This window comes from Quercus lobata, chromosome 10 (genome assembly GCF_001633185.2).
Source record: "Quercus lobata isolate SW786 chromosome 10, ValleyOak3.0 Primary Assembly, whole genome shotgun sequence".
In the NCBI taxonomy this organism is placed as follows: Eukaryota; Viridiplantae; Streptophyta; class Magnoliopsida; order Fagales; family Fagaceae; genus Quercus; species Quercus lobata.
Window position 1 is genome coordinate 58861552 of NC_044913.1, and position 71745 is coordinate 58933296.

Genomic DNA, 71745 nt, shown 5'->3' on the forward strand with positions numbered 1-71745 from the left:
CCCTCTGGTGGATGTGGAGCCCGTCCAAACAATCCATCCCGTCCAGACTGATCCTCCCCCTCCAGCCAAAGCTTCTCACAAGCCTAGTTCGTTGGAGGCCTCTAATCGTCCTTCCAATCTGGTTCTGGACGAGGGTTACGCATGGAGGACGTTCAAAGGAATCGTCACTGAGCGTGAAGTTAATGAATGCTACAACATGTTAGTGAAGGAATTTGAACGTTCTGGCATTCATGACCTTTTTAAGGTAAGTCTTTCCCTCATCCTTGTGTGTAAATTTTTTTTTTTTTTTTTTTAATTTTAATTTGAATAGGATGTCTAACTCCCTTTCGTCCATATGCAGGCTATGTCAAAATTTTATACAGCAACCTGCCAAGCTAAGGAGCTTGCTACAGAGGATAAGACGGCTAAGGACAAAGCTAAGAAGCTGAACAATGAAGTTCTGCTAAAAAAAGGGGAGATCCTTAGGTTGACCAGGATTTTAATCGTCTACAAGGAAGTGAGACAAAGCTGAAGAACGAGGTGAAAGAGCTTAAAGCTGATAACTTAGAGAAGGATACCCGTGTCGTCCATCTCGAAGGACAAGTCTCTGAGTTTGCCTCGCCCTTAAAGAAAGCACGTGAAGAAACCATAGCAGCCTTTAAGAAGTCTGACGAGTACAAGAATCGTCTAGACAGCCTTTAAGAATCGTCTGATGCTAAGGAGACATATCCTGACGCTAAGAAGACATATCCTGACTTGGACTTCAATTCTTTCAAGCTTCCCCTCGCTACTGAAAGTTCCTTGTTGCAAACGAGTTCTGAGGACGTCAACATAATGGACGATGCTAACACTAAAGTGACCCAGGACGACCCCAAGACTAGCTTGCCCAAGTGATTGCATTTTCCTTAGAAAATTTATTTTACTTTTATTTACTTTTATCTGGAAGTGCCCGTTGTTTTGGGCTTTGTTCTTTACTTCTTTTATTGAAGTTCATACAAGTACAATTGTCTCGTCTAAGATTATGGACGAGTCTTATATACAATTAGTTTTATTTTCACAACTTAAGGGTTTTTTTGGACGTGGGTCGTCCACCCTTCTTTAAATTCCATGATCAAATGAATATTTTCTATTTTCACCTTCCATTGTGTTTGAATACATACATTTCCAGCTTTATGTATGAAATTTTATTTTCATTATTCATATCATTTTTGTGGCTGTGTGGTTCTTCCACCTAGGAATTCAGTTTGCCTCGTCTTGAGTATAGGGGTGAATTTCTTATTACATCACTGAAATAGAGCAAATTGAATCCTTTTAGCTTATGTACAGTTCGTCTATGAATGACTTTCTTTTTGGTTAGCTTTTATTCATTATTCAAATTTAGGGACGACCATATTTCCGTCCTTGATAAGACTTCCCAGCAATTTCTTGCCCATGCAATGGATTGTTACGCTAGTTAGATTCATTTATGGGCTTGTGCTTTTGCAGTCTTTGTTCGTCCATGTTTTGGACAGCCATTTCTCGGGTTTCATCTCGTCTTGAGCTTTAGACGGATATACCTTGTTCTATTTTAACTTTAACTCAGTTTCATCTCATCTTAAGCTTTGGACGAATGTACCTTGTTTCATTTTAACTCAGGTTTCATCTCGTCTTAAGCTTTGGACGGATACACCTTGTTTCATTTTTCCTTTTGAGGAAAGCTTATGGACGATACATCCTTGCGTCCAAGGATTTCATTCGTCCATGCTTATTTGCTTTTTTGTGGATCATTCTGAATGAATATACAAAAATAAAGGATTCACATACAATATACTTGAAAATACATCATATATATATCTGAAAATCCAAACTTATGCAAACATTCATCCACAGGCATGGCACATGCTCGTGAGTTAGTGCCTTAGGGAATTAAAAATACAAACCAACTCGTCCATGAATAGCACAAAAGTGAAAACACTAATGTACTTTCTAGGGGATTATTGAAATACTTAAAACACATAGTAGTAGTAAACAAACATGAGAATACTTCCGCTCGTCCAGGTATCTCGTCCGTGGCCACTTTCGTCAAAAGTCAGCATTTATTGATGGTATTTCTTTAGGTGCTCAACATTCCAAGGGTGTTCTAGCCTTCGTCCATCCAAAGCTTCCAAATAGTAGGATCCTTGCCTCTTGCAGTTGATAACCCTATAAGGTCCTTCCCAATTTGGCCACAGTTTCCCGTAGGTTGGGTTTCTTGTTGCCAAGGTAACCCTCTTCAAGACGAGATCCCCGATGTTGAAGCGCCTGGGCTTCACCATGGCATCATATTGTCTTGCCATAAGATTTTTGTACCTCGTTGTTCTCTGTTCTACATCCATCCTGACTTCGTCCATAAGGTCAAGGTTAAGACGGAGCTGTTCTTCATTTTCTTCAACTTGATACTTCCTCACCCTGTGGCTCGTCATATGTACCTCTGCCGGTATAACTGCCTCACTTCCATAGGCTGGTTTAAAAGGAGTTTCCCCTGTTGGAGTTCTCACTGTCGTTCTGTAAGCCCACAAAACACCTGGTAATTCATCCGGCCATACTCCCTTTGCCCCTTCGAGCCGAGTCTTGATGATCTTCAACAAGGATCGGTTTGCTACTTCTGTCTGGCCATTGGCCTGTGGGTGGGAGGGTGAGGAGTAATGGTTCTTTATTTCATGCTGTTCACAAAATTCCCTGAAAAGTGTGTTGTCAAACTGTCATCCATTGTCAGACACTAGTACCCTAGGTACCCCGAATCTGTATACAATGTTCTTCCAGACGAAGTTTTTGACATTCTGCTGTGTAATTTTTGCTAAGCCACCCATTTTGTGAAGTAATCTATTCCTACCACCAAAAATTTCATTTGCTGAGTTCCAGTTGGAAAGGGGCCCAAAATGTCCAATCCCCATTGCGCGAAAGGCCAAGAGGCCATCATTGGCGTAAGATACTCTGTTGGCTGTCTAGGAATGTTACTGAAGCGCTGACATTGATCATATACCTTAACATATGCCTTAGCATCAACTTGGATGGTTGGCCAATAGAATCCACTACGGATGACTTTATAGACGAGTGATCTGGCTCCCGAATGGTTACCACATGCTCCTTCATGAACCTCCCTCAACATGTAGTTTGCCTCGTCCGGAGCCAAACACCTTAGGAGAGGCTGGGAAAAACCTCTTTTGTATAACACTTCGTCCATAAGTATGTACCTGGCTAATTTGACCTTGAGCTTCCTAGCTTCGTCCTTCTCTTTTGGAAGCCTTCCATCCTTCAAGTATGACACTATTGGGGTCATCCAATTTTCATCACCCTCTATCTGCAGCATCTCTGGAAGGTCTATACTAGGCATGTATTGTATTGCATCCAACTCGTCCATTGCTTCATTCGCAGACACTTCCTTTGCCAGAATATCTGCTTCCACATTCTCTTCCCTTGGGATTTGAATGAAATCAGCTTCTTTGAATTTCTTCACAAGGCTTCTTTAAATATTTCTTCATTCTATCTTCCTTGGCTTCACATATCTCATTTACTTGGTCTATGACTAACCGAGAGTCTCCCAAGACAAGTATTTAGTCTGCTTCTACAGACTTAGCCAACTCCAACCCCTTTAAAAGGGCTTCATACTCCACTTCATTATTAGTAGTTTGGTATTACAAACGAGCCTTGTACTTTAATTTGTCTCCTTCTGGTGACTGCAAAACAACTCCTATTCCTCCAGCATGCAATGTAGACGATCCATCTACATGGACGACTCATTTTTTATTGTACTCTCTTTCACCAAGATCCTCGTAACTCGGAGTGAACTCTGCAATGAAATCTGCTAGGGCTTAGGCCTTTATTGCATTTCTTGGTTGGTACCGAATGTCGAATTCACTAAGTTCCACCGCCCATTAAATCAACCATCCTGCAGCTTCCAGCTTGTTCATTGCCTTCTTGAGTGGATGGTCCGTCATGACATTGATGACATGAACTTGGAAGTAATGTCTTAACTTTCTAGAAGCTGTTATTAGTGCAAAAGCCAACTTCTCTATCAGTGGGTACCTTCTCTCTGCTCCTCTGAGTGCTCGGCTAGTGTAGTACACGGGTTTTTGTACTTTCCCTTCCTCCCTGATTAGAGATGAACTTACGGCATGTGGAGACACCACTAAGTACAGGTACAATTCTTCTCCTTGCACGGACAGACTTAATAATGGAGCTGTAATGAGATAGTCCTTCAAGTCTTGGAAGGCCTTTTCACATTCGTCTGTCCATTCGAATGCCTTCCTGAGGACTTTGAAGAAAGGTAAACATTTGTCTGTGGCTTTCGAAACAAACCTGTTCAAAGCAGCAACTCGTCCAGTGAGGGATTGGACTTCCTTGATATTCTTCGGTGGTTCCATGTCCAATATGGCTTGGATCTTGTCTGGATTCGCTTCGATTCCTCCTTGCGAAACCATGAACCCCAAAAACTTTCCCGACGATACTCCGAATGCACACTTACTTGGGTTCAATTTCATCTTATATCGTCTAAGTGTTTCAAAGGTTTCCTGTAGATCGTCCAAATGGCTTCCCTCATCTATGCTCTTCACAAGCATGTCATCAACATAGACCTCTACATTCCGTCCTATCTATGAACGAAACATTTGATTAACCAACCTTTGATAAGTTACTCCTACGTTCTTTAAACCAAAGAGCATTACCTTATAGCAAAAGAAGCCTTGGTTGGTAATGAAGAAGGTTTTTTCCTGATCAACTTTGTCTATCTTTATCTGATTATATCCTGAGAAGGCATCCATAAAGCTCAACAACTGATGGCCAGCTGTAGAGTCCACCAATTAATCAATGCGTGGCAAAGGATAACTATCCTTAGGGCAAGCCTTGTTCAAATCAGTGAAATCTACGCATATTCTCCACTTGCCATTTGCTTTCTTCACCATCACCACATTGGCTAACCAATCCAGGTAATAGACTTCCTTAATAAACTATGCTGTGGTCAGTTTCTGAACCTCTTACTTGATTGCCTTATCCCGCTCAGGAGCGAACACCCTCTTCTTCTGACGAACAGGCTTAGAAAAAGGGTACACATTCAATCGATGAGTGATTACACTTGGATCGATTCCCGGCATGTCGTCATGACTCCATGCAAAAACATCGATACTCTTTCTCAGGAATTGGATGAGGTCTTTTCTTGCCTTCTCCTTCATACCTGTTCCAATTCTGGTAAATTTCTCGGGATCATCTTCTTGCAAAAGAACATCTTCCAGTACTTCTGTGGGCTCTGCAACAACCCTTCTTTCCTCAATACTCATTGTCTGCACCTGCTCCTCCAAAGCTATCATGGCTAAATAGCATTCTCTAGCTGCCAACTCATCTCCTTATGCTTGCCCTATCCCGTACTCCGTAGGGAATTTGACTGATAGATGGTAGGTAGATGTTATCGCCTTCCAACTATTCAGAATTGGTCTTCCAATAATGGCATTGTATGAGGACGAACAATCCATCACGAGGAAATTGACTTTCCTGGTTATCTGCTACGGATATGACCTTACCACTACTGGTAATGTAATAATGCCTACGGGCTGCACCTTCATTCCTCCGAACCTTATCAATGGTGAGCATACTGGACGAAGTCGATCCCACCTAAGCCTCATCTGTTGGAAGGCAGGGTAGTACAATATATCTGTTGAGCTTCCATTGTCAACTAACACTCTCCTGGTTGTATAATCTGCAATAAGCAAAGTAATGACAATTGCATCGTCATTCGGGTGATGGATCCTCTCAGCATCTTCGTCGGTGAAGGAAATGGCCGGCTCGTCCTTGGTGATCGTTCAGAGAGTTGGACGTTTTGCACCACTTTGAGATACGTCTTCTTCGACTTGGAAGATTGCCCCATCGAGTTTCCTCCAATGATAATCCTTATCTCTCCTAGTGGGGGCCGGGATGATTCCTCCATTTTTCCTTTCAACTTCTCATCTTTATGATCCCTTCCAACGAAATGCCTCAGCTTTCCTTGTCTAATAAGATTCTCAATTTGCTGCTTTAGGTCATAACATTCATCCGTGTCATGCCCATGGTCCCTATGGAAGCGACAATATTTACTCTTATTGCGCTTATTGGGATCTCCTTTCATCTTCTCTAGCCATTTTAGAGAAGGGTCATCTTTGATTTGCATGAGCACCTAATCAAGTGGAGCGTTCAGGGGCGTGTATTTCTGGCTTCTTCCCAAAGGACCCGTCTTCCTATTATCTCGTTCCTTCTTATCTTCCGTCTGTCCCTTCTTTGGACGAGGGCCTTGCTTTGAATGGCGTGCTGATGCGCTTCCATCCTTTCAGCTCTTTTCCTCTTCTTGACTATGATCGCATCTTCTGCATTCATAAAGTTCTGAGTCGAATGAATGAGCTCAGCCATAGTTTGAGGCTCCTTCTCATATAGCTTGTGGATAAATAGATCAGAATTAATCCCATTATGGAAGGCCGCCAATAGAAGCTTGTCGTCTACCTCATCCACACTAAGGGCTTCTCTATTGAAGCGAGTGATGAATGATCGTAGGCTCTCATTCTCCCCTTGCTCTATGGTCAACAAGCTGGACGAAGAACGCTTGTGTCTCTGTCCCCCAATGAAATTGTTAACAAACAATTTGCTCAACTCTTTGAAAGAACCTACAGAACTTGGGGGTATTTTGCTGAACCAGACTCGTGCTAGACCTTTAAGGGTGGTAGGGAAGGCTCTACACATGATTTCATCAGAGACCCCTTGAAGGTGCATTGTCGTCTTGAAGGTAGCAATGTGATTAAACGGGTCACGCGTTCCATCATACGAATCCAGAGAAGGCAGCTTGAACTTTGATGGTAGAGGATGACCGTTGATGGAAGCCGTAAAGGGAGAGTAAGTTCTGTGGACCAAATCTTCTATAGGATTCGTCCTCCTCATGTTCTCTTTCATTTCCTCCATGACTTTCTTCATTTGGTCCATCTCTTCCTTCAAGTGTGGTATCGTCCGTGAAGTGGTGCCTCTTAACTGACTTCCAATTTCAGTATTTTCCCTATCACCATGACCCTGTGTTTGTCCTCCTCCTTCACGTTCCTCATGTGTCTGTCTTCTCGGATTGATCTCCATTCTTAACTCTTGGTTTTAGCGAGTCAACTCCGCTATTGCAGCTGCCATAGATTGCACATGCTGAATAGACGATGTCTGCATGACTGGTGCAGATTGGCGATCGCGTTAGGGATCGCTTGAAGCACCTCTGCTTCCTTGACGACTTGGGCTAGTAGCCCTCGATCTGGTCCTAACCATCCTAACCTTTTGTCGTGGAAAAGAAAACTACAAAACAATCTCTCTTTCTCACAGACGGCGCTAACTGATATCACTTCGAATCAGTAAGGTGAATGCTCTAGCTTCGGTGGGCTACTGAACGGTGGAAAGCCTACAAAAAGCAATTACGCTGTCAAAAAGGGGATCGGAGAAGACCGGCCAAACCCCCCCCCCCCCCCCCCCCCCGGATGGCAAAGCTAGTCTCACAAGAAAGAAGTTCCAACTTTTTGGGAGTCAAGTCTCAGAATGTTCTTACCTCACTTGGGTTCAGACCGGTCCTTTATATAGAGATCCTGGGGACGGTTATTTGTCTAATAACCTCCCCAAGATTTGTGGAAGCCAATGAGTCCGGAGTTAACTTCCTCAACGGCTACTAAAGTTGTAACCGCTAACGGAAGTTAACTCATTTGAGGGATTCATGGCGATAGCTACGGGTTTAGTAACCGCTACAAAGAGTCGAGAGTTTTCTAAGTGTTACGTATTCGTTCGTCTAGTGTATGATGATTTGGCCGTCCTTGGACATCTGATGATCGTCCATGGACGACCTTCATGGACGAGTTTATCGTACATAGGAGACTTCATTGATCAAAAGCAATATTATCGTCCATGAACATTTTTTCTTCTTCTGGGGTGATTCTTGATCCAACTTGCTCTATTGGCTTTGGACGATACCTTTGGACGAACTGGAGTTGGACTAATTTTCCACTTCCCCATCACATACAATACAAATTAAATTGTATAGAAATGGTTATAGAAAAAAATAAGAACGTTTAGAAATATTTATCAGATTGAGTCCAATGAAATAATACTTTGGTTTAATAAGTTTCAAATAATAAGGGGGTGTTTGGTAGGGGTGTTTAATAACAGTTTTTAGTGTTTAAACACCACAATATGTATTTTCACAACACTTTTAACTCACATGTATTTTCACAACACTTAAACAACGATACTAGAAATCTCTAACCAAACAGGCCCTAAGATGTCATGCTCTAGAGTGATGATTGTGGAGAATTATTTACTACATCAAACTGTTATATGTAACTTCCTCTCATGAAATATGAATATCACACATGTTTTATAATTCATACCTGTTGGGGGACCACAGTTTAACTTCCTATAACTACTCTAAAAACATGTCTATCGAGCATGATGTTGAATGTTATAAAAAATTCGAGTGTGTCCTCTTCATCACCAATTTTTTTGAGGTGGAATGGCACAGCTCACAGTCCAACAAATGGTATCCGAGTCAAAGTCATAGGTTTGAGTCACAAAAGTGTTATTGTAAGGGAGGGATTATTAATGGGGAAACCACAATTTGACTCCCTACAACCACTCTAAAAATAGGCCAGTGAGCGTGACGTCAAATACCATAAAAAATTTAATAGTGTATTCCTCATTATCAATTGGTTTTGAGGTGAAATGACATAGTTACCCTTTAAGAGATAGCCCTTGACGACGATATTCAATACTATAACTACACTTCTTTTTGTCCTCTATAATCTTGGTATAACACTGAAAAAACAAATCCGTTGACATCATTGCTTATGTAAACATTATAAGAATAATGCAAGGTCATGTCGGCTTTCTTTGTCTATTATATATGAGGTGGTACATGCTGTTTCCATTGCATGTATCCTCCCTCTCACATGGGGGTGGACCTCAGTGAGGAGGAGGATACATGTAGTGTGAGGTCAACGCCCATATGAGGGAGATGATACATGCAATGGAAACAACATGTATTTTCTCGTTATATATGGCCAATATTGCGAGAGTTCAGAAGGAAGTAAAAATAAAAAGGTTAAATTGTCATAATAACCATATCATGAGCAAGGATTATTATATCTAGGTAAAATTTTATAACAATAATAAATTTAATTTATATTATATTAAAAGTTAATTTTTTTTTATTATAATCAATCAATTATTAATTGTTTGAAAGGTTTTAACAAATGAATTTAATAATTTAACTATTATTTTAACACTCCCAAAGTAGAACTCGAGGCCCCTTGGAGCCCAAACTCTAAGCCTTAGACATATACCATCCCACCTTAGAGGCAGAAGACGCTGGCTGTAGCCAATGTGAAATTTGAGACATAAGAAAATAAAAAATAAATATATAATATTATCATTCTCATGACTATATCATGAGCTAATTAAGTTATTGCATTCGGGTAGAATTTTATTACAATAAAACTTTTAAATTATACTACAATAAAAATGAACTTTTATTGCAATTGATAAATTATTGACTACCTTGGTGAATTTAAATATTTAACTATTATTCTTACCCCATCACATGAGTCCAATCTCTCCTTTAATAAGTGGGATCTAACACGTGATGTTTTTAAATTTTAAAAGAGGAGGTAGAGCAAAAACAATAGTTTAAACTCTGGACAAGCTACTTTAATACCATGATAATTTACTGAAGTTTTCCACTAAAAAATGATAAATTGAATTATTTAACCATTATTCTAACAAAAATACATCATTTACTAATTAGTTATGAGATGAAAACTAGTTTTTCAATTTAAATACAAGTTAATCAATATTCTTGTTCGAAGTCCCTCTCTCACTAATTGCCTCTAGAGCCAACCTCTCCATTTCTTAGCATTCTGATAAAGTTAATTATTATAACAGTAATACATCATTTATTAATTACTTATAAGATGGAAACTAGTTTATCAATTTATATACAAGCTCATCAATGTTCTTGTCCGAAGTACCTCCCTCACTAACTGCCTCTAGAGCCAAACACCTCCATTTCATAGCATCCTTTTTCATTTCTCTTCCTCTCTCACCCTCCATTACTTCCCTAATGCAAAACTCAATCTCTTCTCTTCTCACAATCCCATTCTCATCAACCTTAACCTTAATTCCCACCTTCCACACATCCTGAACAAACTTGGCATCTGTTGTTTGGTCGGTCCATTGTGGCATACCCACCTTTGGCACTCCCACAACCCAATTGATGATACTAATAGAGGATTCTAATGTGAACAGGTTAAGCCCATAATCATTATCATTCTTGACCCAGTTGTCAAGGTACTTCGATGGAACTGTTGGCCCAATTGTTAAAACTGGACAACTTTTTTTCATTGCATCCACCACCTTTTTTTTTTAATAAGACAGAAATTCTACTTTAGTCTAATCTAAGAGTATATGTGTGTGAAACTCTTTCCTAGAAACTTGAACTCCAGTCATTGTCTCTCCCACAACCCACAGACACTTATACTTGTAGAGTGATCATTGTACCAAAGGTGTGTGGATCTACAACTTATTATAAAAAAGCACGTCACATACAATCAGTCATTATTAAGGTACATAGGTTAGCACATGAAAATTCTTATTATTCCATTCATTCAAGTTTATAGTGCCAACTTTCCTTAAAAAAAAAAAGTTTATAGTGTTAGCAACTTTTGACATATATGAAAGAATGATTTTAACATCTTATTAAGAAAACCACTTAATTGAAAATGTGTTAATACTTATCAAAAAAAAAGATAGAAAAATAGTGTCGATAGTTTCATCATCATTATGCGAGATGTAATTTCAAGCTAATGATCTATGTAATTAAAGTCATTTTTATTATAATTAATTAGTTTTTTTTTTTTCATTTACATAATTAAATTGCTTAACTCTATTTTTGAATAGACAAAATTTGATTCCAAACATATTTGGAGCCTTGGGCTTCAACCCCCATTAAGAAGAATATATGTGTTTTTGTCATGAGCAATGAACATGACTCACTTAATCTTAATTATACTTGATCCAAGTATCCAACCAATCATATGAGTTAACAAGCATTACACATGACAAGGACACATGTTGTCTTTTTATAAAGAGCTGAAGCCCAAAGTTCCATATATTTCTTAAAGCATAACTTCTTCCTTTTGGATAAAAAACATCAGAGGAACTAGATATGAAGAAAGTTAAAAAGTGACCAATATATTAATTAGCACATTTGAGCATATCATTGAATTTCTTAGCCATAATCTTTTATTTGGATGAGGAGAACGAGAGAGGAAGGGTGCTCAGAAATCTGCTACCCTTTCCTTCTCACTCTTCCCCTCCATTCTAGACTTAAAAGTTATAATACTAAACCAATTAAATCACAAGAAATAAATAACTAAAAAACACCCCCCCCCCCCAACCCACCCACACCATATAATATATATATATATATATATATATATATATATTGATGAGGGAGAATTGCAAAGAAGGGTGCTTGGAAACCATTAAAAATTAATAAGTAAATTGGCTAATAAAATCATGTTTGGGGCATTTGGGCCCCTCTCCTCCAAGAACACATCAGCCCAGGCCCAGCTCAACAAGGAAAGATAAAGACAGACCCCAAAAAAATTAAAAAGCCCAATTAAAGGCCCATTAAAACTACTAGCTTTTCACCAGGTACCTCTCTAAAACCCTAAACCTAGCCTCTCTCTCTGTTTTTTCCTCTCTCCAAGGTCAGAGAGGTAATCAACAACGCCGCATCAACCACGCCGCCGGCCTCTCCAACCTCCAATTTTCAAGTATTATTCTCTGATGCTCTTTCTCTCCACACCATACGTTTATAGTTTGTGTGAATTTCTGCTGACTGTGGGTTTTTTTTTTTTTTTTTTGCTGAGGATGATTGTGAATTGAATAATTGACAAAAATCCATTCATAATGTTGTTTTTTGGCAACTATGTTTGTGGGTTTTGTTGATTTTGCTTGCTTGGCTTTTGGGTTAGGTCCATATAGGATTTAAGAATTCTGGGTATTGCATTTTCTGGTTAATTTTGTATTTTTTGAAATATGGGTGTTTTTGATATTATCATTGGTGTGGTAGTGTGAGTTTATGAATGAAATTTTAATTATACTTTTCACTACTTTGTTATTGTAGTAGTAGGGGGGTGATTGCTGGTGAAGCTTTAAGATGGTGCAGTATAATTTTAAGAACATTACTGTAGTTCCAAATGGGAAGGACTTCATTGATATAATTTTGTCTCGTACTCAACGGCAAACGCCGACTGTTGTCCATAAGGGCTATGCTATCTCTCGCCTACGCCAATTTTATATGCGTAAAGTGAAGTATACCCAGACGAACTATTATGACAAGCTATCTACAATCATCGACGAGTTTCCTCGTCTTGATGATATCCATCCTTTTTATGGAGATCTTCTTCATGTGCTCTACAACAAAGATCACTACAAGCTTGCCCTTGGCCAAATCAATACCGCAAGGAATCTGATTAGTAAGATTGCTAAAGATTATGTCAGGTTGTTGAAGTATGGCGATTCGTTGTACCGATGCAAGTGTCTGAAGGTTGCTGCTCTTGGTCGCATGTGCACTGTCATAAAAAGGGTTGCTCCTAGTTTGGCTTACTTAGAACAGATCAGACAGCATATGGCTAGGCTACCTTCGATTGATCCAAATACTCGGACGGTCTTGATTTGTGGGTATCCCAATGTGGGCAAGAGTTCCTTCATTAACAAGATCACTAGAGCTGATGTGGATGTCCAGCCCTATGCTTTCACCACAAAGTCGCTCTTTGTCGGTCATACAGACTATAAGTACCTAAGGTATCAAGTCATTGATACACCTGGTATTTTGGACCGGCCTTTTGAGGATCGCAATATTATTGAGATGTGCAGTATCACAGCTTTGGCACATCTTCGAGCTGCAGTGTTGTTCTTCTTAGACATCTCGGGGTCTTGTGGATATACCATTGCACAACAGGCTGCACTTTTTCACAGCATTAAGTCTCTGTTTATGAACAAACCGTTGACTATTGTATGCAACAAGACTGATTTGCAACCACTTGAAGGTTTATCAGAGGAAGATATGAAGTTGGTCATGGAGATGAAAGCTGAAGCTATGAAGACAGTGATTGGTCAAGGAGGTGAGCCTACTGATGACCAAGGGGTGCTGCTGACCATGAGTACTTTGACTGAGGATGGGGTAATTGCTGTGAAAAATGCAGCTTGTGAGAGGTTATTGGATCAGAGGGTTGAAATAAAGATGAAATCCAAAAAGATAAATGATTGCTTAAATCGTTTTCATGTTGCGATTCCAAAGCCACGGGACCAGAAGGAAAGGCCACCTTGTATACCTCAGGCAGTTTTGGAAGCTAAAGCGAAGCAAGCAGCAGAGAAGGAAAAGAGGAAAACTGAAAAGGATTTGGAGAATGAGAATGGTGGTGCAGGAGTATACTCTGCTAGTTTGAAGAAGAATTATATCTTAGCTAATGATGAATGGAAAGAAGATGTATTGCCAGAAATTCTTGATGGGCACAATGTGTATGACTTCATTGATCCTGATATTTTACAAAGGCTTGAGGAGTTGGAACAAGAAGAAGGGCTAAGGCAGGCAGAGGAAGTTGATGATGATTTTGAGATGGATGGCAAGGAATTGACTCCGGAAGAGCAACAAGCATTGGCTGAGATTAGAAAAAAGAAAAGCTTACTCATTCAACAGCACAGGATCAAGAAAAGCACTGCAGAGAGCCGGCCTATTGTACCAAGAAAGTTTGACAAGGACAAGCAGTTCACAACCAGGAGAATGGGAAGGCAGCTATCTGCTTTGGGGCTGGATCCATCTAAGGCCATTGATCGAGCCCGTAGTAGGTCGAGAGGTCGGAAGAGGGAGAGGTCACCTGCTAATGATGGTGGTGATGCTATGGATATGGATGTGGACACACCTAACAAGAGGCTGCGAATGAGGTCTAGATCCCGATCAAGGTCAGTCTCACGGCCACCGGGTGAACTTGTCCCTGGAGAGGGCTTCAGGGACTCTGCTCAAAAGGTTAAGGCACAAAAGCTTGCAAAGAAATCTTCCAAGAAGAGGAACAAGGATGCACGTCGTGGTGAGGCAGATAGGGTAATACCTACTTTGAAACCAAAGCATTTGTTCTCTGGGAAGCGGTCCAGCGGAAAAACTGATAGACGTTGATTTACTAGAGGTAAATCCATGTGCATTGCCTTTTCATTTTCACTTGAGCTTGTCTTTTTATTTTAACACACTTACAATTTTTCTCATTTGCTTATCTATATATATTAAGATCGCATTTTTGTTTTTTTGGTATTTAAGAGCTCTTTTCATTGTTTAATAACTAGTATTTACACTGTATGTTGAATGTTGATGGTTTCGCTGCGCGCCTGTTATCTGAGGCTTCAGGTGCATTTTTTTCTTTCTTTCTCCCTTGCATGCTTTTGGAACAGATGTATCTGTTTTAAGATTTTCAGATTTTATGGATGCTGGTAAATGGGAGGATGCCAAAGCTGTAAGGAGCAATTATTTGGTTCTTGATTGAATATGTGTTGATGATGGTGCTCACCTTTCTTGTAACTTGGTTCTACTTTGAGACATTTTAGTCGTCAAATCATTCTATGCATAAATTTGCTAAAACATCAGACAATGTAACCTATATTATCCGAGATTCCTGGGTAAAGTATATATTTGGCAGTTCCCTTGATGCTTGATTATTATTTTTTTGAGAATTGAGTGCAGTGTTTGTAAATTTTTATTAAGCTCTTTGCGGTGCATCCATTGTATGGAGAAGTTTGGTATGTTGATTACCTTCAGTTTCTTAAATGCTAATATCATATCGATAGGTGTTAGGTGCATGTGTTTTCTTCCTTTCCCCAAAATTATTTTGGAAACAAGAACATCCCCTTTTATTTTCCTCACATGCAAACCAGCTTATATCCTTTATTGGACATGGCTAAATATAAGATATTGTTCTTGCATTGGAATATTTTTTAGCCATGTGGAATAATCTCATGCTGCTTACATTCTTGCATGGGCTGTTTAACCCTTAAGAAAGGCAATTGGAAGAGCTTAGAGGTCTGGTTTATTGACTACTTTTCCCATTCTAGGCTTTATAATTGACATCATATTATGATATTAGAGACAAAAATTTTCAGAATCTTCGGGAGGTTTGATTTCTTTAGTAATAATCAAGATGCTTTTTTGTACAGGGCATGTTGGTTCATGGTTCGTGGAGACAGAATTCCTTGGGTTTACTTGCAGTCAAGAAAGAATTTTGTTCGATCAATTCTTTGGTTTGGCTGTAGGTTGTACTCTTCTTGACCATGGCAGCATATCAGCAGATTTTTGTTATCTTCTTTGTTATAGCATAATGTTGAGAAAATTTTGAGTTTGAGAAACGATTTAAATTATAATTTTTCCTAAGTGACTAGAGCGTGACTTAATATTAAATTTTTTGTTTGGTTTTTCCTCTTAATATCGTAATGTGTATTAGTTCACAGATGAATTTGGCTTAATTGCTGTTTGTTAGATACTCCAAGACCCAATTCAAATTATGTTTTCATTGATGATCGTTTTGAAACAATTCTCTGATTCAGTCATTGCTTGGTTGTTTCTCTTAATATATGAAAGTTACAGTACATGTTTGAGTGAAAAATGCAACTGAAACTATGCCAAAATTTGGCCGCATCCAAAGCCCAAGATAAAGAAGAATCATAGACTATGCAATCAATAGGGTGCCCCAAGTGTTTGTACTTTCTGACGAGTTCGGCTTAAAGTCTTTGAGCCACTGTCTTTCAAACGAGTGAGATTCTCGATTCTATCTTTTTTTAATTTAAACATTTCCGATTTCACAAGAAAAAGAAAATGGACCTATGACAAGCTGCGATCTATAGGACAGAAATTTTAGGTTTTATTTTATAAGATGACTAACAGGTATTCATTCCCCAAAGAATGCAAATTAAAAAAGTGTAATGATGCACTTGCTAGAAGGGGTGGGATTTTGTAATTTATAACATTCTTCCAATCTGATGCTTTGTTATTATTATACTAATATTCAGACAAAGTTGGCATGTATTATGATACGCAGTGTGTCTACTAGTACTAACCTTGCCGTTTAGTTGTTAATGCAATTCCATATTTTACCCCCAAAAAAAGAAAATGAAATTTTCCACTGGATGTTTGGCATGTACCATGGCTTCAGTCCTAGGACAGTTTAAACTTTAAAGAGATTGAATAAGAGCTAACAATATATTACAACGTAGGAAATTGGAAAATCAAACTGAGGAATTGGAACCTGGTACAAAAAATATTGGTTCGAGTAACATGAGGTGCCTATATACTCTAATATTGACAGGTAATAATATATATATATATATATATATAAATATGTATATATACACCTCGTTGAGCATGATACAACAATGTTAATGCATTACCACAAGCTAATGCTCGATATCTTTTACCTGGACGAGTAGAGCATAGTGAATTCATGAATTTAAATTATGGATTGCGTCGATGGACTAGGATTTGATTGCTATTGATCCTCGTTAGCGCAGATTATAAATTTTTTTAGTAACAACTTTAGTTCAACACTTTTGATTCGGAGAGATAATAATTTGAGAGACTCAAAGTGAGAGGTTAATATAATGCTATATATGAACACCACATAATCCAAAAACTTAAATCGATGAGTTTGGGTCCAAATAAATTGTAGTATTGAGGACTCACTCTTGTAATTAGTATCTCTTGTGGGACTTAAACACTTGACTAACTACACTACCCACATGTAAATATTTCAACAAATCTCCATATTTAAGTGTAAACCTTACCGCACATCCTTAGTGCGGTAGTCACTCCACAAGTATTAGTGCTTGTAGGGTGTGGAGGGCAAGGGCCGGGATTCATGTCTCTAAGAGGGAGTTTCACACACATATATACTTAGATTAGGCTAGATTAGAAATTCTATTTTACATTAAAATAATAATAATAATAATAAATAAATAAATAAATAAATAAAAATAAAAGAAAAAAGAAAAAAGTGTGAACCTTCTACTAAATCACTTGTAACACTTTAGTTATTTTTTCTCTTGAATTAAAGTCTTTTTCTGCACAATCTAAGTGTCATGCATTACCTTCACCAATAGAGTGCCCTTTACTCAATTATAGATGGAGCGAAGATGGGAGTCTTACTTGCACAACAATGACAGTCATCAACATGCATCTAGTAAAAACTTTACTTAACCATGGGTAGAATTGAGGAGTCTTCCTTTTAGTTGGTGTTATCCACTGTCAAACACTTGCCCAATTGAACCATTGACTCAAATTTCGTAAATCCACTTGTTGGGGAAATAAGAACTTGAAAAGACTCCAATTGAGTAATTAATATAATATATAAAAACATTATATAACCCAAAGGTTTTGGTAATATGTTTGGGTCCAACTATGTTATATGAACCTCTCACTCTTATAATTAGTATCATCAACACTTTACTAATTAATCACACTACTCACACATAAATATTTCAAACTTAAAGAATAAGACTAATCCCACTATATACATAAAAACCTTAATTCTGAATTTCAACTATTTTTTTTTTCCCCTCCAATTGGCTTCTTTCCTTAATTGATTAAGATTTTCCACATCTTAATAATCAAGATGTGGAGACAGAATTCCTTGGGTTTACTTGCAGTCAAGAAAGAATTTTGTTCGATCAATTCTTTGGTTTGGCTGTAGGTTGCACACTTCTTGACCATGGCAGCATATCAGCAGATTTTTGTTATCTTCTTTGTTTTTTGCATAATGTTGAGGCAATTTTGAGTTTGAGAAACGATTTAAATTATAATTTTTCCTAAGCGACTAGAGCGTGACTTCATATTAAATTTTTTGGTTGGTTTTTTCTCTCAATCTGGTAATGTGTACTAGTTCACAGATGAATTTGGCTTAATTGCTGTTTGTTAGATACTCCCAAGACCCAATTCAAATTATGTTTTCATTGATGACCGTTTTGAAACAACTCTGATTCAGTCAAATTCTTTGCTTGGCTGTTTCTCCTAATCTTGTAAATATGTATGAGCTTCAATAACCCATGATACACACGATAAATATGAAAGTTACAGCACATGTTTGAGTGAAAAATGGAACTGAAACTAAGTCAAATTCTGGCCACATCCAAAGCCCATGATAAAGAAGAATCATAGACTATGCAATCAATAGGGTGCCCCAAGTCTTTGTACTTTTTGATGAGTTTGGCTAAGTCTATGCGCCAACGGCTTTCAAACGAGTGAGATACGCATGGAGACTCTCCGATTGGTGAAAGCTGCCCTCATTATAGCCATCTGATATTTTGTGTCAAATTCGACAGAGGCTGATGACTTGGGCTGCATGGTCTTGAAAATGAAATGAGTGATGGCAAATGTGGCTCTAATCCCTTTGGAGGCTAATGGGTTTGGGTGGCCTTGACTTGGGTAAGATAGTGCCAACACATGGGCTCCATAGCCTTTATTTTCCATCTCTATCTCTTGGGATTACGTACTATTACTTTATTTCTTTTCAGGCAATTGAAGGAATAATTGAACAATGAACAATAATCACGAGCAAGCTATTTGTAGGCATCGGGTATGCAAGTCAAACATGTGTTCAACTACTTTATAGTTTATATTACATGAACTGGAGAATGATATATGTAACTTGTTTTGATTGCTTAAAAATAAAAAAGAAAAATAATTGAGCAAGCTATTTGTAGGCATTAGGTATGCAAGTCAAACATGTGTTCAACTACTTTATAGTTTATATTACATCAACTGGAGAATAATATATGTAACTTGTTTTGATTGCTTAAAAATAAAATAAAATAAAAAAGGCACGCAACATGTAGTGATCAGTGGAACATTTAGCGAAATACTTAGATTGGGATTGAGAATTTATATCCATGTGTGGTGCGCCATTACTTCTGGATGCACATTTTTAGAACAAAAATTATCGATTCTATTTTTTTTAATTTAAACTTTTCCGATTTCATAAGAAAAAAATTGGACATGTGACAAGCTGCGATCTATAAATTTTTTTTTGGGAACATCTAGAATAAGACAGACATTTTGGAGAAAATGGGCTTTTGCCCCTTTTTTTTTTTTAAAAAAAAAAAAAATTCTAGCATTTTGCCCCTCTTTCCCAAACTAATTAAGGAAATACCACTGTTTTGAAACTCGATTTTCTAAAAATCGAATTTCAATTTAAAACTCGATTTTTGGACAATTAAGTTATAACAAATTGAAAATAAAAAAAATAAAAAAATAAAATTTTTGGAACTTGAGTTTATGGAACTTGAGTTCATAGAACTCATGTTCCTAGAAAAAATTCAAGTGGAACTTGAGTTCCATGAACTCAAGTACTTTACATGGTACTTGAGTTCATTGAGTTCATGGAACTCAAGTTCCCAAAAAAAAAAAAAAAAAAAAAAAAAGAATTTCTAAGTTCATGTTCGCTATAACTCGATGTTCCATAAATCGAGTTATACATTTAAATCGAGTTTCAAAACAGTAGCATTTCTTTAATTAGCTAGTTTGGGAAAGGGGGCAAAATACTAGAATTTTTGTGTGAAAGGGGCATTTGCCCATTTTGGCCTAGAAAATTTTAGGCTTTATTTTATAAGATAACAGGTATTCATTCTTCCAAAGAATGCAAATTTAAAAAGTGTGATGATGCACTTGCCAGAAGAGGTGTGAGATAGGAAGGGGATTTTGTAATTCATAACATTCTCCCAATCTGATGCTTTGTTATTTATACTAATATTTAGACAAACTTGGCATGTATTATGATATGCTATGTGTCTACTAACCTTGCCGTTTAGTTGTTAATGCAATTCCATATTTTACCCCCAAAAAAAGTAAATGAAATTTTCCACTAGCTATTTGGCATGTTTATATATACACCCACACACCTTGTTGAGCTTGATACAACAATATTAATGCATTACCACAAGCTAATGCTCGATATGTTACCTGGACGAGTAGGGCATAGTGAATTGAATTTAGATTGTTATAAAAAATAAATTAAAAAAAAGAATCGAATTTAAATTATCAATTGCGTCGATGGACAAGGATTTGATTGCTATTGATCCTTGTTAGCACATATTTTAAATTTTTCTAGTAACAACTTTAGTTCAACTCTTTTGTTTCAGAGAGATAATAATTTGGGGAGACTCCAAGTTAGAGGTTAATATAATGCTATATATAAACATCACGTAATCCAAAAACTTAAATCGATGAGTTTGGGTCCAACTAAATTGTAGTATTAAGGACTCACTCTTGTAAATATTTCAACAAATCTCCACATTCAAGTGTGAACCTTCTACTAAATCACTTGTAACACTTTAGTTAGTTTTCCTCTTGAATGGAAGTCTTTTTTTGCACAATCTAAGTGTCATGCATTAACATCACTAATAGCTAGAGCGCCCTTTACTCAACTATAGGTGGAGTGAATATGGGAGTTTTCCTTTGCACAACTATGGAAGTCACCAACATGCATCTAGTAAAAGCTTTACATAACCATGGGTAGAGTTGAGGAGTCTTCCTCTTAATTGGTGTTATCCACTATCAAACACTTGCTGAGTTGAACCACTGACTCTTATTTCGTAAATCCACTTACTAGAGAGATAAGAACTGGAGAAGACTTCAATTGAATAGTAAATATAATATATAAGAACACCACTTAACCCAAAAACTCTAGTAAAAGTTTGAGTCCAACTATATTATATGAACCTCTCACTCTTATAATTAGTATCATCTCAAAACTTTACTAATTAAACACACTACTCAGACAAGAACATTTCAAATTTAAACTATTAATACAAAACAACTAAAATCAACTTAAAAAATAAGACTAACCTCAAAACACTAAGATGCATGCATAAAAATCCTTATTCTGAATTTTGACTCTTTTCCCCTCTCCAATTGGCTTCTTTCCTTAATTGATTAGCATTTTCTACATCTTTTAGGTCTTTGAGTATTAGTTGGGTTCAGCCCACACCTTTATGCCTTAACTAAAGCTCATTGGCGTGTAAATTCTCAATTACCTATAAAACATATATAATTCAAAATGGGTCAAAAGTTAACATAGAAGTAACATTAAATATGCAAATATGAGAGTAATTTGTTTAATATATTTCATGCTCATCATGAGATTTTTTTTCATGTTGGATATTAAAAGGAGATATTTTGCTAATTTTAAAGTTTGTAGAAATATTTTGGTTGGTTTAAAATTTTAAGGGATATTTCTATTATTTTGGTATTTTGGAGTTTTCAAGAATATTTTGGCTATTTTGGTGATACATTTTCCAATTTGATGTTTCAAAGTTTTTTTTTTTTTTTTTTTTTTTTTAAGGTTTTATGGGTTCTATTATCCTGAAATAAAAAAGGGATTTCGGGTTCATGAGAAGGAGGTTTTAGTTTAATTAAAAGTAGAAATCCTAAAGGATGAAGGGGGAGAGCAAGAGGCAGGAGAAAATGCTCAACACAGAGCATTATGCAACAAACTAAAACCAACGTTGCTGCACAAAAATACTCCACAACCACTTCAATTACAGAAATCCAGACACCCATTTCCTATAATTCAGCAGGTCCGAGTGTAATTCTCGATCTCACTTGGCAGCACCCCCCAATCGAGTGCCCTTTCTCTTGATCTCCCTTGCTCAACAATCATTTGTTATCTTCCTTATTTTGTACTTTTTTACTCAAGAAGTAATGGCGTGTTTATTATTTCCGTTGTATTTTTCTTCCTCTTGCATAGTTCTGACTCTGACATTGATGGTGCAAATTCTCTCTCACTCTCTTTATATAATGGATTTACTAATGAATATATTTATATCGGCATTCATGAATATATTCATTTTATCTCTCTAAATATATTAGTCTAGCTAAACATATTTCTTAACCTCTTTTTGTATGCTTCATAATACATATCCCACATTACTTGAACATGAGAAACTCTCTTTTTCTTTTTCTTTTTTCGTACTTTATTACGTTATTTTGTTGCCTAAGATAAAAACACAACAGCAGTGGCCAAATGACCAATTGGCGTGAATCTTGAACTCGAGTACTTCAAAGAACCCAACTTTAATCGCTAATTTATCCAAATGTGATGTGTACTCCAACAATCATTTAATCATCATTCTAATAATAACAATTCATTTATTACATCATGAGACAGAAACTAGTGTATCAATTTAGATACAATTTCATCAATGTTCTTGTCCGAAGTGCCTCCCTCACTGACTGCCTCTAGAGCCAAGCCCTTCCATTTTATAGCATTCTCTTTCATTTCTTTACCTCTCTCACCCTCCATTACTTCCCTTATGCAAAACTCAATCTCTTCTCTACCCACAATCCCATTCTCATCAACCTTAACCCTAATTCCCACCTTCCACACATCCTGAACAAACTTGGCATCTGTTGTTTGGTCGGTCCATTGTGGCATACCCACCATTGGCACTCCCAAGCTCAATGTCTCAACCGTAGAATTCCACCCACAATGAGTAAAAAAGCACCCAATAGCCTTATGTGATAGCACTTCCATTTGAAGGCACCAATTCACCACCATGCCTTTCTCTCCAATATCTTCCACAAACGTTTTTGGGAGCTTTGCTTCCTCTGAAGCCCTAACAACCCACAAAAAGTAGTAATTGCTTCCCTTAAAACCCAAAGCCAATTCCTCCATTTGCATGTTGCTTAAATTGGCCATGCTACCAAATGACACAAAAACAACAGACCCTGCTGGCTTGGTGTCGAGCCAATTGATGATATTAATAGAGGACTCTAAAGTGAAGAGGTTAAGCCCATAACGGTTATCATTCTTGACTCGGTTGTCAAGGTACTTAGATGGAACTGTTGGCCCAATTGTCAACAATGGACAAATTTTTGACATTGCATCCACCACCTGTTATAATAAAGCACAACGTATAATCAGTCTTTAATTTATTTGGGCCCATAATTGTTATTATTCTTTCTAAAGACTTTTTATCCTTTAGTAAGTTCGTAGCTTTTCAAAACTTAACTTCTCTTGAAAATTGTCTAGTTTCCACACTTTTTCATAATTCTCATTTCTTGAAAATTCTATAATTTCAAAAGAGGGTTTAGAACATCTTGCGTATCCACATGATTTTCCTTTTAAACCTCATTACATAGCATTTGTATAACTCGACATAAAATATGCATAATTCCTTTGAAATATAAGCATAAGCATATTTATTTAAAGCATTGTTATAAAAACACATCTTATAAATAAAATAAAAAATAAAAAAAATGGGCTGCTAGACCCTCATGTCACATTCTTTCTAAAGACTGATTATAATAGATAAAAATTTGTTGATAGTTACGGCCTCAATTATGCTAGGATGTAATGTCAAGCTAATCTTCTATCTAGCTGTAGTCAAATTTTTTTATAATTAATATTTGTTTTTAGTATATCTTTATATTACTTAATCCTATATTAGGATGATGAAAAGGACAGTAACAAGAAGAGAAGTAATTGAAAAGCGCTACTGAAATGTAAAAACTAGTTAGATTATGTGCATCATTAAATTTCTTATCCATAATTTAGATGATGAAAAAGAGAGCAACAATAAGAGAAGTGAAAAGCTATTGAAATATAAAAACTAATTAGATTGAGTTTATCATTAAATTCCTTAACAATAATTTGGATGGGAGAGAAGAGAGGAAAAGGTGCTTGGAATTCCATTCATCCTTTCCTCCTTCCTCCATTTGTTCTAGGAGAAGGTGTCTCTTGTGTCTGTTCCATGTAGCAGGCCCCTCACAAGCTTGGGGATACCTTATAGGGCCCAAAAACTTGTCAAAAATTTGCCCCATAGTGCGAAAAAATATCTTGTGCCGGATCCATAGAGCGGCCATGTGAGATAATTTTCACCGTGGAACGGACTTGTGAGATATTTAAAGCAGTTGCAAATATAAAGTAATAGCATTAAAAATGGTCTACAGTGTAACCTACCTCAGCCTCTAACTTGTAGAAGGTGTTGACAACAATCCAATCGGCTTTATCAGTGTTAGAAAATTGCTTCAGCACCATCTCAAAATAAGCTGGATATGATCCATTATCATAGATGAAGGATGGCATGTCTTGTAGCTCAAGCAACGGCATTCCAGGAATGGACACTGGTGTTGATGAAACTGGGAGCTTCAAAAGCCCATGATGCGTATAATAATATATGAAATTAACAGCACATGCTTGGGTGAAAAATGCAACTGCAACTAAGCCAAATTGTTTGGCCACATCCAAAGCCCAAGGCAAAAAAGCATCATAGACTAAGCAATCAATTGGGTGCCCCAACTCTTTATACTTCATGATGAGATTGGCTAAGGTCTTGGACCCATTATCTTCAAAACGAGTGAGATAGTCATGGATGCTCTCTGATTGGTAAAAGCCACCCTCATCATAGCCATCAGATATTGTGTCAAATTGGACAGAGTCTGAGGGCTCAGGCTGAAAGGTCTTGTAGATGAAATGGGTGGTGACAAATGTGGCTCTAAGTCCTTTGGAGGCTAACCTCTTAGAGAAATGGAGCATTGGGTTTATGTGGCCTTGACTTGGGTAAGGCAGTGCCAACACATGGGCTCCATAGCCTTTGTTTTCCATCTCTCTTTTGGGATTACAATTACTACTTCACTCTCTTTGCTTTTCTAGGTAAGTATCACAGATTATTAGTTGAGCCAAGCTATTTGTAGAGGGTATGCAAGTCAAACATATGCTCTCCCAAAGAAAAGGAAAAAACAAAGATTGGTAGGTGACATTAGAAAATAGGTACAAATGAGAATGAGAGGCCATAAATGGCCATATCCCAAAGACATTTTAGAAAAGGACAAGGGAAAGCCTCCAAAAATAATTTCTAGACAAATACAAAACTCTATCAATCAATTTTTTGATTAGTCATATAGGGATCATTTCAAGGGATTGAAAAGTCGGTATTCATATATAAAATAATGATTAAGTAACGTGAGTTGACAATAGATTAAAAGATAGGAAATTGGAATCAAATAGAGGAATTGGATCGAGTAACATGTGGTACCTATATATGATAATATAGTACAGGTAATAATTATATTGAAGGTGGCCCAAGTCCAGGGGCAGAGCTACAGATGAGCTTGGGGGCCATGGCCACTCTAAAATTTTATAATTTTCTTTATTTTATGTATAACTATTAAAAACTTTAAAATTTTAGCTATAAAAATAAAATTTGGCTCCCATATATTTAAGTTAGTACAATGATGCTCATAAAAAATAATAAATTTTGTCAATTGGCCTAGTATATAAATAAAGTAGTTTTTGTTTTCTTAAATTCATTTTTACATGTTTAATATCAAACTAAACAATTTCTATATGCTCATTGGAGTTTAAAAAATGCAAGTTCCCCTAAAAATATTATCTAGCGAATATACATATGTCAAAGTTAATAGTTTCATATACAATATATTTATAAATTATGACTTATTTTAGTATCAAAATATTAAGGCTTATATATATATATATATATATATATGTGTGTGTGTGTGTGTGTGTGTGTACACATGGCATGATACAAAATATTAAGGCTTAGTGTGCATTTAGATTTAGATGAAAATTATGATTTATTTTACTATTCAGCTTATTTTTGCTACTATTTATAGTTTATAGGTTTCACTGTACTTTTTAGTACTATTCATGAGCCCTGCTATTTTATTTCAACTAACTTTTACCTCTATCTACAGTACTTTTAGCAATAAGTTTTCAATTTCAGCAAAATAAGTGGTATCCAAATAGACTCTTAGGGTCTATTTGGATAAAACTTATTTTGCTGAAATTGAAACTTGAAAACTGAAAACACTGTAGTAAAATATTTTTTAAATGTGTGAATAGTGCCGTGAGACTCATTTTTAATGGAAAAAGATGTAGAAAAGTGAAGTTTATAGGTTCCATAAACAGTGCACGGATCCACTGATCTGTTGAAAAGTCAAAAATTTCGGTTACTGTTTATGCACAGTACATAAACAGTAGCCGTTTCAGCTAAAAACGAGAAAGAAAGAAAAAAAAAAAAAAAACGCAATGCAAATGCAAACGTCATCTATCCAAACCGCACCTTAGTATCACAATTTGGCCCTCCAAATAAAAAATTCTAGCTCCGCAATCGAAGATTGTTAATGCATGACCACTAATGCATTTCAGGGAAACAAAAAAATTAAAAATTAATATTTGTTATCTGAACGAGTTGGGCACTGCAAATTGCATTAAAATTTTCGCAAGCAACAGATATATAAGGATTTGATGCCAATCGGGGTCAACGATGATGCAGATCTGCCGCATCGTATATCTCTTTTACGTTTTGTATTTAAGATTTCATTTCTTTCCACGATAAGAAAACTATTTATTTTTGTGTTGTGTTGTTGTATTCTTTAACAATATTTATTTTTTTGTTGTGTTGTTGTATTCTTTAACAATATTTATATTGTGAAAAAAAAACAAATTTCTGTATTTTGATTCCTTTTAAAAAAAGGCATTAATTTTTCTATATTTCGAATTTCGATATGGAGATATTAAATAATAATTTTTAATTCACCGCTTTATTAAAGAATAAAGTTTTAATACAAAACAACTAAAAATTCTCAATATTTTTTTAGGATACTTTTGTCATATTAGAAATTTTAGTAGTATTTTGAAAGTTAAATGGAGTTGTTTTGGAGGCTTTGAGGATGTATGATCATTTTAGGAATTTCAATATATTTATTAATTTCTTTTTGAATATTTTGTTGTTATTTTGAAACTTTTGATATTATTTTTTAGAGATTTTAGGGTATGTTCTTCATTTGAATGTTTTAAGGGTATTTTGTCATTTTGTAGGTTTTAGGGGTTCTATTCTCTTAGAGTAAAAGCGATTCTGGTTTCTTGGGATAGAGTTAGAGAGATTCTATTCCCTTGAGGTTAAAAATATTTTACATTATCTAAGGTAACATAACATTTTATATCCAAAAACAAAAAATAAACAAAGTATTTTTCCTGGTTATGGGAAATCATTTTAATTTTACCAAGATTTTCAGCCACCCAAATGTTCAAAAATGAGGAAAACCTTTTCCGAAAAATATTTCAGACCCAAAACAAACATGAGTAAAAAGGCAAATTCTTTTTCATTATAAAGAGGATCTGACTTTTTTTTTTTTTGGATAAATTACCATTTTGATTTCTAAAGTTTACACTATGTACGTCAATTTTGTCTCTAACACTTCAAATGTGTAAATTTAATCCTTAAAATTTTGGTATTGTATCAAAATAGCTTCTGTCGTTAAATGATTAATAAAAAACACTGAAGTGACTAACTAACACACGCGCGCACACACACACACGCGTGTGTGTGTGTGTGTGTGTGTGTGTGTGTGTGTGTGCGCCTCTTAGGATGCCAATCATGCTACTACCACCTATGAAATTAGTGATTTTTCACAATTAGAAGGGTTTAAGGAAATTGAGTGCGGAAAACTTCATATTTTGATGTATTTTGAGTTTTAGATTTAGATTATTGACTCTGAAATGTTAATAACTTGATTTTTGAATGAAGTTAGTTAATAAATTGAAAAAACTATATTGACCCAAGTTAATTAATGAATAGTTGTTACAATCAGTGTATGCTTATAATAATTGGGAAATGCTAACAAGTGCCCTTAGGGCACTGATTAATAATCCATTTAAAGAAAATTTTTATGAGAAATGAAAAAAAAGTAATTAATATTTTAACAATTTTTTTCATTTTCTATAAAAGTGGTATCAAAACTTTCCTAAAATGAATTATTAACGAGTATCCTAAGGACACTCATTAGCATGATCCATAATAATTTTATAGATTAGACAAAACTTGTAACTCCAATGAATGACTCGTTCGTTAGACTTTTGCCTTGGGGGCTTCAAAACTTTGGCCTTTTTTCATAGATCTTCATCCACAAATGAACTTGTCCACATCAACACCAATGAGCTCAGTAATATTTGTGATTTGAGTGAAATAATCTTGCACGAGGTTTTAACAAAATTTTCTGACAATATTTAGTCTCTCTTGAGGAAAATGGATGGTTGGTTGGTTACCTACTCTCTGAAAATTGTGCATGAAGGAGTCTTTATATATAGGTTAAGGTTTAGGTTCAACAACTGTTTAGATTGGACAAAAGTCTATGTCCCACAAACTCGCATCAACGTGAATTCAGTGTCTCATCAAAAAGAAAAAACGTGAATTCAGTGAAATTCCTTATAACTTAAATTATTAATCGTGTGAGTCCTGAAGTCACTGAAGCAAATTTTCATGAAATCGCATTCTTAACCTAACTAATTTATTATGTATACAAAAGTTTCCAACTTATACTTATATCCCAACATAAATTATCCTAAAACGTAATCTTAATTAGAATTATAATTTCATATAAATAATTGCATATTTGAATTGTACTCGAAAAATCAAGTGGGAGCTTGATCTAGTTTTTTTTTTTTTTTTTTGAAAATTAGAAAAATCTAAATATTAAAAACTTTAAAGTCCTGACAAAGCTTACTTGCGAGCGACATGATTAGGGGTCCATGCACGCCCACTTTGATGGTTAGGTTCGTTTTAAAGGCTTATGATTGGTCACTGTCCTAGAAAATGACTAACTGACCACACTTTGGGCCAAAATACAACCAAAAAAAAGAACATATTCTCAAAAGTCAAAACGTTAAAAACTTAAGTTATGATTTCATATAGGCACTCTCAAAATTATTAGACGGAATTTTTTTTGGAGTTAACCTTGCCAAAATTCTGAAATAAACATTATTTTGGTACTCCCTCAGTTGACATATTTTGAGGGGGCAAAATTCAAATTAGATGGAATAATTAGTAAAGTTTAGAGTTAGTAAATTAATTTTTCTATTTCATTGTATTTTGTTGATCTTGAGGTGTCCTTCTCTATCAAAAAAGATCTTGAGGTGTCGTAACTTTGAAAGAGTGATAAATTTGGTAAAGCTATTGGAAGTAAGTGACCTTTTTTTCCTTAACTAGTAATATTTTTACTTAAAACACATATTGCTTAATTTAAAGAAAAAATTATTTATTTCTCTGCATAAAACTTATTTTTGGAATTATATATCCTAAAAAGTTCTTTAAAGAGAAAAACCAGTCTCCTTTCCTTATGAAATGATATAGTTTTACATAATTCAAAAAATTTGGATCAAGTGTGCGAAATGTCTAGTAAAAAGAACCAGCATTTTGAATGAAAATGATATATACGATGTTTTTTTTTTTTTTTTTTGAACTGGGATGTTATCATATTTGATTTTAGATATGACTACAAACAAAATTGATTATGTTGTAGGAAATTGAGCAATTACAATCTGATTATTCTTAGGAACCCACAAGTAAACTTATTTATTGTTTCTATGTCCACGGAGTTTATTTACTATGAATAATTATGATCTTGTTTTTATATGTTTGTTCTAGCTAGTTAGGTTTATTGATTATTTACTAAGCTATGGAGCTCACATTTTTCTCCTTTTTACATTTCAAACTCTACAGAATAGCTCACAAGAATTTTCTTTCAGCACCGTAGGAATAATTTTTTTTAATGCTGGGTTAATCATGTGGAAAGCTTATAATTTTGTGGATTGTTTGGAGTTATGAATTATGTGAGAATTTTAGTTGTCACGAAATTTGGAGAACAGTTATTGAATCACCTTTGGAGAATAGTTATTGTTTCTTACCTTGCACACTTGTGAGATTCCTAGATTTCTGATCGCTGTCACATATCTAGCTAACTCATATAATTGGTTTTAAGATGCAATTTTTAATCTTTTTTTTTTTTTTTTTTTCATAATTTGATAGTTACAATGAGAAAGTAGAATTAATGATTAAGAAATATCAGTTTGTTGAGCTATAAGATTCTTGGCTTGAGGTGGGATTAGTATTTTGATAATGTTTCGCAACCAATCACAAACTTAGAATTTTTCCATTGACCACAATGTATATTTAAAAACAATGTCATCACTTTCCAAAGCGAGACAATTAGAGAAAAAAAGTGATTACATTCTCAAACTGCATCCTAAGTTGAGATTATTACATCTAAAAAACAATAGTCTATTAAATTAGTAGTTTATGAATTTGGATACAAATTCATCAATGTTCTTGTCCAAACCACCACCCTCACTAATAGCCTTTATTGCCAAATCCCTCCACTTCTTAGCATTCTCTAGGAAATCTTTCCCTCTCTCACCCTCCATTACCTCCTTAATGCAATAATAAATCTCTTCTCTTTGAACAATGCCATTCTCACAAACCTTAGCCCTCACTCCCACCTTCCACACATCCTGAGCATACTTGGCATTCATAGTTTGATCGGTCCATTGTGGCACCCCCACCATTGGCACTCCCAAGCTCAATGCCTCCAAGGTTGAATTCCAACCACAATGTGTTAAAAAGCACCCAATTGCCTTATTTGATAGCACTTCCAGTTGGGAGCACCATTGCACTACCAAAACTTTATTTCCTATCTTTTCCACAAACTTTTCAAGGAGCTTTGCTTCCTCAGAAGCCTTAATAACCTGCAAGAAATGGAATTTACTTTCTTTTAAAGCAAATGTCAATTCCTCCATTTGCTTGTTACTTAAACTAGCCATGCTACCAGAGGACAATAAATAACAGGCCCTTCCGGCTTAGTGTTGAGCCAATTATTGTGAACAGATGAGTCTGATACGAAAAGATTAAGCCCATAATCGTTGTCATTTTCTAGATGTTTGTCTAAATAGAAAGATGGAATTGTTGGTCCAATTGGCAGTAATTGACAAACTTCTGACATGGAGTCCACCACCTGATATGAAAAATGACAAACTAAGACAACAATTAGTTTCTGGTGTAGGCGGTGATTGAATCTCAGATTTCTTATTCAACCAGAGAGACTTAAAAAGTCTTGATAATGCCTACTTGCGAGCCACATGGTTCAGGGCGCTAGCACACACCCTTAAAAAAAATTAAAAAAAATTTAAAAAAAAAAAAAAAAAAAAAAAAAACCAAAAAGGCCCCACTTTGATGGGCTTATGATTGTTCGTTCTCCTAGAAAAGGACTAAGAGACCCCAATTTAGGCCTATTAAACATTTTCTCAAAAGTCAAAACATTAAAAACTTAAGCGGTGGTTTCATATAGTGACTGTTTGGATCCGCGTATATGGGATTATTTCAACGTTTGCGTTTAAAACTCAAATGGGACTCACGGTACAGTAGACAAAATAAACGCTAAGATGAGAACGGAGGAATGAGCTAACAAAAGTGTTTGCATTTGGCGTTTCCAAATGATGGGACCCAAGGCTACAATAAAACACATTAAATGCCAAGACTCAAGAAGAAAAAACACTAGCTTTTTTCTTCAGTGCGCACCGAAATAGCAGAGGATCATCCAAGAAGGTTCGCCAACATCAAGCTGGGTTCTTTTTAAGGCTATACAGGCACTGCCCGCCACCCACGAAACTGGCCGGAGCCGAACCAATCCGAACACCTCAAATCTCCACCGCAAGTGTTTGGCACGGTGGTCGGTAGCGATTTTCAAGCATCGAAGTCAGTCGGTACGGTTGTCGGCGAAGGTTTTTAGATTCCGATGAACATTGAACTGCACCAATTTGCTTTTATATATATATATATATATATATATACATACAAAACTTGAGATTTCTACCCCCTTCAAGTCAGATCTAAGATTTCCATCCCCACCCACAACACAAAACCCACCACCATTTCAGCTTTTTATCTTCAAACACCTCTGTTTTTGCTGCCACCTAGGTAAGATCTTCACGTTGTTGTCTCTACCTCCATTGCCTGGTGGTCGATTACTCGATTAGACTTCGCAGGTGAGTCAATCGATGGTTAGTCCCAAGAATCTTGAGCTTGTTTGGGTTTTAATATTTGGGTATATAATGGGTTTTGAATCTTTTGATATTTAGATTTGATCTAAGTTTTGATTTGTGGTTTGAATCCTTGAGTTTTCCAGGTTTGATTTTGGTTTTAGATATCTCCTCCTCTGTGTGTGTGTGATAGACAGGTGGACACCGACCATTGCGCCGACTGGAACTGCCACTAGCGTCAGACCAGGTTGTCTTCCTCTGTGGACTTCTCTGGTGGGTGTGAACTTCTCTTCTTGAAGACAGGTGTTAGGGTGGGAGAGGAGTGAAAAAAGAAAAAAGAAAAAATCATCTGTGTTTTTCAACTAAGCTACAGTACCTGTATCAAAAAATAATCATCTGTGTTTTTCACTTATTAGCTACAGTATTTTCAGTTTTCAGCAAAATAAGCTGTATCCAAACGGACCCATAGGCACTCTCAAAATTATTAGATAGAATTTTTGGGGTTAACCTTGCCTAAATTCTAGAATAAACATTATTTGGGTACTCCCTCAATAGACATATTTTGAGGGGACAAAATTCAAATTAGATGGAATAATTAGTAAAGTTTAGAGTTAGTATAATTTTTCTATTTCATTGTATTTAGTTGATCTTGAGGTGTCCTTCTCTATCAAAAAAAGAAAAAGAAAAATGATCTTGAGGTGTCGTAAATTTGAAAGAGTGATAAATTTGTAAAGCTATTGGAACTAAGTGATCTTTTTTTTCCTTAACTAGTAATATTTTTACTTAAAACATATTGCTTAATTTAAAGAAAAAATTATTTATTTCTCTGCATAAAACTTATTTTTGGAATTATCCTAAAAAGTTCTTTAAAGGGAAAAACCATAGTTTCCTTTCCTTATGAAATGATATAGTTTTACATAATTCAAAAAATTTGGATCAAGTGTGCGAAATGTCTAGTAAAAAGAACCAGCATTTTGAATGAAAATGATATGGACGATTATTTTCTTTTTTTGAACTGGCTTGTAATCATATTTGATTTTATTTATTTATTTATTTATTTATTTATTTATTTGTTTTTTGATTTGTAATTATGGGAGATAGAACCCCTGAACTCATAGATACACATGGTACCAGGTACCACCAGGCTACAAGGCCTGATGGTTATCATATTTGATTTTAGATATAACTACAAACAAAATTGATTATGTTGTAGGAAATTGAGCAATTACATTTCCAAGCATAAAAATAGTTACATTTCCAAGCATTAAGATTGCTAGGTATCATATTCCAAGAATTTTATGACCTCTTTGGATGGAGGGGAGAAGAAAGGGGAGTATAGTAGAGTTGGTTTTATGGTCTGTTTGGATGGAGGGGGGAAGGGAGTGAAGTATAGTAGATTTGGTTAAAAATAAACTAATTTTGTGTTAAATCTACTCTACTCTATTCCCTCTCTCTCCCTCTCAATCCAAATGGACCATTAATGCGGGGCCAAGTTAATGTGAATTCCCCCAATATCTTAGAACAGTAGAGGCCCCAATGTTAAAAGGACCTTAAAATTTTCAATTAATAATTTTTTTTTTTTAATTTTAAAAACGTAGGTGAGCTCCCACATTCCAATGAGACCTCCAAAATTATGTTAGTGAACTACCGACTCATCATTGACAATTAATTCCTCCTAAGATTGACGAATCCAAAGGTCCAGATATCGCAGATTAATAAGTTCCAAAGGTCATTTTGCAACCTCAACTCTTTAATTAAGCTGGACAATTCCAAGATCATACCTGAAGTCTTGAACTAGGATGCAAGGTTCGTACGTATTTCAATGTATGAAACACCTTGTCAAGGGCCTAACTATAAAGCAAGTGAAAGCCCATATTCCAAAAAATAGAAATTTTTTATACGTATATAACAACAAAAACGTTAACTATGTCCTAAGGCATCTATTTATATAATATTTTTAGAAACTCTTTATAGAAAAGAAAATAAAAAAGTGATTGATTTTTTTTTCTTATAAAAATGATATTAAATTTTGTTTAGAATAGCCCAATAAAAAATACCCTAAGAGCACTTGTTAACCCAATCCATATATAACAATTGAAAAAATATTCTAAAAAATCTGGAACAAAATGAAAAACTTTCTCTAAAACTTTTAAATTTATTTTGATATCTATATTGATTTTAAAAATGAACAATGATGTCAAATTTAAAAATTATTCATTTTTTGGATATTGAGTCACATGATCAAGGTAAATATAATTGTATAAGCAAGATATTTCACAAATAGAAATACGTTATATTCTAATTGTACAACTAAATGTATGAATAGATCTACTACAAGTTTTACGACATAAAATTAATGTGGCAATGAATCAAGAGTGGCTTGATGCATTTGGAGGCCTAAGGTAAAAATTGATTATCTTGTTTTATATGCAAAATTACTACTAATTAACATGAATCACGTAGAGTTTTATTTATTTATTTTAGAAATTTTGACAAAACTTTTTACATTTGTTGACGTGGCAGATTAATAGTGGTAAGTAAAAGTGTGATGTTAGTAGTGAACCTAAATAAGAACTAATAGAAGTTTACTAACTCAACTATTGTGAAAAATGTTGTGATTTTTTTTGTGTATTGCTCTCTCTCTTTTTTCATTTTTTTTTTTAAGTGCTACATTCATAATAAATCTTAGGTGTTAAGTTGCTTCTTATTTTTTATTTGAACTCACCACTAAAATTATTTTTTTTGCTATCAATAATTGCCTATAATATCCTACTATTTTGGGATTTGTTGTCAAAATATTGTAAAAAATGTTATAGACATTGCATTTCTTTCTCTTTTTTGTTTGTTTTTCATTTGTAAAAAAATATTGTTTTATTTATTGGTTAATATTTTAGCTTATTTAATACTATTACAATGAAAAAAATAACCTTATTGGTTAAAATTTGGAGGTACTTTTTTACTTGGGACCTTAGGCGATTGCATCAATGGATTATACCATTGAGCCGACATTGCAATGAATGTAATTGGTGGACTACAACCACCTCAAAAATAAATATCTGGATTTTCATTTTTTTAATTAGTGATACATTGGGCTTGTTTGGATAAACTGTTTCAAAATGTGCATTTTGAAAACACCATTTTAAAAACCACAAATAAGCGTATTTTGAAATTTTTATTCCATAGAAAAGCAATGTATATGGTTGGTCAAGTTCATTTATCTAACCCATTAAAGTAAAATAAAATATTACAGTATTACACTAAAATTTGGAGAAATTTTTAACTAAAAATAAAAATCTAAATTCAAAAAGTGGTGTATCCACTTTTTATTTTCTTTATTCTATATTTAAATCCTTAATTTGAATGTAGAAAAAAACACTTATTTTCACATGTGTTGGTGTGTGGTAAGTTGTTTCGTATTTATAGAAAACAAAATGGAAATTGAAACTGGAAACTGAATAAAAATACTAAAACCAAGTTAGTTTTTTAATAGTGGGACCCACAAAAAACTGAAAATGAAAAAAAAAACATGCCCTAATTGATTTTATTTATGCTTTATTACTCAATACAAAGAGAAACTGATGATGCATTACTCTCATAAAATTGCTCACATATCCTACGCATGTAGGGTTTATCTTTTGGATGAAATCTTACTACTTTTAGTTTTGCCCAATCCTTAGATATCAAATGTAACATTTTTATTTTAAATACATTTGAAGCAACAATTTTTAATCCACGCATGTTCGTCATTTTTCACCTATCCAAAAATATCCAATTCTCTCGAACTCCTATTAATTTAACTTAAAACAATTGCATTTTATTTCAAGTATATTTGTAAACCTAGTTTTTGTGATTTAAAAAAAAGAAAAAAGAAAAGAAAAAAAAAGGACAAAACAAATCAGAGTGGGTGAGGCGTGCATTATGTGTAAGTAGTGAACAGACACCTCTAACACTAGGGGTCTATTTGGATACCGTTTATTATTGAATATATTATAGTAAAATAATTTTTAAATGTGTAAATAGTACCGCGAGACTCAGTTTTAAAGAAAAATTTACTGAAATCCATATTTGTGGGTCCCGTGAATAGTGCATTGGACCCACAAAAAAAACACAAACATGCATTTTTTCCTTTTCATTCCAATCCAAACCCAACCTAGACATGGACTGGGGTATGCAATTGGAGGCAAGTTGGTTTGCGACCGAAAAGGTTTTCTTCAAATTTTAATTTTTTTAAGTAAAAAATTATGAAAAAAATGACAAATTTTAACCATAAAATTATTTTTAGTCTTAAACTACAAACTTACTTAATATTTTTTTTTTTATTGAAAGTGAATTTTGACAAATCCAACATTAGATTACATTTTCTTCTTATATCCTCCATACCTGCAAAATTTTAAGAAAATTAAAAATCAATAACTATGGATAAGTTTTTGTAATTTAAAATTATGTATAAAATATAAACTTATAGATTATATAGTAAATAATATTCAATGAAAAATTTAAGATGAGTATTAAGAGAGTGAAAAACATGCAATTCAATGGTTAGATTTTCAAAATATATTATAATATTTATTTTATTAAATAAATTTATAATCTTAAATTATAATTCATTTTGTAGCTAAATTTTGTTAAAAATATATATATTTATTAAGAATAAATAATATTTGATTTTACCGAAATTTGATATGCCTACGAAAATATTAAAAAAAAAAAATTGCAATCTAACTATTAATTTTTCAAAATTCGGGAGATTGAATTCAAAACCTTGTTCCCCTGTCTGCCCTCATCTGTACCATTTTGTCCCTGTTTGCCCTGCACTTTTCCAGCGGGTTCAGTGGGATGAAAGCAAACAAAACAGCTAGTGGAGCAGGTTTTGAATTTGAAACATGGAGACGTGTTTCAAATTCAAAAAAACACGTTTCCATTTCCGGTTGATTTCACAACTAAGATTTATTACCTGATATTATCCGTCTCTTAAAATCTTCACTACATTTCTTTGTTTTCTAATTTTCTAAAGCCATCAAAAACACAGAGAGAGATTCAAATATCTTGGTAGAAAATCCCAGTCCTAAGGGGAAGACAAGCAAAACCCCAAATCCTAACCAAACCCAAAATCCCCATTCAAACCCAAACTCAAACACCTTTCCTGCATACGCCACATACCCAAAATCCCCATCCAAACCCAAACTCAAACACCTTTCCTTCATAAGCCATAAACCCCAAATCTCCCAACACAAAATACCAACCAGCAAACGCCACCGTGCGGATCGACCAGAATTCCAAGCCGCCGCCGCAAATGACCCAGCCATACCGTCCATGGATGCCGCTCGACCCATTGCCAGATGCTTAGCGGAAAATGCTGCGTATATATATCTCACCTCTCATTTTTTTTTTTTTTTTTTTTGATTGGGAATATTACTGCATAACATTAATAAAACTTAAGTGCTGCAAGCAGCTACATCAGAGGCCAAAGCAGCTTCTAAAAAGCTGGGGGTTTCTTCAACCCATGCCTCAAAATCAACTACAGACTTAGCATGATGAGCTAGAAGATGGGCTGGCCTATTGCCTACCCTTTTTATGTGAGAAAAATCAAAAGAACGAAAAGCTTGAAGATGATAGAGAATGCCTTCCAACACGTTAGCAACAGAAGGTGGAACTAAGGAGCCTCCTTTAAGAAAATTGTATACTTATAGAGAGTCCCCTTCGAAAATGATCTCTTGAATTCCAACATCCCTTGCAAACATCACAGCAGCTTTCATCGCCTTAGCTTCAGCTTCAAGAGCACCTAATGGAGTATATATCTGCTGACTTAAGGCACCAACAACCTGACTATCAGCATCACGAATAATCACACCCAAGCCAGCAGTAAGTTGCTCCTTGCTCCATCAACATTTGCTTTATACATACCAGGCGTAGGGGGTATCCACCTAGTATGGAGAGGAATTGTAGGCAGTTTAGAGCAATCTTGAACAGCCTGAAATTCTGCTATCAGCCGAGAAGCTTCAAGAACAATATTTGTCACAGATTTTGGCACATCACCATGTCGAATCCCATTCCGGTTGTTCCATAAATTCCAAGAGATGGCCATGAAGTGAGCAATTTCAAAAACTGCTGGACCCGAGCCATTCCTACATTTCCAAATCATATCCTCAAAAGTACAATTTCTATCCACCACCTCTCATTTATTTTGCTTGTTTTGTTGCATGAATTTTTGGCTTCTGAATGCCTGTAAGCTAGGACCATAAACACTGCCATAACGGACTTAGTGCTAACTTTCTAGACTATGGGCTCATTGTTGGGTTATACTACTTTCTTTGGTCCAGTTGTTTAGGTGATAGGTTTGTTAAAATAAATGGTCCACCATTTAGTTAATAGGCCTACCGATTAGGCTCACCCATATATTAAACCATACAATTTAGCTTCATAATAATTAACTAGTGTATAACTCAGGAATATTTACTGATACAATTAAAAAAAGCCGTAATAGACTTAAGCACTAACTTTCTAGGCTATGGGCTCATTGTTGGGTTATACTACTTTCTTTGGTCTAGTTGTTGAGTTGATAGGTTAGTTAAAATAAATGGTCCACTGTTAAGTTAATAGATTCACAGATTAGTCTCACCCATATACTAAACCATATGCTCTAACTTCGTAATAATTAACTAGTGTATAACTCAGGAATATGTACAGGTACAATTAAAAAAAGCCGTAATAGACTTAAGCACTAACTTTCTAGGCTATGGGCTCAATGTTGGGTTATATTTTCTTTGGGCTAGTTGTTTAGGTGATAGGTTAGTTAAAATAAATGGTCTATCGTTTAGTTAATAGACCCACAGATTAGGCTCACCCATATATTAAACCATACTCTCTAGCTTCATAAAAATTAATAGTGTAAGAGTTACACCTTAAACTTTTTTAAGCCATAAGTTTCTAAAATATGTAATGATTTAAGGCAATTGAGCATATAAAACTTCGTACTTTGATGTATTTTGGATTTTAGAGTTAGAATTGACTCCAAAATGTTAATAACTTAATTTTTGAATGACGTTACTTAATAAATTGAAAAAACTAGATTGACCCAAGTTATCGAATTAATGAATAGTTGTTACAATCAGTTTATGCTTATAATAAATTAATAATTTTATAGATTAGACAAAATTGTAACTACAGTGAACAACTTATTAGACCTATTTTGAGGGGACAAATTCAAATTAGATGGAATTCACATAAATTTAGTTAATTAGTAACGTTTAGAGTTAGTAAATTAATTTTTCTATTTCATTGTATTTTGTTGATCTTGAGGTGTCCTAACTTTGAAAGTGTGGTAAATTTGATAAAGCTATTGGAAGTAAGAGTTTTTTTTTTCCCCCTCTTAACTAGTAATATTTTTACTTAAAACATATTGTTTAATTTAATGAAATAATTATTTGTTTCTCTACATAAAATTTAGGACAACATTTGGTTACAAAATTAGTTGTAATCTAAGGCTACAACTTCAATCAATATCTTTTTATTGGATAAGAATTTTGACAAATTCACCAATAAATTACATTTACTTCTTATATTCTCCATACTTGCAATATTTTTAAAATATTAAAAATCAATACCTATATTATCAATCAATCGTTTAATTGCAAGCTTTTGTAATCTAAAATTATGCATAAAAAATAAGTTTATGGATATAGCAAATAACATCCGATTGACACAAATTTTGACTTTTGTGTTACGAGCATACAAAATATACAATCTAACAGTTATATTTTCATACTATATAGTCATGTTAGTTATTTTAATGGAAATTGTAGTTTTAAGTTATAACTAAGTTTGTAGCCAAATTTTTTCCAAAATGAACAAAGTTTAACTACAAAATTAATTGTAGTTTAAGGCTACAAACTTATTCAATATCTTTTTATTGAAAGTGAATTTTGAGAAATCCACAATTGGATTACATCTTCTTCTTATATCCTCTATGCTTGTAAAATTTCTAAAAAATTAAAGATTAACAGTTATATCATCAATAAATTGTTTAAATTGCAAGTTTTTGAAATTTAAAGTTATGCATAATATATAAGTTTATAAATCATATAATAAATAATATTGGATTGATACAAAATTTGGCATGTGTAATAAGAGCATGTAGAACTATTGTTTTTAAACCTGGACCGGACCGACCAGTCTAGCGGGGTTAATTGGGAACTGGTCCTTGGACCAATTTTGTAAGACAGGGTTCAGCCATGTCATTATATTGGTAAAAATTGATGAAAATATGCTAATGGCAGGACTTGAACCTGCTCTCAACAAGTGAAAAACATCTCTAGCATGCAAACCATTGGGCCACGCACATCTTGCTAGTCAGGAATGAAAAATTAATAAATATAAACCAATTTAAGTATCAAATATATTTAAAAAAAATTAAATGACACATCATGGTTTGACTTTGGTTGAACCTCTATCCAACCTCAAAAACCTTAAATCTCTTCCTTTCTTGGTTCATTAAACGGTCCGAGTTTCAAAACCATGTGTAAAATATGCACTTCAACGGTTAAATTTTCAAAATATGTAATAACATTAAGTAAAGTTGTAGTTTTAGGCTACAATAGGTTTTGTAGCTAAACTTTGTCCTTTAGATAATGTTTCACAACCAATCACAAACTTAGAATTTTTTCATTGACCATGGTAAATACTTAAAAACAATGGCATCACTTTCTGCAACGAGACAATTAGAGAAAAAAAAGTGATTACATTTTTGAACTACATCATGAGTTGAGATTATTACATCTAAAAAACAATAGTCTTTTAAATTAGGAGTTTATGAATTTGGAGACAAATTCATCAATATTCTTGTCTGAACTGCCACCCTCACTAATAGCCTTTATAGCCAATTCCCTCCATTTCATAGCATTCTTTTGGAAATCTTTCCCTTTCTCGCCCTCCATTACTTCCTTAATGCAAAACTCAATCTCTTCTCTTTCAACAATGCCATTTTCACAAACTTTAGCCCTCACTCCTACCTTCCACACATCCTGAACATACTTGGCAGTTGTAGTTTGATCGGTCCATTGTGGCAACCCCACCATTGGCACTCCCAAGCTTAATGCCTCCAAGGTTGAATTCCAACCACAATGTGTTAAAAAGCACCCAATTGCCTTATTTGATAGCACTTCTAATTGGGAGCACCATTGCACTACCAACCCTTTATTTCCTATCTCTTCCACAAACTTTTCAGGGAGCTTTGCTTCCTCAGAAGCCATAACAACCCACAAGAAATGGAATTTACTTCCTTTTAAAGCAAATGCCAACTCCTCCATTTGCTTGTTGCTTAAACTAGCCATGCTACCAAAGGACAAATAAATAACAGATCCTTCTGGCTTAGTGTTGAGCCAATTATTGCAAACAAATGAGTCTGATACAAAAAGGTTAGGCCCATAATCATTGTCATTTTCTAGACATTTGTCTAAATAGAAAGATGGAATTGTTGGTCCAATTGGCAGTAATTGACATACTTTTGACATGGAGTCCACCGCCTGATATGAAAAAGGACAATAATCAAATTTCGATTGGCAAAAAAGGTTACAATAGCAACAATTGTATAATTGAAAACTTGTTGATAATTACAATCTTAATAATAATGCTAGAATCATTGTCACACACTTTGTTAGATTTGTTTTAGTGTGGTACATTATGATTGGTTGTTTGTTACTATCACAAAAGTCCACTATTTTTTCTTCATCACTCACAATATGTTGGATAGTTGTAGCAAAGTGTATGATGCTAGTATTATTGCAACCTTAATTCTAACATGATCTTTATTGAAGTTTCAAGTTAATTATGTTAGGATGAGCATTCACATCCAATTATGCATAATAAATTGATCAAGTATTAGATGGAATCATTATTGTAACGACCCAAAGAAAAATGCTAGTCACATCTGCGTTATACCTCAAAAGGACTAGTCACAATTGATACTTCTTGTAGTTGTTAATAAAGTCCAGATCTATCAAGTAAATACCTGATGTGGGACTCATTACACACCCACACACATCACACAATCAATCAAATTGGGGCATCACAATTATAGCAAAAGTGCATTGATTAGTATAACATAATAGTTAAGAGTCTTGTAATTTAATTGACACTTTTTAATATTTTCAACTGAGACATCCATGATTCTTAAAAAAAAAAAAAGAACCTATAACATTAATAAGCTCAAACTCATTGTTTATGCTTTTGAGATAAAAGATATCTCAACATGCTGTTAGGAACCTATGGTTAGAATTCACCCTTTAAAGCTAGCTTGCAAGGGAATGGTGCTCAAAATCTTATAAAAATATGGTTAAACTTACACTTAATTCATGTGGAATACTAAGATTATAACACATGCTATGTTAATGGACTCGCAAAAAACAATTTGGGAATTAAATTTATAACAGTGTGGTTGTATAAGAGCTCCTTAAGTGAGAATCAAATTTCTAAGTGATATACATATGAGAATTCCAATATGAGTAATGTGTAAAAAAGGGGTATCAAAAAAATAATAAATAATAAAAAAAATTTTTGTACAATATAGAATTTCTAATCTAGCTTAATTTTAGTGTATATGTGTGTGAAATTTTCTTCTAGAGATTTAATCTTCAGTCTTTGCCCCCTACCCTACAAAAATTTTGTATTTGTGGAGTAACCATTACCCTAATGATGCATAGTGATAATAATAAAGTTTTAAAAGAAAAAACAAAAAACAAAAACAAAATAATGAACTTATTTACTGGTTTAAAAAATGGCTACATGTTTCATTAATGGAGTCACCTAAAACAATATGGAGATTAAATTTCGAACAAATTTGAAATAAGAGCTTCTAAGCGACCATCAATTTAACTAGTGAATCAAGTGATATTAGAACTTCCCCTATGAGCAAGGTTAAAAAAAAAAAAGTGTTTGAAAAATCTAAATTAATAATTTAATAATTTAAAAAAATTGAAAAGAAAATAATGCATTTATTTGTTGGCTTAAAAAATGGTATCCAAACATGTTCTATTAATGGGTAATTATGTCTGATTGAGATAGGTTGGTGTGAACATGCAACGCATTCAATTTGGATGGTTGTGCCCCAACTAATTTGGGCGTACAACATATGGTCAATTTTTTTAATAATAAATTACTAAAATTATTAAAAAATTATCTTATAAACTGATGTGACATAATTTGTTTCATTTTGACGAAGTTCCTTCTTCAGATTTCTGACTCTTTTCTGACCCTTCACCTTTTTTCCAACAACTAGAAGTTTGAATAATTATCGTATTGGTGATTGTGAGTACTATCAAATTTAAACATCAAAAAAAAAAAAAAAAAAAAAGAATTTCATATTTTTTTAATGGGATACCTCAATCTGTAAATATTATATTTTAAAATTTGTATTACCTTTATAATCACTTTCTTTTCCCCTATTGTTTGCACAAAAGAAGAGTGAAATGATAAAATAAAATAAAATAAAAAATAAAAAAAAGGCAGTCCGACACTCACATAAAACAATTTCTAAAACAAAAATTATAAAAATGAAATTGTATAAACATATATAATTACCCACCTCAGGCTCTAGCTCGTAGAAAGTGTTGACAAGAATTGCATCGGCATTATCTGAGCTAGAAAATTGATTGAGCACCATCTCAAAGTAAGCTGGGTACGATCCAGGCACACTGATGAAAGATGGCATATCTTCAAGCTCAAGCACAGGTAAACCAGGAATTGAGATGGGTGTGGAAGTAATTGGCAGCTTCAATAGTCCATGATGCACATGATAGTATATAAAATTCACAGCACAAGTTTGAGTGAAGAAAGCAGCTCCAAATATACCAAACTTTTTAGCTACTTCCAAAGCCCAAGGCAAAAAAGGGTCATAGATTATGCAATCAATTGGGTTTGCTGTGTTTTTGTTCTTTATAATAAGGTCAGCCAGTGTTTTTGAGCCTATAGTTTCCATACGATTGAGATATGCATGGATACTCTCTGCTTGGGCGAACCCACCTTCATCATAGCCATCTGATATTGTGTCAAATTGGAGAGAGCTTGATGATTGGGGTTGCATGGTGTTGTGGATGAAAAGGGTTGTGGCTAGTGTAGCTTTAAGCCCTTTGGAGACCAAACGTTTAGAGAATTGGAGCAATGGATTTATGTGGCCTTGGCTTGGATATGGTAAAGCTAAGACATGGCCTCTATATGCTTTGTTTTCCATTTCTCTCTCACTCGGGAGCTAGCTCAACAACTATTGAGTTTAGTAGCTTTCTAACTTAGAGCTATCTTAGAAAGAGAACATGTCTTGCTATTTGGTGAACCCTATTTGTAGGAGGAAGTATGCGACTCGACATTTCCAAATTCTAAGGATCAAAAAGACTGGTAGGTTGAACGTACCATCTTTCAATTTCAAAAGTTATGGCATGTTTCATTATCAATAATGTTAGTACAGCACATAAACGTTCACACTTTGCCTCAATTATTTTGCCAGGGCTTATATAAATATGCACTTTATCGCCAGGGCCCGAGCTTCTTTGCCAGGTTTTCAGGTTTTTCCTCTCCAACAATTTGGAATCTGGGGACCTGAGATAACTACCAAGTTGGATCCTCAAAAGGATACTTATGGTATGTAGACATTTTCAAATGCAAAAAGTTATGGCCAAGGCTAGCTTGATACATTTGGGAGCCTAAGGCGAAAATTGATTAACTTGTTTCATAGGTAAAATTATTATTAATTAACATTATCCACGTAGAATTTTTTTTTTTTTTACAAAAAAAAAAATTGACAAAACTTTTTACATTTGTTGATATGGCAAATTGATAGTAGTGCGAAAAGAATGATGTTAGTGGTGAATCTAGTTGAAAACTAGTAAAAGTTTGCTAACTCGACTATTATGAAAAATGTTGTGAATTTTTTTGTGGATTGCTTTCTTTCTTTTCTTTTTTCTTTTAGAAGTGCTACATTCACAATGTTTTTCATAACAAATCTTAGGTGTTGAGTTACTTCTTGTTTTCTATTTGAATCCACAAATCTAGTTGAAAACTAGTAAAAGTTTGCTAACTCGACTATTGTAAAAAGTGTTGTGAATTTTTTTGTAGATTGCTTTCTTTCTTTTCTTTTTTCTTTTAGAAGTGCTACATTCACAATGTTTTTCATAACAAATCTTAGGTGTTGAGTTACTTGTTTTCTATTTGAACCTACCACTAAAATTATTTTTTTGCTGTCAATATAGCCTTAACAATCTGCTATTTAGGATTTTTTTTGTAAAAATGTTGTGAAAAATGTTGTGGACAAAGCATTTCTTTCTCTTTTTTATTTGTTTTTCATTTGATAAGAAAATATTATTTTATTTATTTGTTAATATTTCGGCTTAATTAATACTATTGGTTAAAATTTAGGGGGCTTTTTTTCACTTGGGGCCTTAGGTGGCCGCATCAATGGCTTAACCGTTGAGCCAGCACTGGTTATGGTATCTTGACAATGTAGTTTGGATTATTTACAAATAGTCACCGTAGTTCAGATGTGAGAAGTCATGTAGGACATAATAACTTACAAAAAAGCTATACGGACTTTTCATAATTGAATGCAAAAGATTTCCTCCAATTTCTTCAATAAAAAGTGGAGGATGATGTCTACTCTTGTATGTAGAGTAGCACTTTTCCTCTTGTCCTTGCAAGAAAGTGATGCTCTATGTTGTTGCACTTGATGCCTCACTACTGATCCTGCAGGTGAGTAGCCACTCCTCCTTTGATCCTGATTCCCTATGGTCTCATCAGTAAAGTGGTTTGGCATTTTGCTATGCTTTAGACTTTGTCAAAATATAAAATATGGTAAAAAAAAAAAAAAAAAAAAAGATACTATGAGAAAGGAAGAATGAGAGGGTTTATTTCCTCTGCTCCAGTATTTCCCTCCTTCATGCCACTCAAAGAAAAGGAAAAATCAAGAAATGAATGGAAATAAGAAGAGATGATTACTCCCGTTCTCAAGAACTTGCACCATTGCTTAGAAATACAAAATTTATGCAGTATGATGCTTTAGCTAGGTTGTTTGCATCTCAATTATTATTATATGGGTTTCTGATTCACATCTTGTTTTTTCAGCCATTGACTGTTATCATGGGTGTTGATCCAGTTGGAACCTCTCTATATTTATGTTTTAATTATTATGGAGGCAAAAGAGAGCATAAAGCCAGCATGTATATTTGGTCAGGGCAAGAGTAGGTACAGAAAAATATTAGAAGTTTAGGGAGATCGGTTGATGTGAAATACTCGTAAAATAGATATGAAATAAACCCAATGACCATTAAATTACCAATGCTATATCAGAGGGCCTTCAACGAACATGACCGAAACAGGGTCAGTGCATGGTGTGTGCAACGTTGCTAGGTGCTGGTCTATGTTTTGTAGTGGTGTATATAGCATAGTAGTGGAGAGTACCAATGTGGAGATCTAAACGCTTCACTTCTAGGTTTCAGATTGCACCACTTGAATGTTGACACCTTTTACAATCATTGTTGGACAAGGCTAAAAATTACAGCCAATACAGAAGGTCCAAAAGAAGGGAGGGGAATAAAGAGTTCAATCGAACTCATTATGAATCTAAAATTCATATCAACACCAAAATTTTAAATACATTTTCTTACATAGTGATAGTTTATGATAATTAACAATGTTGATTACTTCTACCTGTAAGGTAATTCTTGATATCTATAAGTTTGTAGCTCATTTTCAAGTTATTGTCTTTTCAATATATTAACAAAATATCCCTTTTCACGTTTACCTGTATTGTGGGCATACTTTTGCACACTCAGTTCCAACTTCCAAGCCTGGAGGATTGAGTATTATTCCCTTATGTTACGAACAGCAAAGACTTCCATTTTCTTCATTTTACTTTTTTTTTTTTAATCATCAGCACTGGGTAATGACCTCTTCTAAAATTGCTTCATATGAGTTTCTCTACTTTCATCTTTTAAGGAATAACCCAGTGTGATCCATTCCAAGGATGAGTTTTTAAGTTTACATGTTCTTTTCGCTGTCCATGTTCATTGAATGTGAATCCTTGCTTACTTCATAACAGCCGTTTATAGAGTACTAATAAATCATGTATTGGACTGCAGTGTCACCATGGCATGCGATCATTACGGGTTGCCAAGTGGTTTCAGACACAGGTACAACTTTTTCTTTTGTAGTCATTTACCGTGAACGAATTTTATTTTATTTTATTATTATTTTTTTTTTTTTCAGTTCTTTGGGCACCTCATGAAAATGGAATCGTGGTTTCAATTTTATTGCTTTATAGCACCTAATTTCTACTTGCATATTCAGGACACATTAGGACATTACTTTAAGGTCATTAGCTATATATATATAAGCTAATATATATATATATATATGATTATGATATGCCGCCTATAAAGTAGAAATAAACTATTTAAATGTACTATGCCCCGTCATTTATTTAGTTCCAATTTTTCAGGGTTTTAAAAGAATATTTAACGTATCCAGGGGAAATCCATGCATTCTAAATACATGTTCTGAAATTTTGTCAACATCCCTAATGTTGACATCCCTAATGCATTCTAAATACATGTTCTGAAATTTACCGTGAATGAATTTTATTTTATTTTATTATTATTATTTTTTTTTTCAGTTCTTTGGGCACCTCATGAAAATGGAATCGTGGTTTCAATTTTATTGCTTTATAGCACCTAATTTCTACTTGCATATTCAGGACACATTAGGACATTACTTTAAGGTCATTAGCTATATATATATAAGCTAATATATATATATATATATATATGATTATGATATGCTGCCTATAAAGTAGAAATAAACTATTTAAATGTACTATGCCCCGTCATTTATTTAGTTCCAATTTTTCAGGGTTTTAAAAGAATATTTAACGTATCCAGGGGAAATCCATGCATTCTAAATACATGTTCTGAAATTTTGTCAACATCCCTAATGAAGTAATAATTTATGCAACTACCCATTTCTTTTAATTTTTGTATATACAGCAGTTATGATTTCTTTGTGCTCTTTTGGTTTTTCTTGGATTTTGATGGATCTAACCTGCGCTCTAACCACCAATTATCTTGCTGGGATTTAATTTCTTAGTATTGGATTTGTTTGACGAGTTTCTTGCTTGGTATTAAAAAAAGGAAAATGCTAATAGATGCCCTTAGGTCAATGGTTAACAATCTATTTAAAAAAAAGTTTTTAGGGAAAAAAAAATGCAATTAACGTTTTGACAGATTTTTTTATTTCCCATAAAAGTGGTGTCAAAACTTTCCTAAAATGGATTGTTAACTATTGTCCTAAGGGCACTCGTTAACATAACCTTTAAAGAAGTAGGCAAGTTGATAGAATTTGTAAGTGTTAATCCCAAATAGTCCTTAAAACACTTAACCTTGATTATAATGCCTATTTAGGAAGCCAAAAAGGAGGGACGACAGGATCATGGAACATCAATCTTTTTTTTTTTGGTAATTTTAATATTGGGAAATGTAGTGGGTGGATTGGTTGTTTGATATTTGTTGAAGCATTCAGTGAAGATGAAGCTGAAATCTCAAGTAACAAAAGCAGGGGCTGTCAGGAATTAAAGGCAGATGAAAACGGCAATGTTTTGATTAAAAAGAAGAAGAGTAGATTGAAGAAACAGTGTCGTTAGACTAAATGTACAGCTGTCAATCATTTGTTTGTGTTGATGTAAATAGCTTACACGTGTAGGACTTTGATTAACTAGTTTGTTTTTGATGGTTAGTTAGTTATTTTATTTGCTTTGCTACGTGTATATAAAGAAGGGAATAGCTTGTATTTGCGGTGAGCTTCTAGATATTTCTCAGATCAATAAATTCCCATTTCTATTTAGAAAAGCTCTCTTTTTTACATTGTACCAAAGCTTCCAAAGCTCATCAATGGCGTCCAACATTGCTGCAGATTCTGAAACACCACCAACAGATCCTTTGCTTTCAATGAATCCTTCAATTGCTACAGATCACATATCAAATTCGACTCCTTCAATGGATGATCAAAATACCAATCCTTCAAGCCCTTACTACCTTCCACCTTCTGACAATTCTGTGGTTCTTGTTTTACAACCACTCACCGGTCCTGAGAATTACTTGAGTTGGTCGAGAGCTGTGTTTCTCTCTTTGAGTGGTAGGAACAAGTTTGGCTTTCTCAATGGCCAAATCTCCATGCTTGATCCATCTTCATCTTTGTACAATACTTGGTACAGATCAAACACCACGATTCTCTCTTGGCTAGTGAATTCCTTGAGCAAAGAGCTTCAATCTAGTGTGATGTATATTCACACTACAAGGGATTTATGGATCGACATGCATGACAGGTTCTCTCAGCCAAATGCTCCAAGATTCTTTGAAGTTCAGAAAGAAATTTCGAAGCTTTCACAAGGTCAGATCTCGGTGAGTTCTTATTTTACAAGATTCAAGATTTTGTGGGATGAACTTATGAATTATCAAGCATTTCCTACCTACACTTGCACTTGCACTTGTGGTTCTAAAAAATCTCAGTTAGATGCACAGAAAAAGGATCCAGTTTTCCATTTTCTCATGGGGCTTAATGATAGCTATGCTAATGTTAGAAGTCAAATTCTGATAACTGAGCCTCTCCCTGGCATCAACAAAGTTTACTCCTTGATTTTGCAAGAAGAGAAACGTAGGCAAATTGGACAAGCAGATATGGTTCTTGAACCAACTGCTTTGTATGCTAATAATAGCTTGAATGCCAAGGCTTGTCAAGGACAAACCTATCATGGTGGGAATCAGCAAGGGCATTATGGTAGTAATCATGGAGGATATGGTGGAAAAGGAGGGAATTCAAAGAAAGAAAGGCCTATCTGTATGTATTGTGGAGTTGTTGGCCATATTGCAGATAAATGTTACAAGCTGCATGGTTATCCCCCAGGTTATAAGCCTAAAGGGAAATCTTCTGCCAATCAGGTTTCTAGTGTAGGAAATTTTGGAAATTTCTCTCCCATTCTTGGTAGTTTTGGGAATTTTGCTTCTCAACCATTATCTGGTACTCACCACAGCATTCTGGTACACAGCCACAATCTCAATTCAATGTGCCTCAATGTCCAATCACTCAATCTCAGTGTGAACAATTGTTGTCCTTCCTTGCTTCTCAGTCTCTCAAGGAAGCTTCTAATCATCAAGTTGCTCCTGCTCATCAAGCAACTTCAGTCCTATCACCACTTGCAAATGTTGCTGCCAGTTCTAGTGCTTCTTTGCCACCTCATTTCATTAATAACTTCTCAGGTAATCCCTTTTGGTTACCACCAAATCTATCTCATTCTATATTTTTAGCCCAGTATGTAGATAGACAAGCATATAAACCCCAAGACTGGAAAATAGACACTGGGGGCCACTGATCATATGGTGCACTCAGTCTCTTGTTTAACCACCATTACCTCCACTATAAATACCTATGTCTATCTACCTAATGGAGAAAGGGCTTTAGTAACACACATTGGCACAGTTCACATTTCAGAAACTTTGGTGCTTTATAGAGTTTTATGTGTCCCTTCTTTTACTTTTAACCTCATTTCAGTTAGTCAGCTTACTAAAACTTTGTTTTGTTGTCTTGTTTTTCTTGGTTCTTTTTTCTTTATCCAGGACCTAGTTCATTGGAACATGATTGGACTGGGTAAAGCAACAAGAGGTCTATATCTGCTGCAACACAATTCTTTTCCATCATCATCTGTGCTTGCTGTTAGCTCACCTACTCCTTCTCAAACTTCTACTGCAAATTTTACTACTGTAACTTCTGACTTGTGGCATTTTCGTTTAGGACATCCTTCTCATGCCAAGTTGTCTTTGTTAAATAAAACTGTATCTGGTTTGACGATAAATAAGTCACATTGTTGTGACATTTGTCATCTTGCTAAACAAAAGAGATTGTCTTTTCCTTCTAGTACTCATGTTTCAAATGCTATCTTTGATTTGATTCATTGTGATCTTTGGGGTCCCTTTTCTATTCCTAATATTGATGGATATAAATTTTTCCTTACCATTGTGGATGATTACTCTAGGTGTACTTGGGTTTATTTACTTAAATCCAAGGCAGAAACACAAGCCTTAATTCAGCAGTTTTCAATCATGGTTGAAACTCAATTTGGTGCAAAAATCAAATGTCTTAGAAGTGACAATGGCACAGAATTTTTTATGAAAGATTTTTCCAAAGCTAAAGGCATACCGCATCAATTAAGTTGTGTTGATACTCCTTAACAAAATGCCATTGTTGAAAGAGAGATGCTACGTCTACAACATTTCTACAACATTTTTACAACAAATCACAAGTGGTTAGTTGTTATTGGTTTAAATTTCAAACTAACGCTAAGATTACTTTTTTGCCCCAACAATAACAACTAGTAACAACTTGCCACTTAGGATTTGTTGTAAAAATGTTGTAGAAATGTTGTAGACGTATCATTTCTCTTGTTGAAAGGAAGCATCAACACATTTTAAATGTTGCTAGAGCCTTAAGATTTCAATCTTCTGTTCCTTTAGAGCTGTGGGGTGACTGTGTTCTTACAGCAACCTATCTCATTAACAGATTACCTTCAAAACATTTAGGGAACAAAACTCCTTATGAGATGCTCTTCAAGCAACCTCCTTCATATAATCATCTTAAAACTTTTGGTTGCTTGTGCTATATTTCTACACTTGCTCATAATAGACATAAGTTTGCACCAAGGGCTAAAAAGTGTGTCTTTCTAGGTTATCCCACTGGTGTTAAGGGTTACAAGGTTTCAGACTTGGACACTAAAACCATTTCTATTTCCAGAGACATCATCTTTTATGAATCAATTTTTCCCTTTGCTGCTCTACCACATTTTACTACTCCTTCCTCAGATGCTTTTCTTGATAGTTTTGTTGTCCCTCATTGTGTACCTGATAGTTTCCCAAGTTTTATTCCCTTACATTCTGTTCCTTTGCAAAATACCATTGACACTTCAATTGTTTCTGGGGATGTTTGTGATTCTGTAGCTGCTAATAATTCTGCAGATATTACAAACACTGCAGATTTTCATTCTGCAAAACAATTATCTGTTCCAGATTCTCCTCTTGCACATGATACTTCTATATTGCCTTCTATTTCTAAAATTGATACTACTTCTTTAGTTGTTGCTAGGTCTTCTTCACCTTTAGGCATTAGGAAATCCACTACACAAACCACCCTCTTATCTTCAAGATTATTCTTGTAAGGCAATAGGTTCTAAGCCATTACCTGGTCAACCTTATGACATTTTTGCTTGCCTCACTTACTCTAACCTAAGCAAATCCTATAAGCAATTTGTCATGGCCATAGATTCCACTTCCCCAAACCCTACCTCTTTTCTTGAAGCAGTTCAATCTCCTGAATGGAGAGCTACTATGGATAAAGAAATTGAGGCACTTGAGCTTACCAATACCTGGACTTTGACCTACCACCTGGCAAAATTCCAATTGGGTGTAAGTGGGTTTATAGAACAAAGTATAAGTCAGATGGCGCAATTGAAAGGCATAAAGCCAGGTTGGTAGCTAAGGGGTACACCCAGAGGGAAGGGCTTGATTATACTGATACCTTTTCCCCTGTAGCAAAATCAGTTTCTATGAGAATGGTGTTGTCTTTGGCTGTTGTGAAAGGGTGGTTCCTCCATCAAATGGATGTGAACAATGCGTTTTTGCATGGTGATCTGGATGAAGAAGTATATATGAGTCTCCCCCTGGTTTTCACAGCAAAGGGGAGTGTGCTTTTGGTTCTAGAGGTTCTGGAACACTGGTTTGCAAGCTTAACAAAAGTCTTTATGGACTTAAGCAAGCATCACGGCAATGGTTTGCTAAGTTCTCTTATACCATCTTGAATTTTGGCTTTATCCAATCAAAGGCAGATCACTCTCTCTTTACTCATACTAAAGGCTCATCATTTACTGTTTTGCTGGTGTATGTAGATGATATTTTGCTTACAGGGAATGATCCTAAATGCATTCATGAATTAAAAGCTTTGCTTGATGCTAAGTTTGGGCTAAAAGACTTAGGTTCTCTAAAGTATTTCTTGGGACTTGAAGTTGCAAGGAGTGAAAAGGGAATCAGTCTAAACCAAAGAAAGTATGATTTGGAAATTCTACATGATACAAGCCATTTGGGGTCTAAACCAATTAAAACACCTATGGAGCAAAACCTGCATCTGTCAAAATATCAAGGAAAGCTACTGCCAGATGCAAATCAATATAGAAGGTTAATAGGGAGATTATTATATCTCACCTTAACCAAACCCGACATAACATACGTTGTACACAGATTGAGTCAATTTCTGGCTGAACCAAGAGAACCTCACATGCTTGCAGTCAACAGAGTTCTTCAATACATAAAAGGGACACCTGGTAGAGGTTTGTTCTTTGCTAGCAATTCAGATTTACAAGTAAAGGCATTCTGTGATGCAGATTGGGCAGGCTGCCCTGATATAAGGAAGTCTTTGACAGGCTATAGTGTTTTTCTAGGTGATTCTCTAATTTCTTGGAGGTCTAAGAAACAAAGTACTGTCTCTAGATCTTCAGCCAAGGCAGAGTATAGAGCAATGGCTACCACAACATGTGAGATTGTTTGGGTTCTTCAATTGCTAAGGGATTTGAGAGTTGATCATCATAAAAGTGCTCAATTGTTTTGTGATAGTCAAGTTGCATTGCATATTGCAGTCAACCCTGTTTTCCATGAGAGAACTAAACATATTGAAGTAGATTGTCATCTTGTCAGAGACAAAATAACAGAGGGTGTGATCAAAACTTTCCATGTGTTGAGCCAATTTCAAATTGCAGACATTTTCACAAAGGCTTTGGGGCTTCCAGCTTTTTCAAGGTTGGTGAATTGCTTCGGGTTGATTGACATTTATTCTTCAAGTCTCAAGCCTACTGAAAGTAAGTCTGTGAACTTACAGTTCAAGACTTGAAGGGGAGTGTTGAAGCATTCAGTGAAGATGAAGCTGAAATCTCAAGTAACAAAAGTAGGGGTTGTCAAGAATTAACGGCAGATGAAAACGGCAGTGTTTTGATTAAAAAGAAGAAGAGCAGATTGAAGAAACGGTGTCGTTAGACTAAATGTACAGCTATCAATCATTTGTTTGTGTTGATGTAAATAGCTTACACGTGTAGGACTCTGATTAACTAGTTTGTTTTTGATGGTTAGTTATTTTATTTACTTTGCTACGTGTATATAAAGAAGGGAACAACTTGTATTTGCGGTGAGCTTCTAGATATTTCTCAGATCAATAAATTCCCATTTCTATTTAGAAAAGCTCTCTTTTTTACAATATTTTCTGAAAATTGACAATAATAAGTAAAAAACTAAAACTAAAAAAAAAAAAAAAAAAAAGAGGACAAAACAAATCAAAGTGGGTGAGGCCTGCATTATGTGTACAGTGAAGTAGTGAACAGACACCTCCAACACTAGACACGGACTGGGGTCAGCGATTGGAAGCAAGTTGGTATGCGACCATAAAGTTTTTCCTCAAATTTTAAGTTTTTTAAGTAAAAAATTATGCAAAAAATAAAAATAAAAATATTTATCATGAGTAAATAATATTTAATTTGTATGAAATTTAATATGCCTTCGAAAACATTTAAAAAAAAAAAAAAAAAAAACCCGATTCAATAGTTAATTTTTTGGAAGTTGAATTCTCTCTCCAAAACCTTGTCCCCCGAGTGCCCTTGTCTGTACCATTTTGTCATTGTTTTCACTGCACTTTTCCAACGGGTTCAGTGGGATGAAAGCAAACAAAACAACCAGTGGAGCAGGTTTTGAATTTGAAACATGGAGATGTGTTTCAAATTTAAAAAACACTTCTTCATTTCCGTTTGATTTCACAACTAAGATTTATTACCTGATATTTTCCATCTCTTAAATCTTCACTACATTTCTTTGTTTTCTAATTTTCCAAAGCCATCAAAAACACTGAGAGAGAGATTCAAATATCTTGGTAGAAAATCCCAGTCCTGAGGGAAGACAAGCAAAACCCCAAATCCTAACCAAACCCAAAATCCCCATTCAAACCCAAACTCAAACACATTTCCTGCATAAGCCACATACCCAAAACCCCCATCCAAACCCAAACTCAAACACCTTTCCTTCATAAGCAACAAACCCCAAATCTCCAAACACAAAATACCAACCAGCAAACGCCACCGTTCGGATCAATCAGAATTCCAAGCCGCCGCCGCAAATGACCCAGCCATAGCGTCCATGGATGCCGCTCGACCCATTGCCAGATGCTTAGCGGAAAATGCTGCGTATATATCTCTCACCTCTAATTTATTTTGCTTGTTTTGTTGCATGAATTTTTGGCTTCTGAATGGCTGTAAACTAGGACCATAAACATTGCCATAATGGACTTAGGCACTAACTTTCTAGACTATGGGCTCATTGTTGGGTTATACTGCTTTCTTTGGTCCAGTTGTTTAGGCAATAGGTTAGTTAAAATAAATGGTTTACCGTTTAGTTAACAGGCCCACAAATTAGGCTCACCCATATATTAAATTGTATGCTCCAGCTTCGTAATAATTAACTAGTGTATAACCCAGGAATATGTATGGGTACAATTAAAAAAAGCCGTAATAGACTTAAGCACTAACTTTCTAGGCTATGGGCTCATTGTTGGATTATACTTTCTTTGGTCTAGTTGTTTAGGTGATAGGTTAGTTAAAATAAATGATCCACTGTTTAGTTAATAGGCCCACAGATTAGGCTCACCCTGTCACCCATATATTAAACCATACGCTCTGGTTTCGTAATAATTAACTAGTGTATAACTTGGGAATATGTACGGATAAAATTAAAAACAATTACAATTGTGTGTATACGAGTTCAAATTATACCTAATGTAAGAGTTACACCTTGCACCTTTTTTAAGCCATAAATTTCTAAAATATGTAATGATTTAAGGCAATTGAACATAAAAAACTTAATACTCCAAAAATGTTAATAACTTAATTTTTGAATGAAGTTGGTTAATAAATTAAAAAAACTAGATTGACCCAAGCTATCGAATTAATGAGTTGTTGTTACAATCAGTTTATGCTTATAATAATTTTATAGATTAGACAGAATTGTAACTCCAGTGAACAACTTATTAGACTTTTGCCTTGGAGGTTTCAAAACTCTGCCCTTTTTTCATAGATCTTCATCCACAAATGAACTTGTACAGTGTCCACATCAACACCAATAATCTTGCACGAGGTTTTAACAAAATTTTCTTACAGTATTTAGTCTTTCTTGAGGAACATGAGATGTTTGCCTTCTCTCCAAAAATTGTGCATGATATATATATAGGTGAAGGTTTAGGTTCAACGGGTGTTTAAGATTTTTCAAAACTAGGCCATCTCTCACAAACTCGCATGAGTGAGAGTTCAGTGATATTTTCATGAAATCGTATTCTTAACCTAACAAATTTATTATGTATACAAAATTTTCCAACTTATACTTATATCCTAACATAAATTATCCCTAAATGTGATCTTATAATTATAATTTCAAATTAATAATTGCATATTTGAATTATACTCTAAAAATAGAGTGGGAGCTTGATCTAGTTTTTTTTTTTTTTTTTTTTTTTTTTTTTTTTTTAATTGAATTGAAAATTAGAAAAATCTAAATGTTAAAACTTTTTTTTTTAAAGAGTTTCAACTTATGGCAACCAATTCTAATGATAGCTCTTTATCATCAAACCAAGATACCAATCAATTTCTGGTGTAGGCAGTGATTGAATTTCATATCTCTTATTTAACTATCAAAGACTTAAAAGTTCCTAACAATGCTCACTTGTGAGCCACATTATTACAAACCTCAGCACACCCCCTAAAAAAAAAATTAATAGCCCCACCACTTTAATGGGCTTATGATTGTTCAAACTTCTAGAAAAAGACTAATGGGCCTATTAAGCATGTTCTCAAAAGTCAAAACATTAAAAACTTAAGCGGTGGTTTCATATAGGCACTCTCAAAATTATTAGATGGAATTTTTGGGGTTAACCTTGCCTAAATTCTAGAATAAACATTATTTTGGTACTCCCTCAGTTGACATATTTTGAGGGGAAAAATTCAAATTAGATGGAATTCACATAAATTTAGTTATTTAGTAACGTTTAGAGTTAGTAAATTAATTTTTCTATTTCATTGTATTTTGTTGATCTTGAGGTGTCCTAACTTTGAAAGTGTGGTAAATTTGATAAAGCTATTGGAAGTAAGAGTTTTTTTTTTTTTTTCCTTAACTAATAATATTTTTACTTAAAACATATTGTTTAATTTAATAAATAATAATTTTTTTTATCTATATAAACTTTAGGACAACATTTGGTTACAAAATTAGTTGTAATCTAAGGCTACAACTTCAATCAATATCTTTTTATTGGATATGAATTTTGACAAATTCACCATTAAATTACATTTACTTCTTATATTCTCCATACTTGCAAAAAATTTAAAATATTAAAAATCAATACCTATATTATCAATCAATCATTTAATTGCAAGTTTTTGTAATCTAAAATTATGCATAAAAAATAAGTTTATGGATATAGCAAATAACATCCGATTGACACAAATTTTGACTTGTGTGTTAAGAGCATACAGAATATACAATCTAACAATTATATTTTCATAATATATAGTCATGTTAGTTATTTTAATGGAAATTGTAGTCTTAGGCTACAACTAAGTTTGTAGCCAAATTTTTTCCAAAATGGACAAAGTTTATTTACAAAATTTGTTATAGTCTAAGGCTACAAACTTACTCAAAATCTTTTTATTAAAAGTGAATTTTGAGAAATCTACCATTGGATTACATCTTCTTCTTATATCCTCCATGCTTGCAAAATTTCTAAAAAATTAAAGATTAATAGTTATATCATCAATAAATTGTTTAAATTGCAAGTTTTTCCTTCTAAAAAAAAAAAAAAAAAAATTGCAAGTTTTTGTAGTTTAAAATTATGCATAATATATAAACTTATATATCATATAGTAAATAATATCGAATTGACACAAAATTTGGCATGTGTAATAAAAGCATGTAGAACTATTGTTTTTAAACCTGGACTAGACCGACCAGTCCAACGGGGTTAATTGGGAACTGGTCCTTGGACCGGTTTTGTAAGACACCGTTCAGCCATGTCATTATATTGGTAAAAATTGATGAAAATATGCTACTGGCAGGGCTTGAACCTGCTCTCAACAAGTGAAATAACATCTCAAGCATGCAAACCATTGGGGCACGCACATCTTGCTGGTCAAGAATGAAAAAGTAATAAATATAAACCAATTTAAGTATCAAATATATTAAAAAAATTAAATAGCACATCATGGGTTGACCTTGGTTGAACCTCAGTCAAAGGTCAAAAATCTTAAATCTCTCACTTTCCCGGTTCATTAAATGGTCCGGGTTTCAAAACTATGTATAGAACATGCAATTTAACAGTTAGATTTTCAAAATATGTGGTAACATTAAGTAAAGTTGTAGTTTTAGGCAACAACAAGTTTTGTAGCTAAACTTTGTCTTTTAAATAATGTTTCACAACCAATCACAAACTTAGAATTTTTTCATTGACCATAGTGAATATTTAAAAACAATGGCATCACTTTTCGCGGCGAGACAATTAGAGAAAAACAAAAGTGATTGCATTCTCAAACTGCATCATGAGTTAAGATAATTACATCTAAATAACAATAGTCTTTTAAATTAGGAGTTTACAAATTTGGAGACAAATTCATCAATATTCTTGTCTGAACTGCCACCCTCACTAATAGCCTTTATAGCCAATTCCCTCCATTTCTTAACATTCTTTTTGAAATCTTTCCCTCTCTTGCCCTCCATTACTTCCTTAATGCAAAACTCAATCTCTTCTCTTTCAACAATGCCATTCTCACAAACTTTAGCCCTCACTCCCACCTTCCACACATCCTGAACATACTTGGCAGTTGTAGTTTGATCGGTCCATTGTGGCACTCCCACCATTGGCACTCCCAAGCTCAATGCCTCCAAGGTTGAATTCCAACCACAATGTGTTAAAAAGCACCCAATTGCCTTATTTGATAGCACTTCTAGTTGGGAGCACCATTGCACTACCAAACCTGCATTTCCTATCTCTTCCACAAACTTTTCAGGGAGCTTTGCTTCCTCAGAAGCCTTAACAACCCACAAGAAATGGAATTTACTTCCTTTTAAAGCAAATGCCAATTCCTCCATTTGCTTGTTGCTTAAACTAGCCAGGCTACCAAAGGACAAATAAATAACAGATCCTTCTGGCTTAGTGTTGAGCCAATTATTGCAAATAAATGAGTCAGATACAAAAAGGTTAAGCCCATAATCATTGTCATTTTCTAGACGTTTGTCTAAATAGAAAGATGGAATTGTTGGTCCAATTGGCAGTAATTGACAGACTTTTGACATGGAGTCCACTGCCTGATATGAAAAAGGATAATAATCAAATTTCGATCGGCACGAAAGGTAACAATAGCAACAATTATATAATTGAAACCTTGTTGATAATTACAACCTTAACAATAATGCTAGTATCATTGTCACACACTTCGTTAGATTTGTTCTAGTGTGGTAAATTATGATTGATTGTTTGTTACTATCACAAAAGTTCACTATTTTTTCTTCATCACTCACAATATGTTGGATAGTTGTAGCAAAGTGTATGATAGTATTATTGCAATTGTAATTCTAACATGATTTTTATGGAAGTTTCAAGTTAATTATGTTAGGATGAGCATTCACATCCAATTATGCATAATAAATTGATCAAGTATTAGATGGAATCTGGCCCCTCAAAAAAAAAAAAAAAGTATTAGATGGAATCATTATAGCAAAAGTGCATTGATTAGTATAACATTATTAGCCAAGAGTCTTGTAATTTAATTGACACCTCTTGATATTTTCAACCGAGACATCCATGATTCTCAAAAAACAAAAAAAGTATAACATTAATAAGCTCAAACTCATTGTTTATGTTTTTGAGATAAAACATATCTCAACATGCTATTAGGAACCTATGGTTAGAATTCACCCTTTAAAACTAGCTTGCAAGGGAATGGTGCTCAAAAGCTTATAAAAATATGGTTAAGTTTACACTTAATCCATGTGGAACACTGAGATTATAACACATGTTACTGGACTCGCAAAAAACAATTTGGGAATTAAATTTATAACAAAGTGTGGTTTTATAAGAGCTCCTTAAGTGAGAATCAAATTTCTAAGTGATATATATGAGAATTCCAATATGAGTAGTTTGTAAAAAAGGGGGTAGGGTTGGAATCGAAAAAAATAATAAATAATAAAGTTTTTTTTTATACACAATATAGAAATTCTAATATAGCTTAATCTTAGTGTATATATGTGTGAAGCTTCCTTCTTGAGACTTAATTTCCCGTCCTTGCCCCCTACCCTACAAAAACTTCATACTTGTGGAGCAACCATCACCCCAATGATGCACAAAGATAATGATAAAGTTTAAAAAAAACAAAAAACAAAAAAACAAAAAACAAAAAACAAAATAATGAACTTATTTACTGGTTTAAAAAATGGCTACATGTTTCATTAATGGAGTCACATAAAACGATATGGAGATTAAATTTCTAACAAATTTGAAATAAGAGCTTCTAAGCGACCATCAATTTAATTAGTGAATCAAGTGATATTAGAACTTCCCCTGTGAGCAAGATAAAAAAAAAAATTTTAAAAAGGAAAAAGTGTTTGAAAAATCCAAATTAATAATTTAAAAAAATTGAAAAGAAAATAATGCATTTATTCGTTTGCTTAAAAAATGGTATCCAAACTTGTTCTATTAATGAGTAATTATGTCTGATTAAGATAGGTTGGTGTGAACATGCAACATTTACAATTTGGATGGTTGTACCCCAACAATTCGGCCATATGGCATATGGTCAAATTTTTTAATAAAAAAATACTAAAATTATTCCAAATTTTTTTTATAAACTGATGTGACATAATTTGTTGATTTTGACGAAGTTCCTTCTTCAGATTTCTGACTCTATTCTGACTCTTCACCTTTTTTCTTACAATTGTAAGTTTTTATAATTAACATACTGACGATTGTGAGTATTATTAAATTTAAACACCAATATAAATAAATATCTGAATTTCATATTTTTTTAATGGGATACCTCAATTTGTAAATATTATATTTTAAAATTTGTATTACCTTTATAATCACTTTCTTCTCCCATATTGTTTGCACAAAAGAAGAGTGAAATGATAAAATAAAATAAAGAATTAAAAAAGGCAGTCCGACACTCACATAAAACAATTTCTAAAACATAAATTATAAAAATGAAATTGTATAAACATATATAATTACCCACCTCAGGCTCTAGCTCGTAGAAAGTGTTGACAAGAACTGCATCGGCTTTATCTGAGCTAGAAAATTGATTGAGCACCATCTCAAAGTAAGCTGGGTACGATCCAGGAACACTGATGAAAGATGGCATATCTTCAAGCTCAAGCACAGGTAGACCAGGAATTGAGATGGGTGTGGAAGTAATTGGTAGCTTCAATAGTCCATGATGCACATTATAGTATATGAAATTCACGGCACAAGTTTGAGTGAAGAAAGCAGCTCCAAATATACCAAACTTTTTAGCTACTTCCAAAGCCCAAGGCAAAAAAGGGTCATAGATTATGCAATCAATTGGGTTTGCTGTGTTTTTGTTCTTTATAATAAGGTCAGCCAGTGTTTTTGAGCCTATAGTTTCCATACGATTGAGATATGCATGGATACTCTCTGCTTGGGCGAACCCACCTTCATCATAGCCATCTGATATTGTGTCAAATTGGAGAGAGCTTGATGATTGGGGTTGCATGGTATTGTGGATGTAAATGGTTGTGGCTAGTGTAGCTTTAAGCCCTTTGGAGACCAAACGTTTAGAGAATTGGAGCAATGGATTTATGTGGCCTTGGCCTGGATATGGTAAAGCTAAGACATGGCCTCTATATGCTTTGTTTTCCATTTCTCTCTCACTCGGGAGCTAGCTCAACAACTATTGAGTTTAGTAGCTTTCTAACTTAGAGCTATCTTAGGAAGAGAACATGTCTTGCTATTTGGTGAACCCTATTTGTAGGAGGAAGTATGCGACCCGACATTTCCAAATTCCAAAGATCAAAAAGACTGGTAGGTTGTACGTGCCATCATTTCAATTTCAAAAGTTATGGTATATTTCATTATCAATAATGTTAGTACAGCACATAATTTGCCTCAATTATTTTGCCTCAATTATAATGTTAGTACAGCACATAATGTTCACTCTTTGCCTCGATTATTTTGCGCGGCAAACTGTAATTGTTTGTCATCACTATAATATGGACTTAGTATTTTTTTCCTACCACTTAATTTGTCACATAAGACAATTGTGATGCAGGGCGTATTTATGTGTTACTATCATTGTTGTTCTACTGTGCCATACTTTTTTTGGTTTTACCTTACGCCAAGTGGGACATCAATACTTGACACGTTTTAGAAATAAATGGCTTCTTTCCAAAAATAAATGCTTATTGTGTTAACGAAAAAAAATGCATTTTATTGACTGCATTTCTTTTTCGGGTTAAATTACCAAGTTATTTTCTTTTTATTTAAGGTTGTGTTTGGTTCAATAGAAATTGATTTTTTTTTTAAAAAAAATTCATATTTAATTATAAGTGTTAGAGGTGACCAAAAATGTTGGTCAACTGGAAATTTTTATATAAAAGAACCAAGCTTAAACTATTTATGTTCTTAAAATCAAGTAACACTTGTAATTAAGAATAAGTGCTTATATCGATCCAAGCTTAAACTATTTAGGTACAAGTAAGATATCTCAAAAAAAGAATTGGCTCATTTACAGCCCTTTAACCTGGTGCCCGAACAGGTTGCTCCTTTTTTTTTTTTCTTTTTTTTTTTTAACAAAGGAAAAAGGAAATTCTGCATATTCTTGCACTTCCACCGATTACTGTTTATTACCATATTTTCTTCAGACATTCCACGTGCTCACTGTACAAAAAGAAATGGGATGCTTGATTATTTCTCAGCTTAATATATATTTATAATGCAAAGGATAAACAATAATTGATGGATCTGCAAGAATATGCAGAATTTCCTTTGTATTAAAAAAAAAAAAAATGTTACAGCCACAAACTATTTTACAACATTTTTACAAACTATTAATGTAACAAATTCTTATTAATTCTAATATGGTCCACCACTAATATCATATTTATATTTACCAATAATTATTTGAAAATTACTAAAAGCCACATCAGCATTTGTAAAAATATTGTAAAATAATTTGTGTCTATAACATTACTAAAAAAAAAAGAAAAGAAAAGGAGTAACCTGTTTGGGCATCCGGTTAAAGGGCTGTAAATGAACCAATTCTTTTTTTGGGGAAAAATGCTCATACACCCCTTAAACTTTGAAGTAGTGACCAAGACACCCCCTAAACTTTTTTATTGACCAATTTACTCCACAAACTTTGCACACCTGCCAAATTAATATCCCAGTTAGTCTACTGTTAAAAAACTTACGGAATAGTCACAGGAGACACACGTGACTTTTAAAAAACAAACTCAGTCCTGTTAATTTGAAACCAGATGGATTGAAGAAAACAAAAGAGAGTTAGGTCTGGCCGGAGAGAAGAGAGAAAGAGGCAGCCACCGCAGAACGTCACCCCTCATCTCTTCGCCCGTGTCCCGACGGCGCTTGGTGGTTCTGCCGCTCTGTTTGACAGCCACCACTTGGTTGGGTTTTTTTTTTTTAATGCAAGTATTGTTATTTAAATCCACAAAGAGCTCTCTATTTTACTGATCTACTTGTGCGAATTTCTATAAGAATTTCTTGATTTGGTTTAATTTTTGGGGTTGGGTTTTAGTGAGCTGGTTTGTTTCATAGAAGTTAATGGAATTTATAAATGAAATAAACATTAAATTTGGGGTTGAAATTACAGTATACATATTAGGTGAATGAATTATATTCTTTATATTGTTTTGCAATAGATGTTTTATGTGGCCAGTGCTCTAGTGAACGTGTACTGCAATACTGCTTTTGAGTGTGCTATACAACTGTTTGATGAAATGCCTGAGAGAGATATGACTACTGCTCTAATATATCAGCTCTTTGATTCTGTTCTCTAGCGGAAGATTACATTTTGAAGTTACTTTTAATAGTTCAAAAAAAAAAAAATTTGTAGAAGAAAATTTGTAAAGGTAGTGATTATTTTACACAGTTTGTTTGATTGTATTTGGTGGAAAAATGGCTTCTTGGAGGTTGTTTTATTGTATTCTACATTTATACTATTCAAAATACTGTTTAGTCTCTGGTCTTCTCATGTCTTGTATAATAATGTCTCTTTTCAGTTGGTGGAATAAGAGAGAAGGACAACACAATTTAGAGTGCAGTTTAGCAAGCTTGCCAAGAGGTGATATTTTAGCACTTGGTGTGTATATTGTTAGATGTGTTATCTAGTTGCTAATTATTTGACTCTTTATTGGTCATTTGTAATGAATTATATTCTCCTTATTGTTTTCTCTAAATAAGTAGTCTGATGAAAATCACTAGCTTTAAGGGAACAATTTAGCTTATGGATAGGGAGTTTAGTGTATTTTTTTCTCCCATTTCTATATTGTTTTTCTTTTCCAGTCTTTCTATTAATCTTCTTATTAATTTTTTTGTTGCAGCCATGGATGAAAGTCCACTTTCACTCCCTACAAATGCACCTTCTATGCCAAATGTACCACCCCTTAAATCCCAATATGATTCTACTGAGGCTGAAGGCCAATTTGATTTGTTAATGTTCCAATTTGTGTGGAGGATGATGAGGATGATGAAGATTTTAAGTGCCTCTGTTGAATCTGATGATGATATAAATGAAGATTTTGGATTGGGGGATGATAGAATTAGTAGAGAGATTTGGGGCAAGTAACTTTAGGGAGTTTGGAATGGTGAAGGAGATGATCATACTTGAATAGCAAAGATTTGGCTTTTTTTAATTATTTTTTTCTATGGGGATGTAAAAAATTGAATGTTTTTTTAATTATATTTTTTCATATAAAGAAATTGAAGAGGACAATATCATTTTTGTATTTCTAATAAGATTTTTCCTTATTTTTTCTCCTCTGATGTTTCAATATGAGTAGAATGCTTTTTTTTTTGGTGATGACAACCTTTATATAAAAAGCAAAGTACAAGCAACTGAAGCAAGAATCTTTTTCCAAATCTTACTAGACCAAAATCAAATTGAACATTACATACTTGTGAACATTTTTATATATTACTTTAAATTTAATCTAAATATATAGATATATTACATTACAAATCCTTTTTTTTTTCTAGCACTCCTACATCAATAGTCACTTCATGTAAAGATGACGTCTAACATTAAAACTCAATACTAAATAAAAGGCTACCGCAATCCCCTGATGATCCAAGAAACCACCAAAAAACACTAAGCCACTTAAAAATCCTCTTATTCATTGCTGCTTCATTCTTAAGTCTTCGGTTGGTGTCCAATAGTCCATTAATAACACTTTTGCTCCTTGGGGTGAATTCAATATCGTGCCATTCAAAGTAGTTACATACATTACAATCCTACACAAAGAGCTGATATATTAGAGCAGTAGTCATATCTCTCTCAGGCATTTCATCAAACAGTTGTATAGCACACTCAAAAGCAGTATTGCAGTACACGTTCACTAGAGCACTGGCCACATAAAACATCTATTGCAAAACAATATAAAGAATATAATTCATTCACCTAATATGTATACTGTAATTTCAACCCCAAATTTAATGTTTATTTCATTTATAAATTCCATTAACTTCTATGAAACAAACCAGCTCACTAAAACCCAACCCCAAAAATTAAACCAAATCAAGAAATTCTTATAGAAATTCGCACAAGTAGATCAGTAAAATAGAGAGCTCTTTGTGGATTTAAATAACAATACTTGCATTAGAAAAAGAAAAAAACCAAGTGGTGGCTGTCAAACAGAGCTGCAGAACCACCAAGCGCCGTCGGGACACGGGCGAAGAGATGGTGGGTGACGTTCTGCGGTGGCTGCCTCTTTCTCTCTTCTCTCCGGCCAGACCTAACTCTCTTTTGTTTTCTTCAATCCATCTGGTTTCAAATTAACAGGACTGAGTTTGTTTTTTAAAAGTCACGTGTGTCTCCTGTGACTATTCCGTAAGTTTTTTAACAGTAGACTAACTGGGGTATTAATTTGGCAGGTGTGCAAAGTTTATGGAGTAAATTGGCTAATAAAAAAGTTTAGGGGGTGTCTTGGCCACTACTTCAAAGTTTAAGGGGTGTATGAACATTTTTCCCCTTTTTTTGAGATATCTTACTTGTACATAAATAGTTTAAGCTTGGATCGATGTAAACAATTATTCTTAATTACTTGTACATAAATTGTTTACATACTTGTTCATTTATTTAGTATTTAATTACAAGTGTTAGAGGTGACGGAAAATCTTGTTTGTATATATATAAATTATTCTTAATTTGATACAGATATATAATATATCATATAAATTAAATAATGTTATTTGATTATATTTTTTATACATTCAATGATTGTTCGTTTAAATTCTGCAATCTTTAACCTTTTAGTTATTTTTTAATTTTAATTATTTTACTTAATAGGTTTTGATAATTAGAACGTTACAACAAATAATAAGGGATTTGAATACTAGATGTCCATGTTGTAAACACCGAGAGAGATTGTAATAGATTGTAATTTATCTTCTAAAAAAAAGTATTAATTTAATTTGAAAATCTAGGTACACAAGCAAATTAAAAACTATTGAGTTATAAAATAATATTAAACTTAAAACTTGTATTGCATATTGAATTGTGCTTACTAAGACTCGTCTACGTAGTATATATGGATAAAGTACATAGTACATTCAGCCCTCCTAAAAAGATATTCTTGGCTCCGTCACTATCACCACCCCTACTAACATCCTCTGCCTTCGACGGCTAACCACTGCCATCAGTGGTTAGAGCCAGCCACCTCCACCACCGGTTCCTAATCATGATTTTTTTATCTAAAATTTTCCTTTTTCATTGTATATGTGTTCGGGAGATGAGTAATTATGAGAAAGTTATAGAAATATTTTTTTTTTCTGTAGTATTTTAAAAAATGTAACCAAATATTTAAAAATAATTTTTTTCAAATAAGAAATATTTTTCATCAAACCAAACAAAGACGTAAGTAATTTAAAAAAGAGAGGTGTCATGTCCACAACATTTTTATAACATTTTCACAATAAATCATAGGTGGTTAGTTGTTACTGGTTCAAATTTGAACCTAACACTAAAATTATATTTTTGTCCCAACAATAACAACCAGTAACAACTTGTCACTTATGATTTGTTGTGAAAATGTTGTAGACATATCATTTCTCTTTAAAAAACAGTGAGAGAATATATAGCAAACAAAGCGTGGATGCATTGGCACCTCATGTGTTTGTGGCTTTGTGCATGGTTGCAGTCAGTGCTACGCAGTGTCCGCAAACTCCTCATTCTGGAGCATTGAATAAAGTGATAATTGATAATGCCTTTTTTTCCCCGTCAAGTTAACGCCAACCTGACTTTGAGGTGAAAATAGCTAAATACCACGTTTTGGCAAATTTTGTGGCAAACTAGCACTGTTTTGGAAATATTTCGCAATTTGCCACTTTTTTAGTATTCTAGTTTCACAAAATCAAGTTCTAAATAGTACTCGAGTTCAGTGAACTCGAGTTCCTAGGTGAGTCGCCAGCGTGGCACTGTTGCCCTGGAATTTGAGGAATTAAAAAAACAATGTGGTATTCGATATTACGGAAATCGAGTGCTTCTTTATAATACTCGAGCTTAACAAAAGTCGAGTACCCTGTTTTTCTTTTCTTTTTTTCTTTTCTTTTTCTACTTTTTGTTTCGTATAAAACTTTTACTTATTTCATCTTCAACTGCTTGTGATCGTTGTGTCCACCATGTTGGGTGCATCATAGCACCATGGGTCCAGCCCACACTTGATAAAACACCTCATTAAAGAGGTGGTTGGACAAGCCACAAAAGTCAGCCTATTTTCTTCTTGGGTAGTGACTTTGGTGTGTTGGACATGCTGAGGAGAAAAAGAAGAAAAGAAAGGGGCTGAAGCAAAGTTAAGGCAAGTGAGTTGCATTTATTGTGATTTGATGTCAAGAGTGTGAAAGGAAGAAAAGAAGGAAAATATGAAGAAATAAAAGGGGAGGCCATTCGGCCAGTGAGCAAGAAGTGAAGTCCCAGAGAAAGTGAGAACTAAGTGCAGTGTTGAAGAACTGTGTGAGTGAGTGAGCAAGCAAAAGAGAAGAGAAAAATAGAGAGAGTAAGAGAAAATTGTGAGAGATACACAGTGAGAGAGAGCAGTGAGTGAAAAGAAAAAGAGAGTTTTTTTTTTTTTGCTCAAGTTGTAACCAAGGTTGTTAAACCCGGACCGGACCGTACGGTCCGACCGTAAAACCCGGGAACCGTTCAGATTCACGGTCCGTTTAAGGTAAGGAACCGTTCTATGCGAAAAAAGCATGAACCCGTCTGAACCGCGGTCCGACCGTCCGGTTCTGTGAACCGTGAGCGGTTCAAACGGGTTGAACGGGTGCATTACTTCTGCCTTAAAACGACGTCGTTCCAGCCCCCTTTTTTTTTTTTTTTTCCTTCCTAGTTCCTATACGGCGTCGTTCAACCTTTGTTATTTTTTAACCCTCTCTCTAGTCTCCAGAACACTCCGAAACCCTCACTCTCTCAATCACACGAAACCTCACTTCTCTCATTCACTCTCTCATCTCTGCCTCTATCCCTCGTCGCCGCCGTTCCTCCCTTGTTCCACCGCCGTTCCACCATAAATCCCACCGCCGTTCCTCCCTTGTTCCACCGCCGTTCCACCCTTCTTTTGGCTCAGCCCAGATCGCCCTAAATCTAAAATCCTAAATCTAAAATCCTACCGCCGTTCCACCCTTGTTCCACCGTCGTTCTTGCTCAGCCCAGATCGCCATCGTTCCACCTTTGTTCGATCACTCTCTCGCCGTCGCAGTTCAGCCCAGATCGCAGTCAGCCCAGATCGTAGCTCAGTCACTCTCTCGCCGTCGCAGTTCAGCCCAGATCGCAGCTCATATCTGCCTCTCTCCCTCGTCGCCGTCGCAGCTCACTCTGTGCCTCGTCGCCGTCGCCGTCGTTTGGTACTTTATTACCCCTAATCTGTTTTTTCTTTGTTAATTTTTGCAAGTTGATTGTTGATGATTTGGGTCAATTGAAAATGTGGATGATGATTGTTGATTTTTTTTTGCTGAAAGCATTGTTGATTTGGAAGATATGGTTTATTTTGAACATCAAACTTGACCCACAAACGTCTCTCACCAATTCTCACTTCCTCTCCTCTCCTAATATTGTGACGGTGTCCTCTACGGCATTGAAAGAGAAATTTGTTTATAGCTATTGATGTGCAATATGATGCATGTAAGTGTGTGCTCACTGCTCACTTAGGGAATCATATATGAAACATGCATAACTTAGGAAATAATCATGAAGTGGGCGCTGATTCACTTGTGATTAGAATATGGGAACAGCTAAGCTAATGCTAATGCTAATGCTGTTTCTAGGAAAATTTTGGAGTTGGGTATTGTTAAAGAGTTTGGAGAACTTAGTCTATCAAAGGATTTTGATGCTGGGTTTTGAGTTGAATGTATTTGTGGGTAGTTCTTTGATAAGATTATATATGCAGCAGTGGTTGCAACAATAATGCATGATGTGTGTTTGATAAAATGCCTCGAAAAGATTATATGATGTGGAATGTTTTGCTAAATGGTTTACTTATTGTAGTAATTCTCTAGAACTTATATGTGGACTAAGTTAATGGGTTTATATCCCACATTTGGTTGATCGGGGAATTTGAGAGCTAGAGAGAGACTTAAAGTTTGGATTCTCATTTCATTTTATTTTGTGCTTGGTACAACAATTTGGCTTAGTTTATGATTCTCTCTATATTAGCACCTATAGATCAATTTGTGATTCTTTGACTCTATGACTTGGTGTATGTTAGTTTGTTAATTTGACTTTGTGTATGAAGTTGTGATTCTTTGACTATTTGTATTTCAAAAATTGATGGGTCTATGCGTGTTTGATTGGTTGTTTAGTTTTTTAGATTAAAATGGAAACAGAGACCGGGTCTACTCCATCACATGAAGCTGATTCCAATGTAATGGAGTCTAGCTCTAGAGTAAGGGAAAAGGTTGATCCGGCTTGGGAACATTTTAGCCTTGGGACGGATGAGAAGGGACGAAATACTTTCACATGTATGTATTGTAGGCAAACATATAAAGGTGGGGGTATTAATAGGATGAAAAAACACCTTGCGGGGATAAAAGGTGATATTGGATCATGTAAAAAGGTTTCTCATGATGTGAGATACCAAATGTTGGAATATGTGAAGGAGTTTGAGTTGAAGAAAAAAGCTGAAAAACAACGTCAAGCAGAAATGTTTAGTGTGCCTTCCACAAATAGTGATATACAAGAAGATGAAGATGTTCAAGAGGTGTATAGTAGTGGGTTGCCTAAAAAACTTGTTTTAGGTAAAAGAAAGGGTACAAATCCGGGGGATAATTATTTTGCTCCAAGAACTACTCCAGGAGCTCAACCTGGTCTTAAAAGTGTGTTTCAAAGTAAAGAAAGGGTGAGGCAAGCTGATATGGCTATTGCAAGGTTCTTGTATGACAATTGCATACCTTTTAATGTAGTCAATTCAGTGTACTACCAAAAGATGATTGATGCTGTAGCTGCTGCTGGTCCTGGCTACAAAGCTCCATCTTATCATGCTGTACGGGTCCCTTTGTTGAGGGATCAAAAGAAAGAGGTACAGTTGTTGGTTGAGTCACAACGTAGGCATTGGGCAGAAGTTGGATGTACACTTATGGCTGATGGTTGGACGGATACTAGACATAGGTCATTGATTAATTTCCTTGTCTATTGTCCTAGGGGAATGGTATTTGTAAAATCAGTTGATGCCTCTGATATTGTGAAGAGTACTAGAAACTTATATAAATTGTTTGATGAAGTAGTTACATGGGTTGGTCCAAAAAACATAGTTCACATGGTTACCGACAATGCTTCCAATTATGTATCTGCTGGTAAATTGTTGTGTGAAAAGTATAAGACCATTAGTTGGTCTCCTTGCGCAGCACATTGCCTGAATCTTGTGTTGCAGGATATGGGAGAAATGCCTCATGTGGAGAGACTTAAAAAACGTGCATCCAAAGTTACAGTTTTTATTTATAATCATGTAGCTTTGATTGCTTGGTTGAGGAAGAGACCTGGTTGGACAGATATTGTACGTGTAGGAGCAACAAGATTTGCTACTACTTTTCTTTCATTTGGAAGTCTTCATGTGCATAAGCATGACTTGCAAGCCTTAGTGACTAGCAAGTTTTTTGTGGACAATAGATTGGCAAGAGAGTCAAAGGCAAAAGAAGTAGTTTCTATCATTTTAGATAATACTTTTTGGGATGATATTAATGTTCTTGTCAAGATTTCATCGCCGCTCATTCGTTTGTTACGGATTGTTGATTCTGATCAAAGGCCTGCAATAGGATATGTGTATGAGGGCATGCATAGAGCACGGTTGGGAATCAAGAAGATCTTCCGAATGAAGAAGCACTTGTACAAGCCATACACTTCAATTATAAAAATTCGTTGGGACAAACATTTGCGTAAAGATCTTCATGCTGCTGCATATTGGTTAAATCCTGCTTTTCAGTATGATGAGGAGAATTTTTGCCGGAAACCAGCAGTACATAT

At 34.5% G+C, this 71745-nt stretch overlaps 6 protein-coding genes, 1 long non-coding RNA gene and 1 pseudogene across 9 annotated transcripts in view; 3 read left to right on the forward strand and 5 right to left on the reverse strand.

Moving 5' to 3' along the window:
* The first annotated feature begins 11688 nt into the window (after nucleotides 1-11688).
* LOC115963343 (nucleolar GTP-binding protein 1-like) lies at nucleotides 11689-15602 on the forward strand. Its single transcript, XM_031082310.1, has 3 exons — nucleotides 11689-11804; nucleotides 12158-14216; nucleotides 15235-15602. The coding sequence occupies exon 2, from the start codon at nucleotides 12191-12193 to the stop codon at nucleotides 14204-14206; it is 2016 nt and encodes a 671-aa protein (XP_030938170.1). The 5' UTR covers nucleotides 11689-11804; nucleotides 12158-12190; the 3' UTR covers nucleotides 14207-14216; nucleotides 15235-15602.
* Nucleotides 15603-22165: 6563 nt separating this feature from the next.
* On the reverse strand, nucleotides 22166-24761 carry LOC115963344 (UDP-glycosyltransferase 74F2-like). Its single transcript, XM_031082311.1, has 2 exons — nucleotides 24024-24761; nucleotides 22166-22955 (listed from the first exon to the last, which is right to left on the reverse strand). Exons 1-2 carry the CDS (start codon nucleotides 24666-24668, stop codon nucleotides 22233-22235), a joined length of 1368 nt encoding a protein of 455 aa, XP_030938171.1. The 5' UTR covers nucleotides 24669-24761; the 3' UTR covers nucleotides 22166-22232.
* A 5388-nt stretch (nucleotides 24762-30149) lies between these two features.
* On the reverse strand, nucleotides 30150-30871 carry LOC115965093 (annotated as a pseudogene).
* Nucleotides 30872-40612: 9741 nt separating this feature from the next.
* LOC115963493 (UDP-glycosyltransferase 74F2-like) lies at nucleotides 40613-44264 on the reverse strand. The gene is made up of 2 exons (XM_031082498.1): nucleotides 43474-44264; nucleotides 40613-41416 (listed from the first exon to the last, which is right to left on the reverse strand). Exons 1-2 carry the CDS (start codon nucleotides 44116-44118, stop codon nucleotides 40694-40696), a joined length of 1368 nt encoding a protein of 455 aa, XP_030938358.1. The 5' UTR covers nucleotides 44119-44264; the 3' UTR covers nucleotides 40613-40693.
* Nucleotides 44265-58544: 14280 nt separating this feature from the next.
* Nucleotides 58545-62061, reverse strand: LOC115963492 (UDP-glycosyltransferase 74F2-like). 2 transcript variants are annotated; one of them, XM_031082497.1, is made up of 2 exons: nucleotides 61272-62061; nucleotides 58545-59346 (listed from the first exon to the last, which is right to left on the reverse strand). In XM_031082497.1, the coding sequence occupies exons 1-2, from the start codon at nucleotides 61918-61920 to the stop codon at nucleotides 58628-58630; spliced, it is 1368 nt and encodes a 455-aa protein (XP_030938357.1). In that variant the 5' UTR covers nucleotides 61921-62061; the 3' UTR covers nucleotides 58545-58627. The 2 variants fall into 2 exon arrangements, with proteins under 2 accessions (XP_030938357.1, XP_030938356.1); XM_031082496.1 differs by having other exon boundaries at nucleotides 58545-59350; nucleotides 61276-62060.
* A 1385-nt stretch (nucleotides 62062-63446) lies between these two features.
* LOC115965559 lies at nucleotides 63447-65010 on the forward strand. 2 transcript variants are annotated; one of them, XR_004086109.1, is made up of 3 exons: nucleotides 63447-63682; nucleotides 64298-64359; nucleotides 64619-65010. XR_004086109.1 is itself a non-coding variant. In XM_031084803.1 (2 exons), exons 1-2 carry the CDS (start codon nucleotides 64194-64196, stop codon nucleotides 64861-64863), a joined length of 411 nt encoding a protein of 136 aa, XP_030940663.1. In that variant the 5' UTR covers nucleotides 63706-64193; the 3' UTR covers nucleotides 64864-64992. The 2 variants fall into 2 exon arrangements, 1 of the variants encoding a protein (XP_030940663.1); XM_031084803.1 differs by lacking the exon at nucleotides 63447-63682 and having other exon boundaries at nucleotides 63706-64359; nucleotides 64619-64992.
* A 266-nt stretch (nucleotides 65011-65276) lies between these two features.
* On the reverse strand, nucleotides 65277-66254 carry LOC115965842. The gene is made up of 2 exons (XR_004086203.1): nucleotides 65911-66254; nucleotides 65277-65528 (listed from the first exon to the last, which is right to left on the reverse strand). It is a non-coding gene; the product is annotated as an uncharacterized LOC115965842 (long non-coding RNA).
* A 3848-nt stretch (nucleotides 66255-70102) lies between these two features.
* LOC115965095 overlaps nucleotides 70103-71745 on the forward strand; it is a 2712-nt gene continuing 1069 nt past the window's right edge. The window contains exon 1 of the mRNA XM_031084295.1: nucleotides 70103-71745. This exon is cut by the window's right edge and continues 137 nt beyond it. Within this exon, the coding sequence (XP_030940155.1) occupies nucleotides 70103-71745 (1643 nt within the window).

Coding starts and splice junctions, on each gene's coding strand:
- LOC115963492 (XM_031082497.1), bottom strand. CDS start 61,920: ATGGAAAACAAAGCATATAGAGGCCATGTCTTAGCTTTACCATATCCA. Junction 59,347..61,271: donor CGAGCTAGAGCCTGAGGTGG/GTAATTATATAT, acceptor CATATCAGGCAG/TGGACTCCATGTCAAAAGTC.
- LOC115963493 (XM_031082498.1), bottom strand. CDS start 44,118: ATGGAAAACAAAGCATATAGAGGCCATGTCTTAGCTTTACCATATCCA. Junction 41,417..43,473: donor TCTACGAGCTAGAGCCTGAG/GTGGGTAATTAT, acceptor TTTTCATATCAG/GCGGTGGACTCCATGTCAAA.
- LOC115963343 (XM_031082310.1), top strand. CDS start 12,191: ATGGTGCAGTATAATTTTAAGAACATTACTGTAGTTCCAAATGGGAAG.
- LOC115963344 (XM_031082311.1), bottom strand. CDS start 24,668: ATGGAAAACAAAGGCTATGGAGCCCATGTGTTGGCACTGCCTTACCCA. Junction 22,956..24,023: donor TCTACAAGTTAGAGGCTGAG/GTAGGTTACACT, acceptor TTATTATAACAG/GTGGTGGATGCAATGTCAAA.
- LOC115965559 (XM_031084803.1), top strand. CDS start 64,194: ATGGCTTCTTGGAGGTTGTTTTATTGTATTCTACATTTATACTATTCA. Junction 64,360..64,618: donor TTTAGCAAGCTTGCCAAGAG/GTGATATTTTAG, acceptor TTTTTGTTGCAG/CCATGGATGAAAGTCCACTT.